Source organism: Primulina eburnea, chromosome 2 (genome assembly GCF_022965805.1).
Source record: "Primulina eburnea isolate SZY01 chromosome 2, ASM2296580v1, whole genome shotgun sequence".
Lineage (NCBI taxonomy): Eukaryota > Viridiplantae > Streptophyta > Magnoliopsida > Lamiales > Gesneriaceae > Primulina > Primulina eburnea.
In genome coordinates, this window is record NC_133102.1 from 7,125,480 (window position 1) to 7,197,568 (window position 72,089).

Sequence of the window (72,089 nt, forward strand, 5' to 3'; positions counted from 1 at the left end):
GGGTCTCATGTAAGACCATCTCACGGATCATAATCTGTGAGACGGGTCGATCCTATCCATATTCACAATAAAAAGTAATACTCATACCATAAAAAGTAATACTTTTTCATGGGTGACCCAAATAAGAGATCCGTCTCACAAATACGACCCGTGAGACCGTCTCACACAAGCTTTTTGCCTAAAAAATAATAATTTTAATTTAAAAAATATGAGTTTTTTTATAAGTCGAGTCGAAAATGGGTCTCCGATGCATAAGGTATTGTAATATATTATATATAATATTACCAAGTCTCGCAACATCTACGATATACACAAAAAATTCCAGAACATATGATAACAGATTAACAGCAATAAATAAATACAAAAAGTAAAAATAAAAAAATCCGGTCAATTTAAAGTATCCTGTCCTCTTCCTTCCCAGAGGAAAAATAATTCTAAAGCTGGTTCAAAAATATAATACGCAGCGCAGCTTTCACCTCAAGCATTGATCCATTCGCAATACTGTAAACTCTATACAATCGTTGCTCAATTTCTATATAACTTCGAAGTTTCCTGTATCTATCGGCTCTATTATTCAATTGGAAGAGTCGGGGACAAGTATGGAGCTGCAAAACACGGTGAAAGAAGCCCTAAACGCGCTGTACCATCACCCAGACGACGCCGTTCGAATGCAGGCGGATCGCTGGCTCCAAGATTTCCAGCGTACGCTTGATGCTTGGCAGGTGATTTTTCAATTGGGCTATTTTTTTTTTTTTTTTTCAGATTTATTTGTTTCCCTTGTGTGGCATGGATGTGACGAGGGATTGACATTTTATTCAGCTATTTAAGTATGTGTTTTGAGTTTGATGTGGATGAGGTGGAAGTGTTCGTGGTTAATTTGTTTGGTGAATCTGTTGGGGAATCGTTTGTGCTTTTAGGTTGTGTTGAACTGAATGGTTTTGTTTTAGTGTTAAGTTCTTCACTTGCTAGTTAATTTCATAATTAATGATTTTATTAGAAAGATAAGATGTTTAGTTGGTTCTGCTGGCGTTGAAGCGAAGGGGAGAACTTACTGGAATGTTTTGGCATTTTGGAGAAGTAGATAATGGTTGTGATTAACACTATTCATATGTAATGGTTCATTCAGTATGGCTGCAGCAGTTTCTTTTCATCAAGCATGGAGCACTCACATAAATTTTGAAGATGAATTTGTTGGCTTCTCGTATGCACCCTGTGTGTATTTTTGCATATGATCGTGTTCTTGTAATGTTAAAATTGGGTCCTCAATGTTCCACGGTCGTAATTTTGCCACGTAGTTCATCCTACATGCTGTGGGCACTATATTCAACGGTCTTAAAAATTTGCAGGCTTTGTACTTTTCAAAATAAGTTATCAGCTATTCAGCTTATGTATTTTACTATTTTTCCTTTGTCGTTATCTTTCTAGTTTGACCAGGAAGATGTTGTGTTTGTAGAGAAGTTAAAGAGGCTTAAGACCCTTGTTCTGGTATGCCGAAAGGGCTTTGATACTTGCTATGTAGCACGGATACCTTGAAATTTTTTTTTTGAAGTATCGGATACGGATACGACACGGATACGGATACGATACGCGGATACGCGTGTCGGATACCCCAAAATCCGTGTCGTTGACTTTGTTCAGGGTTGACCAGTCGGATACGTTTTGGACACGGCGAGGACACGCCATGGATACGGCGTGGATACGTTTTTCGGATACGTTTGGGCAAAATTGTAAATTTTTAGAAGTTTTATGGGTTAATTAAAAAAATTAAAATTGCTAAGGACTAAAAGAAAAATACTTTAACATATATTGGGCTGGGCTTTTAAATTCCAATATACATTTGTCGTCTCTTTCTTTCTCTTTCTGCTGAAGCCTCTCAACGTGATATCGCGTCGCCCTTCTTCTCTATTTCTGCCACTGCATACTTGTGCCGAAAGGGCTTTGATATTTGGGTCTTGGGATTTGGATCTATTCCAGAATTTTGAAAAGCCAGGGTTGCCATGTTAGAAGCTCTTGTGGCAAATACGCCCCATTAGTAAAGTTTTAGTTGTGGATTTTAGACTACAGATCTTTATGAAGAGCCCATTAGTAAACATTATGTGAGATTCTTTACTGGTTAGCTTTTGAACGTTCATTGGTAAAGAGATGTTTTATTGACGTTCTTTTGTATTCTTTTCTTCTATTGTTGTTTACCAAGACTCCCTGATCTATACTTCATAATTTATTCCTTTTGATGAATTTTGTTGTATCTATGAGAGTTGCTTGATACTTATTCGAGGTATATTTTACCTCAACATTTCTGCAGTTTATGTTGTGTTAAAGCAAATAGATTTTAAAGAGCAGCTGACTAAGAATGCGTTTTTCATTGGAACCAACAAGTTTTGATAACCATTTAACACATGCATTTTAGCTCATAGAAAAAATGCTTAATTTAGTTCCCCCTAACACTTGGAACGAAACTTTAGCTGTTTTTTTCAATGAGTATAGACTTTTCCTGATTCTTGTCAAGGTCCTAGTTGAGCACTGGTCATAACGTCTATCACCCTTTTCGGTGTCCTATTCATATCCATATTATACATCAATTCGTTTAAATTTATTTATTTATTTATTTATATAATACTTTCTTTGCTGTGTTAACTGTAAACCTTCAAGTCTGAGAGGAATTCCTTGTTCGATGTAACTGTTATACCTTGTGAGATTTAATCCTTCCTGTCAATATTTTTTAAGAAGTTGTGAATTGATGTGTTATATTGTTTGCTAGTTTAATGTTGTTTTGTTTTCATGCCTTGCCTTTTCTTTTATAAGCAACATCATTCATGCAGCATTAAACACATTTTACCCTGTCAAAATCAGTTAATAACTTAATATTCTTCATAGTTTTTATTTGTTTCGCTTTCTCTTTCAGAACACAATCTATTCTAAATTAATTTTTTCTGTGAATGAACTATTTAGGTTGTGTGCCTTTTTCTTCCACATTTCTGTTGATAAAAATCTCTGAAAAATGTTGTTGAATGTGGAGAGGAGTGGTAATAAAGAATTTCGATAATTTCCCCTACCCTCTCTTGCTATGTTTGTTTGAGTTACTTGGGACATTTTTGAGAGGGAAATTTCTCTATACTAGTATGTTTCGTTTTTTCCTGTCCATTTGAATATCTTTCCTAGTATATATTGTCACTTCCATAAAAAAACCTAATTGGTTGCTCATTTTAGTAGGTTGCTGACAATTTGCTTCATGATACTGATAGTAATCTTGAAACTTCAATATTCTGCTCTCAAACTCTCAGAAGCAAGGTGATGCTTCTAATCTCTCATTTTCTTTTGGAATAAAATTGTAATGTCCAACACATTTTACTTTTTCTAATATCTATGATGATATATCATGATGCCGCTTAGCATTTTTTCATGGTGTAAATAGGTACAACGAGATTTTGAGGAGTTACCTTCTGAAGCTTTTCGTCCACTACGGGTTTCTTTAAATGTAAGGGATTCTTAGCTTGTGTAGAATTAATTTCTTGATGTGACATGGTACAATTTTTTATTTGATATTTGCTATGCTTTTCTAAAACTGCGGCATCAGTTGGGTAGTTCTATGATTCTGTGTTTGAGAATGTCGTGTAATAATTTGTAAAGTCACTCGATCTTCGATGGGATTAATATATGCGCGACAGCGAGTGTGTCCATTGCCATTTGATGATTATATTTGTAGTTAACTATTAAGGATAAATTCTCCTTCAAGATGCCATATGTTAAAAGATTCTCGCTTGCATATGGAATATGTATTTGTACATTCTGTTATGTATTGTGGTTTGCGACATATTTCTCTGTGAAAATGACACCGCCATTTTCTTGTTACACCGAAACTCTTGGGTACATTTGGGGAAAATGTATGCACACTTTGTATTAGATGCTCATGTCTAGACATTCTCTCTGCTGATATCTCTGAAAATGTGGGGACGGTGGCATTGTTTTCTGTGTTGAGAATTTTATTAAGATACAGCAATCTGGGCTTTATTCGTACTCTATTTTTGATGCAGACCTTACTAAAATCATTTCACAAAGGACCACCTAAAGTCAGGACTCAGGTAAAACTAGAAATTGATTTGAGTTCATATTGTCGATTGTTTTTGTGATATCCTTAGATTTTAACGAGGATATTGTGCTAAATATAATATTATAGATTAGCCTTGCTGTGGCTGGTTTGGCTGTTCATGTGCCTGCGAAGGAGTGGGGAGATGGCGGTATCATAAATTGGATAAGAGATGAAATGAATGTTCACCCAGAGTGTTTACCAAGTTTTTTGGAACTTCTCAGAGTCTTGCCCGAGGTACAACGATCTTCGATTTTAGAAACAGTGACACATGGACACTCTCTCTCTCTCTCACACACACACACACCCATGCTGTGTTTTTTATCCAGTAGGGTTCTGCTCTTTGTGATGAGCTTTTGAGTCGGCATTAGGGTGGCAAATCATAATTTTATAACCCCATTGCTAAATATAACTACTAAGAATATCATTTTTTTTTCTATATAGAACTTCAAAAAGTGTTGCATGTTATTGAAAAATAAAAATCTCGTTGAAGATATTCTATTTTATTTTTGTGTCAAAAGTGGGTCTTGAATTTTCTCATGGTCGAGCTTGAATTGGCTTTTTTTTTTGTCCTAGTTCGAGATGTACTATGAAGCTTGGTTGGGTCCGTTCTTGTTTAAAAATTTTGAGGTTGATGTTTTTAAGTTCATTTCAAAACACTATGGAATGAATAACTTTTTTTCAATTTGATTCAGGAAGTATTCAACTATAAAATATCCGTACGCCCTGACAGACGGCGAAATTTCGAAGATGAACTAGCTTCTGGGATGGAGATAGTTCTGAACATCTTAACCGCTTGCTTGAGCATTAATGATTTAACAGAGGAGGTACGTGTTTGGTACTTTTGATCTCTTTGAGTCCATTCTTTGTTGCCATTTAGATCAGATGTTCCTTGTAAATGTATGACAAGTATAAACAATGTTTTCTTGTGAAATTCTCCGTTCCCGTAGGCAGATTTTAAGAACACCGAGAGGTTTTCTTTCTGGTTTACTGACGCATCAGTGCATAAATTTACTGTCTTGAACCAATTTCATGTTCTTCCCGGACTTTTTGTTTTATGTTTTGATGAGTTCATCCTTTACTTGACATAAACTAGAGCTTTGGTGTTTCATTACGTGCACTTTATATTTTTGTTGGATAGATAATTTAGACCCATAGCTATACGATGAGGTTTGATGAAAGTCATGGCTGAAGACCTGTAGCGGCATACATTTTTCATTCTCTTTCCTCCATCCATTTCTATCCGCATTTGACATACAGAACCATTTGTCTATACTTTTATATTGACAGTACTACTGAGGTCTTTTGCAGAAATTGACTGCTTGACTGAGTTTGTAACCGCCCTGTGATAATGCCAGCATTTTAATTTCTGATAGGGAGCTTCTAATGTACTGAGTATTCCTGTTCATTTTTATCGCAATTGCATTGTTATTTGATTTCCAAGCCCATGTATACTTGCAATTGCATAAATTTTCAATATTGATTTTTTGATGCTGGTTATACTTCAACAATTATGTTTCTATAAAGTATTTACTCTATTTATTGAATTTTACTGAAAGATAGAATTTGTTTAATTCTTATTTACTTTATTTTGAAGACTTCGTTCTTCTATATTTTCTCAAACTTGCTGGGGGTTTTTACATACTTTGATTAGAAGGTCTTATTTGGACCTTTTTAATCCATCTGCAATTTATCAGGTTCTTGAGGCTTTTGCTTCTTGGCTACGACTGAGGCATAGGTATTCTGTCTTTCTTTCAGTTCTTGTTTTTGTTTCATCATTTAGCAATTTTTCATTGAACTTCCTCTCTTTTAAAATATTGATCTGTTTACCCTTTTCTTGGATTGAGGAAAAATATGATGTAGTAGATATATTGTGTGGCGGTTAAGGCCTCTATGTTTCTTGCATTTTCTGTTATTTATTTGCTTTGGTGAGTTAGTTGCTAGCATTAACATCTGGTTCTGTGTTAGTATATCTTACTTTTCCCTTGGATTAATTTATTTTACTGGCTTGCTCTATTGAACCTATATTTTTATGATGTCTGGCTCTTATGATAATTTGACTCGTATTAGTAATTACTGAAATTGGTTTTTGTCCTATTGATAAGACCTGAAATTCAGTATTTGAAAGGGGATTTTATATGACCTTGTAAGAATGCTTGGATAGCCCATCCATTTATTTATTAGTGAAGTAACAAACTGGCAACTCAAAAGACAAGTCAAAAGTTGTGGTCTTCAATCTTCATCCTCCAAATTGTGTGGCATTTTTTTCCAAACTTGTACTTCATGTATCCACTTTCATTGTTTTCTTGAATTCAACGAGGAAGTCTTATACTTCCTTTAGAGTCATAAAACTCTTGCATCTTGAAGAGGTAATGTAAATTATATCAAATGTCATTTTACAGATATGTTTTCACTTTTCATTTTCCTTTTTAAGTTTTGATTATTTTTCGACTAGTTGGATGATTTTCTAATGTTAGTTATTTGTTTCAGGATTCCGGCTTCAGCCCTTGCTTCACACCCATTAGTGCTTACAGCTCTTTCGAGCTTGAATAGTGATATACTCTCTGAGGCTTCTGTCAATGGTATGTTGAAGAGGATTAGCAACATGCTAATGCTCTCTCTCTGACACACACACACTCTCTATCTCTCTCACACGCACATAAACACTCACATTCATAGAGAAAATCCTCCAGTCAAGTTTTTCTCACTATTATTTGTTACATTTGGAAAAAGATAATCACAATGTATCTCTAAATCCTTACTTTTTTTTGCAGTAATCTCTGAATTGATACACTATTCGGCATCAAGAAACTTTGATGGGGTTGCCTCCCAGATGCCCTTAATTCAACTAATTGTTCCGCAAATTATGAGTCTGAAAGCACAGCTTAGAGATCCTTCTAAGGTACATGTATAAGCAGGGTCCTATGCTGTTTCTCCTGTTTTTAAAATGTTTTTACTGTCAAAGATGATTTCTTATATTTATATGCTTTATTAGTTGTATTCTCAGACCCTGAAAGATTAAAATGTTTTTGGCAGTTTAGCATGGTGTTGCAACGTAGATTGTTTCATTTGCTTATTTGAACATCAGTGTACTCACAGCTTGAAAACTTACGTGGCTATATTAAATTTGTTGAATTTTACTTCATGGCTGGCACTCCTTTTTTTATTCTTATACAATTCCTATTCTACGAGTCCTGCTTATAGAATTTGGTGTTACTTACACCAAAGTAGCTGAAGATTAACTCTCTGTTTCCTCACTCATCCACCCTCCATATTGAACAATAACATCTTGTGGTGGCTTAATCCGATATTCAATTTTTTCTTTGCAAATGGCGGAGTTGGCATAATTAAATGCACTTTCAACCTCTAGTTTATGGGATGTGGTTGTGTCTTTCTGCAAAATTGGGATGTAGACTATAATTAAAGGCCGTTGCTAGCAAACTGCAGCTTAGCATTCAAACTAAAGAGATTAGACCAGTTTGATTGGTGTACGCCACACAGGGTGGTCATGTTGGGAGCATTTGCTGCAGCTGGTGGAATTCAAATAATAATTCAGCTACAAGCTGCTGCAGTGGCAGCAGAGATTAATTGTGCAATTGTGGTCCTATTTTTCTAAAGATATATGGGAGGGACACTGTTTGTTTCTGTTGAAACTTACACCGTTTTTGCCTTGAGTTTCTTGTTGAGCTAAGTTTGCCGAGCTGCGTTATTGTCTTTTATGTTCGATACTTGTTTACTGCTTCTTTCAGGATGAGGAGGATGTGAAGGCCATTGCTCGCCTCTTTGCTGACATGGGAGATGCGTATGTTGAATTGATTGCAACCGGTATATAAGTTGTCGCTTGATACATGATTCTTCACTTTGTTGCTTTTATGTTGGATCCATTCAAGGGGAATGTTCTTAATGAATCATTTATATTAAAATGCATCTCTCCTTCACATCACACTCACCCTCTCCAGCATATTAATGATTTTATCTTCACATACATATGCACTGTGCACGCACAAGCACATCTGCACATGCGCCTGATTTATGCAAATTCTTATGGTGTTTTCACTGACAAGATTGCCTTATGAAAATGACTTTTTATCTTCAGGTTCTGACGAATCAATGATGATTGTGCAAGCATTACTTGGAGTTGCTTCACATCCAGAATTTGACATTGCTTCCATGACCTTTAATTTCTGGCACAATCTCCAAATTATATTAATTGAGAGGTGAAATTATATTGAATTGTCATTAAGTAGGAATGCTTGAATAAGCTGTTGACTTTGACTATTCTATTGAATCAGGAATTCTTATGCAGCCTATGGAAGCGAAGCATCTGTTGAAGCTGAGAGAGCCCGTCGGTTGCAGGTTTTCCAGTCATCATATGACTCACTTGTCTCCTTGGTGAGGCTTTTCTCCTCTGTGTTGATTTAATGTGCAATTCTTGGTTTCAAGCTGAATCTCTTCCATCATCTATGAAAACATCCAGTCCTCGAAATGCTCTCTTAAGAAGAATTATTTTATAATCAAAAGTTGCAGTAAGTCATTTCCAAAAGTTTAAGAGCATGATGTCATCATTGTCCAAGTGCCTTCTGAAACTTTTTGGTGCTCCTATTTTTCTTTGTTTGGCATGAAATAATTTCCTAAATATATTTTTTATATGAAACGAATTGTATTAAAATAGGAAAACAGAGTAGAGGGAGATTAATAAGATATCCGCAAAAGTACAATACATGAAAGGCTGCACTATCGTCAATAACATAAAAATTTTCAATCCCTGACTAGAGCTGAGATAGAGAAATGATTAAACTCTGCAAGCTTTCTCGTCCAACTAGCAACCTTAAATCTGAACTTTTCCCAAACCATGTCTATAGACTCTGCTCTATCGTTGAAAATTCTTTTGTTCGGCTTTAATCAGATTGACCAAAATAAGCAATGAACTAGCCCATTCCAAAAGGTCCGACATTTCCATCCGTTAGGCAATCCCGGGTCCAAAAGAAACATATCATGCGCCGCTCTTGGAAATATCCACTCCATACCCAATTCCTGCAATACTCTGTTCCAAATTCCACTCGTGAACGAACAATGCAAAAGTAGGTAATCTTGATTCTTCTCTTTGTTCCGGCAAAGTGTATACCAGTTCAGACTTACTGGCACAGTTAGGCCATCTTTTTTGCTAAGAATCGCAAGTCGGCAATTTTCTCAAAGACACAGTCCACGAGAAAACCTGAACATTATGTGAGATATGTTCTCTCCAGATATTATAAAAATAAGGGAAATTAAGAAAATTAGTGACTAAAAAAAGATTCATAAAAAGATCTGACACAAAAGATCCTAAAGAGTCCCCCAACCAAACCCTAAATCTGCCCTACCCAACCAACTCCAAATGAATATTTTCTAAAAACCCCAACAAAGTACTCAACTCATCAATTTCAACCTCATTCAAAGCCTGGCTGAAGCGCAGATCCCAGGGATAGCTGGAATTAACCGGAAGGTCCACCTCATTAATGAAACTTCTAATATTTTTGTTTGACTCGAGGAGATTTGGAGTAGAGATGGAAAAGATCTTTTAACGACGAAATCCCCCACCAAGTATCCTCCCAAAAGCGAATTATATTCCTCTCTTTGAACACCGCCCTAACTAAAAGATGAAAGTCTGGTAAGATCGAGAGATAAATTTGCACGATTTTCTAAAAGTCTTATTCCTTGCCAACCCCACGTCCCAACCATTATCTTGCAATACATCTTGATATTTTTTTTCCACAAAGGTTCCCTTTCCACGGAACATTTCCATCACCATTTCTCTAAAAGTGTCTTATTCCTCAAGCAAATGCCCCCCATTCCCAATCCCTCAATCGTTTGGTTTGCAAACATCTCAAGCAACCAAATGACAATGTACCTCCCCATCGGCTACGTTCCACAGAAAATCCCTCATAATATTTTCCATACCATTTGCCACACCTAATGGTACTTTAAATAGAGACATGAAATACGTTGGCATCGCACTCAACACTTTCGCTATCAAGTCGCTTGCTTATTTCTTTGACATCTTAGATAGCATGGGTTCCAAAAGCCATAATTCCGAGTATTACCTCCCAACTGTACCCCCAGATATTTAATTGGCCACTCCTCATTTTTACACCCGATCTCTGAAGCCAACCCTTCCACTACCATTTCCGAACAATTTAATCCCAACAAAACACTCTTGTCCAATTTAATCTTCAGTCCCAACTTCTGGCTAAAAGAGTTAAGTATCTCCACCAAAAACAACGCTAATGTCTCTCAGATTTAACAAAAAACAAAGTGTCATCCGCAAATTGAATGTGAAACATCTCTATTTTATCTATACCAACTTCTAACCTCCTGACTTCATTCGCAGTCTTAGCCGTATCCACCAACAGCCCCAATCCATCAATCACAAGATTAAATAGGAAAGTGCTTTTTGTGTAAGACCTCTCACCCCTTTTATTTTACCTTGTCGCCTTTCATTAATAAATATAGAAAAAGAGATTTTCGATACGCAACCATTTATCCACTTTCTCCATCTATCACCAAAACCTTTCTTTTGTAGCACGAAATCCAAAAATCTCCAATCCACATTATCATACACTTTTTCCAAATAAACTTTGAACACCAACCCTTTCTTCTTCTTTAGTCTACACTCATCGAGTATTTCATTAGCTATAAGACAACAATATAGAATTTGTCTCCCTTGTATAAATGCACATTGATTTTTAGCTATCGTTTCGCTCAAAACTTTCTTCAACCTATTCGTTAAGACTTTAGCCAAAATCTTATACAAACTCGTTATCATACTGATTGGCCTAAAGTCCTTTGCCTTGACCGCATCTTGTTTCTTAGGGATTAGACAAATTTAAGTCTAATTGGTAATCCCATAGACCATGCCTCCTTCAAAGAATTCGTTAAACACCTTCACTAAACCTTCTTTGATTGTATCTTAACAACTTTGATAAAAAGCCAATGTAAACCCATCCAGCCCTGGAGCCTTCGATCCGTTGGTATCAAACACCGTTTTTTTAATCTCCTCATCTGAAAACGGAATCTCAAACTCCTCTGCATCCACCCTACCTATAAGGCTCCACTCTAGCCCGTCGAACCCCCCTTCACCATCCAGTTTCTTATAGATTCCTGAAAAAACTGATTATATAATCTTCCATCTGACAAACCTCCGTAACCACATACCTGTACTTCGAGTTCCAATTTATCTATTAGTGATCTATTCCTTCGATTATTCAGTAAGGCATGAAAAAACTTCTCAAGTTCTGGTTCCCTTCCCTCAGCCATCTCACTTTTGCCTTTTGACTTTTCATTTGAAACCTTCTAAACAACATTTCTTCCATTTCGCACCTCATTATCATTACCTTTCTTTCCTCAGTAAAAACATCCGACAAATTCCTCCCGTCTCTTGCTCATCCAACTGTCTAATTTTTTCTAACTACGCGTATTTCACATCCACATCCCCAAAGACCTCTTTGTTCTATTTGGAACTGAACTTTATTCCTTTAAGTTTCTTAATGAACTTATACCTTTCCCACCTCTGACTGACCCCATTATTCCACCAAGACGAAACTGAATCTTTGAAGTTTTTATGAGTCAACCAAGCATTCTCGAATCTGAACGGAGATGGACCCCAAGTAACCTTAGAACTATCTAGCAAAACCGGAAAGTGATATGAGGCGATTCTGGGTAACACCGTTCGTCTAAAAGTGGGAAAGATGTCCATCCAACCCCCTGAGAACATACATCTGTCTAGCCTACAACAACTTGGTATATCCCTGAAGTTAGACCATAATTACTTTTCTTCAATAAAGGTGGATCGTGCAGTTCCAACTCCTTGATCAATTTATCGAAATACGACATGCTTGTAGTTGTGGATAAGGTATTCATATTTTCGCTCAAAGTTCTAACCACATCAAAATCTCCTCTAGAGCACCTATTTTAGCTCAATAGTTCTCTTTCTCTTGGCTTACATGACCCATAAATAGCTGAGAACCACCATTTAATATCATCATTAAGTTGGATCTCTATCGAGACCGAAATCTCCCCTATCAATTTATCACTGACGACCACGACTCTGGGATCCCACATCACTAAAATACCCCTTGATCTTCTTATCGCCGGTAAGAAAACCCAATCAAGAAATCTAGTCTTGCACAAACCTGCAACAAATTTACTATCCAACGCCTCTCTCTTGAGTTTTAAAAGCACCGCAATGTTCGGTTTTTCCTTACGTATTACAGTACGAATTAATCCCCCCTTTCTTGCTGCCTATCCCCCCCTAATATTCCATGAGCATATCTTTATAAAAACGCATTTGAATCTTTGGAAACCAAGCCTTTCTCGTAATTTATCCCGCACTTCAATCTATTTAGTTCTCTATTTAAAACACCTGTTGACTGCTTAACACTTCCCAACATTTATAATCTGAATGGACTCCCAAAGCCTTATCCTCATCTTGGAATTTATTCCCCATCTCATCCTCTGTGAAATTTAATTCTCTTTGCTCGGCTCAGCATCTATCCTCTGTTGTCCTCCTTCACCTAAAAGACCGTTAGACATCCCTAGAACGGAGGAAACGGGAAAAATAGAATGAAAATTGAAAGAATGATTTAGAAATGATGATTGAAAACAAGATAAGATGGCATTGGGGAAATTACAGATGTGTGAGTCTGTGCAAAAAAGATGGCCGGAATGTGCATTAAGCCCGAATTGGTGTAGTCTTTGCCGGGAGAAAGATGAAGATCAGGATCATTTGTTACTGCATTGCTCGTTTTCGTATGGCATTTGGCAGAAGATCTTGCAAAAGCTGGGCTTTCAGTGGAGCTTTCCTTGCGAGGCAAAAGAGATGTTTTCAATGCGACCGAGTTGCCACGCAGGGAGATTACATGAGAGATTCTGGTTGGTGATTGTTCATTGCACATTTTGGTCCATGTGGTTGGAAAGAAACAAAAGGATATTTGAAGACAAGTCAACGCCGCAGGACGAATTATGGGAAACAATCAAATTCAGGGTTGCAAGTTGGTTGGTTGTAATGCCAGAGTTTAAACATCTCTGTCTCTCAGATTTAGTCAGGGATTGGAATTATGTTTGGTCTTGATTCTTGATGTGTTGTAGCTTTGTTCTAGTTTTACTATAGCTATTTACTCGCGGATCTCTTATCCGCTGTTGTAAAACTTATCATCATTTTAATATAATACTGTTTCTACTAAAAAAAAAAAGGAAAACAAGATAAGAATTCTCCCACTAAAGGTTTCGCATTTTCCTGCTGAAGTGACCGGTATTTTGCATAGGACCAGGTGAAGATGAGAACAACCACTTTAAATCTGTGACCTCATCCTCAGTATGTACTGAAAAATCTTAAATGCATGAAGCATGGTTATTTGAAACAAAAGATTCATCTTCTTTCTCCGAGAAATCGTCTTCTAAGTCGGTGCAAATTGATTCTTCCCTGTTCCAAGTCAACCTCCACCCAACAAAAAGTCCTCATGGTTCAAGATACTTGATTTTGGTAAAACATCCTTTTCGAAACCAACTTTATCCTCATTTATTTTCCTTAACTTTCTTCTGTTGTACGTTTTCTCAAAGATAGGCAGTTTATCCTTTGTGCCTTCAGCTCCTCTAAGTCTGATTTGACCCTCGAACCCTTGGTTAATCATGGAATGGATATGTGATCTTCTGAAATCACTAACCTCTTTAGGGACTATTTTTTTTAAGTTCTTAACTACCTTTCCCATTAATGAAGGTGCCGACATAACAGTAAAATTAACTTGCCGAATCTCGGCCTTCTTAGGAAGAACAAGAGTCTTCATATTTGGGAGTGTAGGAGACAATGAAAGTGATGACTCGAAATAGGACATGAAGAAGCACTCAGGAGATTAATTTGATACTCTATGAAGTACATAATCAATTTTCTTGCCATTTTAATGGCTTCCAAAAAGTTTAACTAGACTAAGTTTGCTTTATTTGGTTGTGTTGTTTCGTTTAAACTCTGTCAATAATATTTTCAGGAGATGGTGAATTCATATTAGTCTAAGATATTTTTGGTAAAACTTTCGAGTTTGCTAATGTGTATACCAGGTAATAGATGGTATGGAAGAGATCTCACGAACGAAAGTAAATTTTCTTTTATCACAGGTTAGCATCAAAGTCGAGTACCCACGGGATTATTTGGATCTTTCAAGGGAGGATCAGAAAGATTTTAAGCAGACTAGATATGGTACATTCCTCTGTAGTTGCTTTGCTAATTTGTATTTCAACATTTCCTTCAATGGTGTCATTTTTTGTTATGGAGTCACAAATTGGAAATTCACAGTTAACCAAAGAAAATATAAAATGCAGAATAAATCATTGTGGCGGATGGAATGATCAACACTGCTCTTGAGTCATTGCTTTATCTCGTTTGGCCTCTCTACAATTTATTAGCGTATAACAAACCTGTAATACCTCAAACTTTTTTGTTGATATTTCAAATATTTGGATACATTTTAACTAAAAGGCTTTTAATTTCGCGTGCTTGTCAGTGACCTTTGATAACTTTTCAGTTGTGACGAACGTTGTGGTTCTCATATGCACTATGTAAAAAACACATAAACAATTTTTGGCTTGATTCAATCTTTTCTTCAGGAGTGTGGGGTGTTTAGGGATTGTGCCTCATATCTTACGCAGTTTCTTCTCAGTTGGTGCTGTGTTAAAACTAAAGCTAATTGGACTGCTAAGACAAAAATATTCAGTCAGTTTTGTTGAAACTTATGCAATGTCCAACATGGATCAAATTTTCTCAATGCTGTAGTTGTGCCGGTGGCTGTGATACTACATCTAAATAAGTTATGCTGCCTGTATGCCTAAGTACAGCGTCCATTTTAATGAAATTAAATAATAATTATTTTCTTTTAAAAGTTTCCCAGCACGTTCTGAACTTTATGACACTGGTTTGAGTCTTGTTTTCTGTTACCTTTCTTTTATATCTTTTTATTTTTTTCAATCTAAGCTCATGGATTTAGAAAGGAAATCTGAGCTCTTCAGCTAACAAGCAACAGATATAGAAATAAAAACTGATAACAAAAACTGCACATTGCTTCTTTTAACATTCTTCCCTGATACACTGTTAGCATGAAGAAAAATGGCAAGAGATATGTGCCAATTGTCCTCCTCTGGAAAACCCTTTTTAAGACCTTTGGGTAGTCTTAAAGCTTTTTGAAGTTGAGTAAATGAAACTACAGAAAGAGAACAATATAAACAATTAACTCACTGAACCAGACAAGCAAGATCTAATCTTCTGTTTGCATATCAATACATGGAGGAACTATTCTGTCTTCTTTTTACTTTTCTGGCTGTCTGGACAATATGTTTCAACTGTCAAGATACAACCAAAAATAAAATACACAAAAGAATGCCTTACCAAAATTGGTATTCTTTTTTACTGATGCGAAATTGTAGGTTCATAAAGGGGAACATTATTCTTTAACGCGAAGAATCACTCACAGTTCCATGCCTCCTTTGCTGTAGCTAGATTGAATGCTTTTTCAGAAAACCCTAGTTTCTGTCTCTCTACTGACTGAACGACGATATATTTCTCTTTTTGTTCTGCTTCCTACAGTGCACCAGAAATATGTTTAGTGTCTCTGGATATTTACCTTGAACTTTACTTTCAGGCACTATCTTATCCCTCTTCTTTTCTGTCACTTGACTAGTTTTCCTATGTCGAGTTGTCAATTTGTTTTACATTCTATCTCAGTTCGGGCTCTGGTATGGTACAACCTATGGATTTCTGAAAATCTTTTATCTTTGCAGCTGTTGCTGATGTCCTTATCGATGCAGCTCTAGTTTTAGGTGGGGATGCTACCCTAAGAATTCTATACATGAAGCTTATCGAGGTACGTATTGATCCTGGAGAAATTATTCATTTCTCGAATTAATAAATAAATTCTTCTTCACAAGTAATAGCAAAGGACTTGGCAGTGACATTTACGATCAGTTCACATGCTTGTTACTTGAATTCCTAACCCACAGTACAAATACAACAGGAACGCTTATGAATTATTGGTAGAGATGCCTTACTTCAGATCTTATTTATTTAATGCATAGAAACAAGCGTGTCACCTTTGAACCCCCATAAATGGATGTAGGAGATTATGTAGACCTGCTAGCTAAGTAATACAAAACATTGCTGGTGTTATATGCTATTAACTAAGATTACCAAGAGTCTTGTGGGATAAGAGTAGTCAATCCTTTATTCCCAATGGTCTTTTAGCCCTCCATCTCTTTTTTGCATAGCATCCATGACATCCACAAGTGAGCCTTTGGTTACAGTTTTCAGGTTGAGAAAATTGTGTGCCGGTGCCGTTTGATTGAAAATAGCATGCACAATTTTTCAGTCATATAGTTCAATTGCGTAAATATTTGATGTTAATTTTACAACAATCATTCTGGTTTTGTGAATTATTTATTCGCTAGTCTTGAAAATTATTGTATAGATATGCATGGTGTGATGGAGGAGAAAAATATTGATTGTTCTTCACATTCTGATTGTGTCATTTTGTTGATGAATGAGTGAAGATGTAGTTGCTTATATTTTAGTTCTTTTGTAGATTTTGTCTGGGGTAAATGAATCGTCAAATCTCTTTGCGCAAGATTTTCCACTCTAAAACCTGTTTTTTTATCTGTGATTTTAAATTTTAAAATTTTTGTTGACATCACAGGCAGTGAGTAGTCGTGGGAACGATGAGAACTTTGATTGGCGTCCAGCGGAAGCTGTTTTGTTCAGCATAAGAGCAATATCAGATTATGTATCTGTTGTTGAGGGAGAAATTATGCCTCAGGTACAAATTTCTTCAAGCCACAACCATACTGCCAGTGCCACATCATCTTTGCTTTGGTTACTCTTGGAAAATATATGAGGAGAAAAAATATTCTTTTTTTTTTTGTGATTGAGTTCAAGGGCCTCTCATAGTGAGAGCAATGACAATATTAAAGATAACAAATTAAGGTTGAATATTTGACAGATTTCTACTCCGCATTTTACAATATTTACTACCTAAAAATACAAAGGAAAAGATTCTATAATATCTTCAGGATTGCGAACAAATTGGGAAAAACGTTGATTGATGCATTTCCAGCACTCCCTCTCAAGCTGTTTTGAAGATGTCTTCCAGATACAACTTGTTTGTCAGTTTATCAAATTGTTTCTTCGGCAGTCCTTCAGTTAACACATCAGTCAATTGCTCACCTGTGGGAAGATATGGCATGCTTATTATTCCAGCATTGAGTTTTATCTTGATGAAATGCTTATCCAGTTCTATATGCTTTGTCCGATCACGTAGTACTGGATTATGAGCTATAGAAATAGCAGCTTTATTGTCACAATAGACCTTAACAGGAGCTGAATGAGAAATCTTCAATTCTTCAATAATTCTTTTTATCCATATTGCCTCGCAGATTCCATGTGCCACAACTTTGATTTCAGCTTCAGCACTACTTCTAGCTACCGCATTTTGTTATTTTACTCCACCACGTAACAATGTTTTCATCAACAAATGAGCAGTAACCAGATGTAGATCTCGTCTATAAAACTTCATACCCAGTCTTCATCTGTGTAAGTTTCAACTTGAAGATGTCCATGTTTCTTGAATAGCAGCCCTCTCCCTGGAGCAGCCCTCTCCCTGGAGTCTCGTTCAAATATTTTAAAATCTTGTAGACAACCTCAAAATGTTCTCTTCCTAGTGAGTGCATGAATCGACTCATCATTCTATCAGCAAAGGTAATATCGGGACGTGTGTGAGTTAAATAAATTAACTTCCCCACAAATCTTTGATATCATTCCTTTTATTATTCACTTTTTCGGCCTTGGCATCTTGTAACTTCATATTAGGATCAATTGGGGTCTCAACCATCTGATAGCCTAGTAAACACGTTTCTCCAAGAAGATCAAGCATGTATTTTCTTTGATTAACAAATATACCTTCTTTGGATCTTTCAAACTCCATTCCAAAGAAATATTTAAGAACTCCCAAATCTTTTATTTGGAACTCATTAGCAAATCTCTTCTTGAGATCTGCTGATTTTGTTTTATCATCACCGGTTAAGATTATGTCATCAACATAAACTATCAAGATTGCAAATTTACTATCTTGAATGTTTTATAAAATATAGTGTGATCTGCTTGACTCTACACAAAGTCATAGGTAATAATTGTCTTTCCAAAGCGTTCAAACCATGCTCTTGGCAGCTGTTTGGGTCAATACAAGGACTTATTTAATCTGCATACTTTGTCGCTGCTATGTCGTCCTTCAAATCCTGGTGGTAAGTTCATAAATACCTCCTCCTCAAGATCGCCATTGAGAAACGCATTTTTAACATCAAGTTGATGCAAAGGCCAATCTAAATTCACTGCTGCCGAGTCACTACTAAACAAACTAATAAGCGTGCATAATTAAACTTGAGGACAACAATCAAAAAGCGGAAACCAAATAACTTGATCATCTTATAACTCAAATGAAAACAAAACAATAATTTCAGTCTTAAACGTTAATACAATCATAACAAAATCATAATCTTGCACGAGAATATGAGAAACTAAATATAACTTCCACGAGATCACCATCGAAAACCCAACTGCTTTAGCCACTGTCCTGGCCATCCGAACCGTCCAACCTAAGATCTGCCCCATGGAATGGGGTGGCCAAGATGAAAACAATGACGTGGTCGACAATTGCTCAACACAAGAATGTATAAGTATGCAAACCGATATGATGCATGTGAAATGCAATATGCTCGGATATCAAAGATCAAGTCAAGAATCTCATGCTCAGTCTTAGAGGCTTCTGGAGTGTGTAGTCTCTGATCTACCCTAGGCATGTTTTGGCTCTCATACTCATCATCAAGACGTGGACCTACATTGTCCAGGGTCATCAAAGCCCGCGGGTCACGTCGGACACTGTAGCTCTTGACTGTAGCTCTTGATACCCAACTGTCCCCAATACAAAACAAGGCTGAGCTGCCCCAACAAACGAGGTATATATCAAAAGATATTAGACCCAACGTGATATGTCGTGCATAATATGTCAAAGAAGTAAAACAAGCATCATGCTAGATAAATATGCAGTATATAAGTGTGTATACTACACTTGGATATTTCAGTCAGTACATCATGTACCTCACTAAAATAATCTGACAGAAATTCTAGTCTGAACCTACACTATGCCAACATACTAAAATCATTATCATGTCAGATCCAAAATCATTAAACATGCTTTATAATTCTTCCTAATGATCCTTAAATCACTATTTAAGGCTTAAGGAATATACCCGCTGTAAAGGCCTCTAAAAACTTCTTGCTTGAAAATTTGCGGAAAATTAAAAATTTTCTTTTTAAAAGAACTTAAATGGCCTCATTCATAAAATCACTGATGAATCAGTTCAATGTTTCCAAAATATTGCAGCGGAAGAAAATAAAGTTGCCATGAATCAGTTCAATGTTTCCAAAATATTGCAGCAGAAGAAAATAAAGTTGCCAAAAATAACAATTTTAAAATTTATCCAACGACTGATAAAATGTTTGCGGAATAAAATAACAACTGCTGCACTGAGGTCCTCGGGTGCCACTACTGCCGACCCAAGCTGGCTCACTGGTCCCCGCCCTCGGCCCTGGCCTCATCAGTACCTACAACAATCAAGTCTAGTGAGCCTAAAGACTCAGCATGCATATATCGCAGGTAACGCGTAAAATCTGAAGTAAAATATGCATGGGATAAAATATCATGACATGAGACATGCTGAAAATAATCTGTACTCATGCTGAAAATAGTCTGTACTGAACAATTATAATACGTGCATAACTAAACTGATAATCACAGTAAAAATGTTTGCCTTGGAGCCTGTACTGAAATAACTGGTAAAATTTTCTGTTGAGATTATGTTTTACGCCTGTGGCCACTGCACTAAGCTGAAACTGATCGGTAACTGGCTATCGGGGAGGCTGAAACTGAACTGATCTGGCCGGTCACTGGCGACCGGGTGGTACCATACTGAACTGATCGGTCACTGGCGACCGTATAAAATAACACTCACACATAGTGAATGAACCACAAGCCATATCGCATAAATCTCAAAAATAATCATTTTCTGTTTTCATGCACGTAATATAATTTAACTGGCATAATGAAAAATCCTGTAATTTTACCAACTGGATTGGATTGGATCGTCCCCAGGCTCGCTGCAACCTAAATATGCCATGAAAATATGCAATGGATAAAACTTGACCAACTATGCAATTTACGTTCCAAAGATGCGACTACGACGCCTAATGACTTCGTATTTAATCATGACTCCGAACCAACCTGAATCGACACTGAACCGACATATCGTCATGATTAAAATACGCTGAAAATCATAAAATAATGCTCCTAAAATGATAGGGTCGAAATCTAGGTGAAATGGAGGCCAAAACATGAAACACTCTTTCGAGAGTCAATTTGGCACATCGCACCGTAAATTCTAGTACGACCTCAAAAATGATCCGAATCACGAACGGTCGAAAACACGACCTTCCTAACTCAATGGGGCACTGTCCAGTCCAAGGCCATAGGCTAAAAGCCGACCGAGAACTCGAACGAGCCTCCGAACCGGCACAGCAACTTGCTGTAAATTCCAGCAGCTGCGCACTCGCTAGTCTTGTGTTGGTTTCGAGTCTATCGGCCATTGGGGCGCGAACCACCGATCAGAGACCCTTACCAACATCCTAAGGAATGATTTGAACCATGGCTAAGGGCTTTTGGCCAGCCACCATTCGAACCATACCAGAAACAAAACCGAAACTCCAACCGAGAACCAACGTGCATGCGTGTGTAGTGTTTAGCTTTGATCGATGTCTTGCGTCGTTCCAGTGGCCATTTGATTGACCATGACATGATCTAAACATCTAGGGGCATGGTATGAACCGTGGCTAAGGGCCATAGGCCAACCAAGATCCATACCAAGCAACCAAAACCGAAATGCATATGCTGAAATAACCGAAGGGCCGAAGGATATAGGGGGCTGTTGTGATGTTTTTATTAAAAACCGAGTAGCCATGGACCAAGCCACCAAAAGGGCGACTTAGTCACGTCTTAGTCATGCTAGGACAGTGATCCAACCATGGCTATGAGCCCTAGGGCAGCCAAGATCGAATTCAATCCCTCCTTGCCAACAAGCTGAAATTCGAAACTCAAATGGACCAAATGAGAAGTTGCTGTCCATTTCTGAATTTCCAGCAACCAGGGGCTTGAACGAACGGACCAATCTGATCCTAATGCATCCTATTACGTGTATTGATGTCGCCTTGGGAGCCTGGAGTCGAACCAATCACCTGAAACTCACAAACCAAGGAAAACGTGAAGCTTGCCAAGGAATATCAAAAATTCTGCATGTGTTGTTTTCAAAAGTTTTGACATGGATCTCGATTTTTGCTTGAATAAACATGATCATGTACTGAAAAATAAATGATAATATGACTTGATTGAGGTTTAGAAAGAATCTAGACATGCCTTGTTATCGTTTGAAATAGAAACGAAAAGAAGAGACGAGACGGCGCGGAGGAGTGGAACGTTTCTCTTGTTTCTTGCTCTCGATTTTTTTCTTGCCTTTCTCCCTAGCTATAACTCACGATTTTCTACTGAATATGAGTCTGAATTTCGAAAAAGCAGAGGGGTGATAGTGGTTAAGAGGGTGAGGAGAAGGGGTGCACAAAATAAGGGAGAATCAAGACCAAGTCTTCATGCATTTGAATTTTGAATTATGGTTTACTATCAACTCTTGATGGATGCTTCTAGGAGGGGTGATGGCCGATATTTGCTTGGCTAATCTAGACTAGGATAAGCTCTAATAATTAATTAAATGGTACTCCCAAAATCATATAATTATCCTACAATTTAAACATCAAGAAGGGGTCAAAGTTGGATGAGTTGGCAATGAGTTTGTCTTGGCGATTGGGGTGGCCGAAATTCACAATTAAAAATGAAGGGGGAAATGTTAATTACTTAGTAAATCACTAACCTTTAAAAGCCTCAATAATCTTTTAATTAATTTATTGAGCTAACCCCTTAATTATGCAACTTAAATGGGTTTATTTCTTAATCACCTCAAGCAACTTAAATTAAATCCTCACACCTTCTTACTAACTCAAATGAACTTACTTGCTAGCTAAATTAACTTCTGGTAATATTTCTCGGATCTTAAATTCTATCTCAAAACTCCAACTCCAGTCCGGCCTCACTGAAATGACTGAAATGCTAAAAATCAAACTACTGAACTGAAATAATAAAATAATTAACTTCAAAGAAATGCATTAAAATAATCATGCAATGAAGTCAATTAAATTTAAAAATCTAGAATTATGCATGGCTTATACGTAGACTGATTTACGGGTTCTACAATCCTTCCCCCCTAAAAAGAAATTTCGTCCTCGAAATTAGAACTCACCGAATAACTCGGGGTAACGCTCTCTCATCTCCGGCTCAGACTCCCACGTAGCTTCCTCCTCAGAATGGTTGAGCCATTTGACTTTGACTCGCTTAACCAGCTTGTTCCAAAGCTTCGTCTCCTGTCTGTCTAGGATCTGCACTGGTCTCTCCTCATAAGATAAGTTCGGAGTAAGCTGCAACGGCTCGAAATTCAGCACATGCGAAGGATTCGCCATATACTTCCTCAGCATGGAGACGTGGAACACATTGTGTACTCCGGCCAGATTCGGCGGAAGAGCCACACGATACGCTAGCGTCCCAACTCTGTCGAGGATCTCAAACGGTCCAATGAATCTCGGGCTGAGCTTCCCTTTCTTGCCAAACCTCATGACACCCTTCATAGGTGCTATCTTCACAAAGACATGGTCGCCCACTGCGAACTCTAGATCTCTCCTTCTCTGATCTGCATAGCTTTTCTGTCGACTCTGAGCAGTCCTCATCCTATCACGGATCTTGACTACTACATCTGTTGCCTGCTGAACAATCTCTGGACCCAACTCTGCTCTCTCTCCTACTTCATCCCAATGAACAGGAGATCTGCACTTGCGGTCATACAAAGCTTCATACGCTGCCATACCAATAGAAGACTGGAAGCTGCTGTTATAGGTGAACTCAACCAGTGGCAAGTTCGACTCCCAACTCCCTGAGAAATCAATGACGCAAGCGCGGAGAAGATCCTCCAAAATCTGAATAACTCGCTCCGACTGCCCATCTGTCTGCGGATGAAAGGCTGTGCTAAACAGCAACTTCGTACCCAAAGTCGAATGCAAACTCTTCCAAAATGAGGAAGTGAATCTGGGATCTCTGTCGGATACGATAGAAATTGGAATGCCATGTAGTCGGACTATCTCTCGGATATACAGCTCTGCATACTGAATCATGGTGAATGTCGTCTTAATAGGCAAGAAGTGCGCTGATTTGGTAAGACGATCTACAATCACCCATATGGCATTCGATCCTCTGGCTGACCTCGGCAAACCGGTCACAAAATCCATGGTGACGTTCTCCCACTTCCACTCAGGAATAGGAAGAGGCTTGAGCAAACCTGCTGGTCTCTGATGCTCGGCCTTCACTAACTGACAGGTCAGACACTCGGACACAAACCGTCGAATGTCCTTCTTCATACCCGGCCACCAATACAATAGCTGCAGATCCTTGTACATATTCGTACTCCCAGGGTGAATGGAGTACGGGGACATATGGGCCTCCGATAAGATGTCTGCTCGGATAGAACCACTGCTAGGAAACCATATCCTGTCTCGGTATCTCACAATACCGTCGCTGACTGTATACAAGACACTGCCCTTGGCTTCATCTCTCTTCTTCCACTGTGCCAATTGCTCATCTGCTGACTGACCACTGCGAATACGGTCCATAAGAGAGGACTGGATAGTCAAGGTAGATAAACGAGGAACTCTACCTCGAGGATAAGTCTCAAGATCGAACTTCTGCATCTCAAGCTGAAGAGGTTTCTGCATTGTCAAATGAGCCATCACTGCGACTTTTCTACTCAAAGCATCCGCAACTACATTAGCTTTACCCGGGTGGTAGCTAATGTCACAATCGTAGTCTTTCACAAGCTCCAACCAACGCCTCTGACGCATGTTCAGCTTCTTCCGCGTGAAGAAATACTTGAGGCTCTTGTGGTCGGTAAATATCTGGCATTTCTCTCCATACAGATAATGCCTCCAAATCTTCAAGGCAAAAACTACGGCGGCCAACTCTAGATCATGGGTAGGGTAATTCTTCTCGTGGATTTTCAGCTGTCGAGAAGCATATGCTATCACTCTCTCATGCTGCATCAATACTGCGCCAAGACCGAGCTTCGAAGCATCGGTATAAAGGACAAACTCACCAGATCCTGACGGAACGGCCAAAACTGGTGCTGAGATAAGAGCTTGCTTCAAAGTATCGAAGCTCTTCTGACATTCCTCGCTCCAAACAAATTTTACATTCTTCTTTGTCAGTGCTGTGAGTGGAACGGCGATGGAGGAGAATCCCTGAATGAACTTTCTGTAATATCCTGCTAGCCCAAGAAAACTGCGGATCTCGGATGCATTCTGAGGCACAACCCAATCTCTGACTGCTGCTACCTTTGCGGGGTCTACCTCGATGCCACTGCTAGAAACGATGTGGCCTAAGAACGCCACCTTCTCTAACCAAAATTCGCATTTGCTGAACTTCGCGAACAACTTATGCTTCTGCAAGGTCTGCAACACTGTAGTCGGATGCCTGCTGTGCTCCTCCCGACTCTTGGAGTAGACGAGTATGTCATCTATGAACACTATCACAAACTGGTCGAGGTACGGCTGAAATACGCGATTCATGAGATCCATGAAGATCGCTGGCACATTCGTCAGACCGAACGGCATCACGAGGAACTCGTAGTGACCATAACGAGTCCTGAAAGCTGTCTTCGAGACATCAGCATCTCTCACCCTCAACTGATGATAACCAGAACGCAGATCTATCTTAGAGAAAATTGAAGCTCCCTGCAACTGGTCAAACAGATCCTCAATCCTCGGCAGTGGGTATTTGTTCTTAACTGTAACCCTGTTCAACTCCCGATAGTCAATGCAAAGCCTCATGGAGCCATCTTTCTTCTTAACGAACAAGACTGGCGCGCCCCATGTTGAAAAGCTCGGGCGAATGAACTCCTTGTCGAGAAGTTCCTGAATCTGCTTCTTAAGCTCTGCCATCTCTGTCGGTGCTAGTCGGTACGGCGCTTTGGATATCGGAGCCGTACCTGGCATAAGCTCAATGGAAAACTCCACCTCTCTCTCGGGTGGCATACCAGAGACGTCTTCGGGAAAAACGTCTAAGAAATCTGTGACAATCGGAACATCTGAGGCTGACTGGCTGGGTTCCTCGAGGACAGATAAAAAGGTTGCTAGAAATGCTCGACACCCTCTATGCATGAGTTTCCTAGCCTGAACATACGGAATAATGCGCGGTAAAGGAAAGTACCTGTCCGGCTCAAATAAGAACTGCTCCATTCCAGGCGGTCGGACAAGGACAGATCTCCGCTGAAAGTCTATCAACACTCTGTTCCTCAAAAGCCAGTCCATCCCTAGGATAATGTCAAATTCCAGCATCGGTAGCACTATCAGATCCGCATATACAAGCTTACCGTGCAGCTCAAGGTCTATATCTCGGATAACATTGGTGGCTGCCATCTCCTCGCCTGACGGCAACACTACTGAAAAGGCTATGTCTAGCCCAATGGTCTTGATCTTCAGAAAGTTTGCGAAGATCTCCGAAATGAACGAGTGTGTGGCCCCTGAATCTATCAAGGCCTTGGTAGCTTTGACGGCTATGAAAATTCTCCCTGAAAGTTCGGAATACTAAGCAGAACCCAAAGATCACGAGAGCTAAGCTTATAGACATGCAAAGGTCAAAGTTCTTCTAACTAAGTCCCGAAAATAATACTAAGTAGAGCATGCAACCCTATTGAAATTCTAAGTTCAAATCTAAATCTCGATTCCCAAAATACGGAAATTCAATGATAACTTAAAGCTTAAAGGTACATGTCAATAACATGGTCTCAGGGTTGGTTTCTGCGGCATGGAGAGCAAAAACTTTGCCCTGAGTAGGCAGATTTCTCTGAGGGCACTGCAGCAACATGTGGTCTGTACTGCCACACTTAAAACACTTTCCTGAGCCAGCCATACATGCTCCAGGATGGCGACGTGAGCACCTGGGACAGACTGGGTGCTCCTGAGTCCTCGGGGCTGGGCGTCCCCGCTGCTGCTGCTGGCCTCGGTTCCTGGGCGGTCCGTGAAAAGGCCTCTTCTTCTGCTGCTGATGCTGATGAGGAGGATGGCGGTGCGGTGCCTGGACTGGGCGCTTGCCCTGGCGATCCCTCTCGATATCCCGCAGATCCTGCTCTGCGGCTAAGACCTTGGAGACGGCAATCTCATAAGTAGCAGGGTCAGATACCCTAACATCCCGACGCAAGATCGGCCGTAAACCCACCAGAAAGTGCATCAGCTTGGCTCTGGCATCATTCGCAATCAGGGGCACAAAGTGACAGCCCCTCTCGAACTTACGGATAAACTCCGTAACCGTCATATCCCCCTGCCTCAGGCTCATGAACTCTGTGGTCAGTCTGGTGCGAACCTCCTCAGCAAAATACTTGGAGTAGAAAACCTCCGTAAAGCGGGTCCAAGAAAGTGTAGCCAAAGTCAGGGCTACCGACGCTCCTTCCCACCATAAGCGGGCGTCTCCAGTGAACAGATAGGTGGCACACCGGACTCGGTCTGCGTCTCCTAGCTCCATAAACTCGAAAATGACCTCGAGGGATTTGATCCATCCCTCGGCAATCATGGGGTCAGACGTCCCAGAAAACTCCTTTGGACGCATTTTCATGAATCGCTAGTAAACGGCCTCTGGCCCTGTCGGCCTAGTCACCACAGCATTGTTCCCCGCAAACTGTGCGAAGAACTGCGTCATCCCAGCTAGCATCTGGGCACTCATGTCAAGTGGGGGCGGTGGAGGAGGAGGAGGTATCTGCCTCTCTTGTCTCTGATCATCATCGTCCTCGTGACGGTGCTCGCCACCACCTCTCGGGCGTCCTACTTGGCGTCTAGGGGGCATACTGTTCCATACATAACCCGTACGTAACTAACATGCATAATTCCATAATTTATTATAACTGAACACTGAAATACTGAAAATATGGAAGCATGCAGACAAAATAATTCATGCTTTAAATAAAATGCTGAACTGAAAACTTACAGACCGAAGACGTGGCTTCGTGAGCTTCTCGCGGTCAGTAGTAGTGTAACCCTATACATAACCACCGCTCTGATACGAATTGTAAAGGCCTCTAAAAACTTCTTGCTTGAAAATTTGCTGAAAATTAAAAATTTTCTTTTTAAAAGAACTTAAATGGCCTCATTCATAAAATCACTGATGAATCAGTTCAATGTTTCCAAAATATTGCAGCGGAAGAAAATAAAGTTGCCAAAAATAACAATTTTAAAATTTATCCAACGACTGATAAAATGTTTGCGGAATAAAATAACAACTGCTGCACTGAGGTCCTCGGGTGCCACTACTGCCGACCCAAGCTGGCTCACTGGTCCCCGTCCTCGGCCCTGGCCTCATCAGTACCTACAACAATCAAGTCTAGTGAGCCTAAAGATTCAGCATGCATATATCGCAGGTAACGAGTAAAATCTGAAGTAAAATATGCATGGGATAAAATATCATGACATGAGGCATGCTGAAAATAATCTGTACTCATGCTGAAAATAGTCTGTACTGAACAATTATAATACGTGCATAACTAAACTGATAATCACAGTAAAAATGTTTGCTCCTTGGAGCCTGTACTGAAATAACTGGTAAAATTTTCTGTTGAGATTATGTTTTACGCCTGTGGCCACTGCACTAAGCTGAAACTGATCGGTAACTGGCTACCGGGGAGGCTGAAACTGAACTGATCTGGCCGGTCACTGGCGACCGGGTGGTACCATACTGAACTGATCGGTCACTGGCGACCGTATAAAATAACACTCACACATAGTGAATGAACCACAAGCCATATCGCATAAATCTCAAAAATAATCATTTTCTGTTTTCATGCACGTAATATAATTTAACTGGCATAATGAAAAATCCTGTAATTTTACCAACTGGATTGGATTGGATCGTCCCCAGGCTCGCTGCAACCTAAATATGCCATGAAAATATGCAATGGATAAAACTTGACCAACTATGCAATTTACGTTCCAAAGATGCGACTACGACGCCTAATGACTTCGTATTTAATCATGACTCCGAACCAACCTGAATCGACACTGAACCGACATATCGTCATGATTAAAATACGCTGAAAATCATAAAATAATGCTCCTAAAATGATAGGGTCGAAATCTAGGTGAAATGGAGGCCAAAACATGAAACACTCTTTCGAGAGTCAATTTGGCACATCGCACCGTAAATTCTAGTACGACCTCAAAAATGATCCGAATCACGAACGGTCGAAAACACGACCTTCCTAACTCAATGGGGCACTGTCCAGTCCAAGGCCATAGGCTAAAAGCCGACCGAGAACTCGAACGAGCCTCCGAACCGGCACAGCAACTTGCTGTAAATTCCAGCAGCTGCGCACTCGCTAGTCTTGTGTTGGTTTCGAGTCTATCGGCCATTGGGGCGCGAACCACCGACCAGAGACCCTTACCAACATCCTAAGGAATGATTTGAACCATGACTAAGGGCTTTTGGCCAGCCACAATTCGAACCATATCAGAAACAAAACCGAAACTCCAACCGAGAACCAACGTGCATGTGTGTGTAGTGTTTAGCTTTGATCGATGTCTTGCGTCGTTCCAGTGGCCATTTGATTGACCATGACATGATCTAAACATCTAGGGGCATGATATGAACCGTGGCTAAGGGCCATAGGCCGACCAAGATCCATACCAAGCAACCAAAACCGAAATGCATATGCTGAAATAACCGAAGGGCCGAAGGGTATAGGGGGCTGTTGTGATGTTTTTATTAAAAACCGAGGAGCCCTGGACCAAGCCACCAAAAGGGCGACTTAGTCACGTCTTAGTCATGCTAGGGGAGTGATCCAACCATGGCTATGGGCCCTAGGGCAGCCAAGATCGAATTCAATCCCTCCTTGCCAACAAGCTGAAATTCGAAACTCAAATGGACCAAATGAGAAGTTGCTGTCCATTTCTGAATTTCCAGCAACCAGGGGCTTGAACGAACGGACCAATCTGATCCTAATGCATTCTATTACGTGTATTGATGTCGCCTTGGGAGCCTGGAGTCGAACCAATCACCTGAAACTCACAAACCAAGGAAAACGTGAAGCTTGCCAAGGAATATCAAAAATTCTGCATGTGTTGTTTTCAAAAGTTTTGACATGGATCTCGATTTTTGCTTGAATAAACATGATCATGTACTGAAAAATAAATGATAATATGACTTGATTGAGGTTTAGAAAGAATCTAGACATGCCTTGTTATCGTTTGAAATAGAAACGAAAAGAAGAGACGAGACGGCGCGGAGGAGTGGAACGTTTCTCTTGTTTCTTGCTCTCGATTTTTTTCTTGCCTTTCTCCCTAGCTATAACTCACGATTTTCTACTGAATATGAGTCTGAATTTCGAAAAATGAGAGGGGTGATACTGGTTAAGAGGGTGAGGAGAAGGGGTGCACAAAATAAGGGAGAATCAAGACCAAGTCTTCATGCATTTGAATTTTGAATTATGGTTTACTATCAACTCTTGATGGATGCTTCTAGGAGGGGTGATGGCCGATATTTGCTTGGCTAATCTAGACTAGGATAAGCTCTAATAATTAATTAAATGGTACTCCCAAAATCATATAATTATCCGACAATTTAAACATCAAGAAGGGGTCAAAGTTGGATGAGTTGGCAATGAGTTTGTCTTGGCAATTGGGGTGGCCGAAATTCACAATAAAAAATGAAGGGGGAAATGTTAATTACTTAGTAAATCACTAACCTTTAAAAGCCTCACTAATCTTTTAATTAATTTAGTGAGCTAACCCCTTAATTATGCAACTTAAATGGGTTTATTTCTTAATCACCTCAAGCAACTTAACTTAAATCCTCACACCTTCTTACGAACTCAAATGAACTTACTTGTTAGCTAAATTAACTTCTGGTAATATTTCTCGGATCTTAAATTCTATCTCAAAACTCCAACTCTAGTCCGACCTCACTGAAATGACTGGAATGCTAAAAATCAAACTACTGAACTGAAATAATAAAATAATTAACTTCAAAGAAATGCATTAAAATAATCATGCAATGAAGTCAATTAAATTTAAAAATCTAGAATTATGCATGGCTTATACGTAGACTGATTTACGGGTTCTACACCCGCGTCCGTCGTCAGCCCGCTGATGACTTCTCGATCTGCGTGTCCCAGTTCACCGACACCTCCTTGAGTTGACACTAGCTTCAAAGCTTCTCGACACTAAATTGCCTTAGAAACTGGCTAAAAACTTGAGGGATGAGGCTAAAACTCGAGAGAGAGAAACTGAGGGAAAGCGGTGTAGGAAACAAGTGAAATCAACTTCCATTTATAGGCTGCATCCGGACTAGTTCAGAAGATTCAAACTCGATCTTATCTGTCACGTGTCATAATCTCATTCGTCTAGTTGGATTTTTCGGGATAATGTATTCTGAAGTAGATTGGTTGGTCTATTTTAAATTCGGTGGATCTCAACATGTTCCTCAATGAATCAATTCTTTAATAATGCTTAACTAACAAGTCTTTAATAAGTGCTTAATTAGTACTTCATTCAAATAAAGATTCATGTCTTTATATCCTCATCACCTTACAAAGATTTAGTTCTCGAAATCAGAAATGAAATACAAACAGAACTTAATAAAATACAAATCATGATTTCAATGTTACAACTCAAAACAATTGCGAATATTCTGAGCGTATACGACTCTCTAACTCCAAATCCCATATGTGGTACCTTGGCGTTGTCATTGCATTGGAACCAGTGGAATGGTCTTGTTTCTAAGCTTCTTCTCTTTTCTACCCAGAATTAAGAGCGGTTGCTCGACATAAGTCATATATTCTTCAAGTTGAACGTATTTCCGGTCAAGAACATTCGATTCATCTGCTACATACCTTCGTAGCAACGATACATGAAAGACATTGTGAATGCTGGACAGATAGGTGGTAAAGCTAATCGATTCGCCAAATTTCCAACACATTCCAAGATCTCGAAAGTTCTAATGAATCTTGGAGCTAATTTCCAGATCTCATCATCCCGAGGAATGTTGAAACTTTAAGGAATACCCATGGCTGAAACTGTAGGGGCCTACACTTGGTATTCGCGTAATTCGTTTAACGATCTTATTCAGTTTTAATTTTCTTCTTGATCAGTTCTACTTGATCAATCGCTTGTTGCACTAATTCAGGTCCTTGCACTTGTCATTCTCCTACTTCATCCCAAAACAATGGAATACAAAGTCTACCATACAATGCTTCGAACAGAGGCATACCGATGCTGCTATGGTAGCTATTGTTATACATAAACTCTACAAGCGACATATGATCATGTCATGCTGGTCCAAAATCCATAGCACAAGTCCTCGAGTGTTTGAATAGTCCTCTCGGACTGAACATCAGGCTTTGGATGATAAGCAGTTCTCAAACTCAATTTTGTTCCCAACGTTTTCTGAAAACTTCCTCAGAACCATAGCTTTCAATCACGCTTACCGCCCCGTAGCGCGAAGGTTACCAGTGCCTATAGCGGAAAGCGAATGACTTAGCGAGGGCTATTTGAAATAAAAGCGTCACAAGTATGTAAATATATAATATATAGCAAATACTAACGTCAATTCAACGATTCATGCTTAAATAACAAATATATAACTTCAAAGCATTAAAATCTCAATTCTAAAACTAGAAAAACAGAATCTAAAATTCATTTTCATCATCTTCATTAAGATCGAGACCATCTTCTTCATTAAAATCGCACAATGATCGGCATTGCTCTCTTCTTCACTTTCTTCGTCAAAGTTGAATTCATTCTCTTCATCTACAAGATTAAGTATAGTAGATCTTTCTATTGGCCTTTTCTCTCTAGACTTAGATGTGGCTGCCTTCGAGCTTCCTGTAAGTGTAGATGTGGTCGCCTTTGAGGCCCGTAGATGTAGCGGTCGCCTTCGAGGACTTTTTAGATTTCCTCAATGTATGAAGAGCTTCATCAACTCCAACATCTGCAACATCTTGCCAACTCAAATCATCACCATCATTAACAAAGTCGGGCTCTTCATACTCCAGTCTCCCTACCAGCCTTCATTGCCATCATCCATTTCACTCAATATGATAGGATCGATGGATCACGCTTATCGTATCTACGCCTCAGAGCTCTGTTGTACTTAATGAACACCAAATCATTCAGGCGTTTTTCCTCCAATCTATTCTTTTTCTTGGAATGAAACTGCATTTATTTATATATTTTTATCAAGGCAAGATTATGAAGTAATCCTCCCGGTCGTCGATGTTCAGCTTTCACCTAGATTAGCACCAAAGACTCTGGTTTTCCTAAAGGATCACTACCAAACATGTTGTTCTTGTGTAAGACCAACAACATTGGGAAGTTGGGTTCGAACATCCCAAAAATTTCCTTCAACTTCATTTGTCTCCCTCTGAAGGGAATTTTTGGTGAAATAAGGTTGTGTTTCTAAAAAAAAACATCCATACTCACATGGAATGTCTTTTTTTGAGGGTCAAAACATTTGTATCCCTTTTTATTCGAAGAATAACCCAAGAAAATACATTTCACAGCTAAATTGACTTAGGATATGAACATAAACAGTACATCCAAAAACCTTGATAGGCAAGTCAAAATATGACACGTGCTACTTCAAGTAAATGTTTATTTTTTCGTTCTACGATGCCATTTTGTTGAGGGGTATAACGACAAGTAAATTGACCGGCCATGTCATAACAATAAGAATTTTCAACATCCCAAGTAGTATATATTGGATCATCAACAGTGTGAGTCTTCTTGTCACCTGTGATATATCTGATTTTTCCTTGCCCGCGGATGTACATACGGGCAGATTGGGACCCACAGAGTAAGTTGTCGCCATTTAATCGGCTGATCGTGGTTCTGACAGATTGTGACTCAAATATTTTCATCGAAATCGTAGCGGCAAGAGTGGACCTTTTATTGGGCGTAACTTCAGACATAGCTGCAGAAAAATTGGCGGTAAAAGACCAAAAATTGCGATGAAAGCTCTATGGAATGGAGGCTGGCCCAAATACCCAATGAACAAATTGGCTGGTCAGGAAAAAACGGCCCAAACCACTGACAGGGCTTTCGCACAAATAACTCCGCGCAAGAGATCACGCAAAGCTGCAAGGAATGTAGATGGACTTGACGGAGAAGACACAGCTGTGTTTATTTCAACAATTAAAAACGCCGGCTATGAATAGAGGAATATTTTTCCAGTAATGAAAGCCGCACAGTGAATGGAGGGTTGTCAGAGGATCAGTCCCTCTCTGATACCATCTTGGAAAATATACGAGCAGTAAAAATACTCTTTTTTCTGTGAATGAGTTCAGGGGGCTTTTATAGTGAGAGCAATTACAATACGAAAGGTAACAAATTAAGGTGGAATATTTGGCAGACTTTTACGCTCCTATTTACAATATTTACTACCTAAAAATACAAAGGAAAAGATCCTATAATATCTCCAGGATTGCAACCAGATTGTAAAAAACGTTGATTGATGGATTTCCAACAGTTGCCTATGTTTCCATTTGCTTCCATTACAATTTAATATGTCAACTAGTGGTGATCTGTTTTTTCTATTCTCCAATTCTAAATTTTTCTTGCTCATACTCGCTTTGATCAGGTTATTTCGTTGCTTCCGAAACTTCCTCATCAACCTCAGCTGCTGCAGACAGGTAATATACTTTGTGTTTTAAATTATGGAAGCAGTTTCTTAATCGCTTTTCAAGAATATAATCAGTTCACTAGAGGAATGGTGTATTTTAACTTTACTTTCCATAAGTTATTGATCAATTGCATCTGACATTAGTCTCTTTTTTAGTGTGCTCAATTGTCGGTGCTTATTCACAATGGCTTGATTCTTCCCTGAGTGGACTTTCATTCTTGCCACCACTTATAGATATTCTTGTTGGTGGCATGAGTATTTCAGAGGACACCGCAGCTGCTGCTGCTTTGGCATTCCGTCATATATGTGATGGCAAGAACCTTCTTCCTTGGACTATCATGATTGTTTTTTCTAATTTATGGTACTTTTTGGCTCAAATAATATGTATGAACTATGTGGTGTTGACTGAACTTCTTCTCATGTTCTGTAACTGTTGTCCGTTTTTTAAGTCTCATAGGTCATGAATGTCCTTTACTGCGGAATACTATTATGGTCCCATGTATTAATCTGGTTCGAGGTTTGTGAAAATGCAACAAGCGTCCTGATACTGATAACTATCTAATTAATGGATGAGGGATGTATGTGTCGAATATTGACGTGAAATTTGGCATTTTTATTTGAGGTTAAAATAAAGCTGGAAATTCATTATGGAATTGATTCCTATCTTCATGATTTATTTTCAATCAATTTCGTCATAGTTTGATTATATTTGCATGTTAACATCACTGATTGTTTGGAATTTTTCCTCAAAATTTCTTTTTCCATGGCCCTGTGGTCCCCCCCCCCCCCCCCCACCAAGACGCCTTTTGACTTGAGTGTTAAAAGTATCTCTCGGTATGATTAATATATTTGTTTTAATTGTAGACTGCAAGAAAAAGCTATGTGGATCCTTGGACGGTCTTTTTCAAATTTACCAAAGGGCAGTGATTGGAGAAGGTCCCTTCAAGGTTTCGGCTGAAGATTCACTGCATCTTGTTGAAGCCCTGAGGTATGATTGTTTTTCAGGATGCTACACAACTGCGTACTGTGGATGCAAAAATTTGAATTGTCGGACTATCTTTATCTGCAGTATGGTTATCACAGAACTTCCCTCAGAACATGCTAAGAAAGCCTTGGAGGCAATATGCTTGCCTGCTCTCGCTCCTTTACAGGTTTGTAATCTACCTAGGAACTTCTGATTTATGATTTGAGGGGTCTAGATGAAGTATCATGCATGGTCAACCGGCAGGATGTCATTAATCAAGGTCCTTTAGTTTTGGGGCAGAAACCTGCTCGTGAGCTAACCATTCATATAGACCGACTGGCAAATATATTCAGGTAAGCAGTTAACTTCATCTATTTTATCATTATTTTTTATTTTTCATGTCCATTCCCCCGCTTTTCAACATTAACTCCTGTATTTTACGCAACTGAAACCATTTCAGACATGTGAATCATCCAGAAGCTGTGGCAGATGCTGTTCAAAGACTATGGCCTATTTTCAAAGCCATATTTGATATGTTAGTGCTCCTAATACTTTTTTGGTGTACTTTTTTTTTCTGTTGTACTGAATACTTAATTGCAGATTTCTTGAGTCTCAAATTATTGATCTGCAGTCGTTCTTGGGACATGAGGACCATGGAATCTCTTTGCCGAGCATGCAAAAATGCTGTAAGCTTGCTGAATCATGTTATTTTGTTTTTAAGGCCTATTTCGGGTTACTTGTGTGTTAATGTTTTCTTTATAGTGTTAGTTTCACTGAAACTGGTGTCTTTGTTCTCTCCCCCTGAAATGGTTTTTGTCCAGCCTTTTCACCTCTCATTTCATTCAGCTTGAAAGTTGTCTTATTCGATGTTGCCAAGTCCATGCCGAGCTACTCTATTTGACTTATACTGAATTATGAATCATTATGCCCCAAGTTTGGCCATATGGAACACACGGATTATCTTCTTGTCAGTTACTCGATAATAGACCCCTCTTTCTATTCAGCTACCAATTTTTGTGGATCAACTTTCTTCCAATGATTAGTTGCATGTTATTCAGGTCTTCTTGGAGCAAAAGTCGAGATAATTTCGCATTTGCTAATAATGCACGTCTTCTTGGAGCAAAAGTTCAGATAATTTGGCATTTGCTAATAATGCACATCTATGACACGCGATTTTGAAGCCTGACTACATGTTTTTCCATTGCCTTTTTTTTACCTACAGAATATAAATCAATATGGTTGGATGCAGTATATTGTGTTTGAAATACTTATAACTGTAACATTGTACTCATCGATGATTACAGCTAATGTGTTGGAACTGTAATCATTATGTTCTATAATAACTTTGTATCCGTATTTTATACTTTGAGGCTTACATATTTTCCCCCTTGGCCTTGTGGGAGACACATTTAGAGAAACTGAAAGTATATGATGTTTCTTTGTTATTCTTCTTGTTATCCAGGCTGTTTTCTTGATAATCTCATCAATTTTCTAGGTGAGGACCTCTAAAACACTCATGGGGGTTACAGTTGGTGTAATGCTTGAGGAGATACAGGCGTTATATAAGCAGCATCAGCAACCGTGTTTCCTTTATCTCTCTAGTGAAGTTATCAAGGTCCTTATTCATAGTACTTCACTTGAGTCATATTTTTATTGACTTCCTTATATTAAGCTATAATTGGAAGTTTTTTCAGATATTTGGTTCTGATCCCTCATGCACGAGTTATTTGAAAGCCCTAATTGAATCTCTCTTCAACAATACAACATATATGTTTACAAAAATTCAGGTGTGGATTTAACTAACTGTATTGTCAACTTCAAGTTCTTTAAACTGTTCATGATGTAGTTTGTGATGATGATAATGGTTCTCCTTCTCAGGACTTCACTTCCCGACCAGACTTGGTCGATGACTGCTTCTTGCTGGCATCTAGGTGTATGCGATATTGTCCTCAATTATTTTGTCCATCTCCTGTATTTCCTTGTTTAGTAGATTGTTCCATGGTCGGTGTCACTGTACAGCACAGGTTATGCTCTTTCTTGCGTGCTGTACATTTACTGTAACTGGCATTTTTCGTTAGTCCAGTTGCCCCACCTATATTTTCTTGATTGCCTTAGTACTTTTATCACTGCAGGGAAGCCTCCAATTCCATATTGACTTTCTTAGCCGATGTTTTTGATCTTGCAAATTCCAGTCAGGGAAAGCCCTGTGTACCTATCCGGGACAGTGTAATCATTCCACGAGGCGCTGCAATCACCAGGATTCTCGTGGCTGCTCTTACAGGAGCACTTCCAAGTTCGCGAATAGAAACGGTTTCTGAACCTCTAATCCCCGAATCAAGATACATCAGTGAGTTTATTTGGATGATGAATCTCAATTCTAAATCCTTTTTCTCTTAATTTTATTGCAGGTAACATATGCTCTTGTGTCTCTCACTAGAGCTTATGGTGCGAAAGCTTTAGAGTGGACAAAAGATAGCATTTCTTTAATTCCATCAAATGCTGTTACAGACGCAGAAAGGTCAAAATTTTTACAAGCTTTATCCGATGCAGCATCTGGGGGGACTGTAAATGGCTTGATGATTCCGATCGAAGAACTTTCCGAGGTTTGCCGGCGGAACAGATCAGTGCAAGATATTGTTCAAGGAGCTCTGAGGCCCCTTGATCTGAACTTGGTCTCTGTATCATAGTGGTGAGTGTCGTGATAGAGAAGGGCTCGGTCATTTTTTTCGCTCCACCCTTGTCTTTATTTGAGGCAATTTTTTATTTATTTCTATATGTATTTGTCTCATTTGCTTCTTTAGGTTGCATGAGAGGGGGAGGGGGTTGTGTCGTGTTATGTTATATCGTGTTTTTTCTACACCTATATTTGAATTTTTTTTGGATATTTTCTTGGCTTTGGTCAATTTTTGGGCAAACATCAATGTAATTTTAATGTGTTGACTTTGCTTTTTACCTTGTAAAGAACCGTTACATGCGTGGTTACAGTAGTTCACATGTGCAGAGAAATGAAAATGGTTACTGGTGTTTCTTTATATTTGATCTCATTCACACCACCATACCACCCCCCCCCCCCCCCACCCCCTCAACACCCAACGTTACTTTCTTAAATTTTCAGGGAAGGATTCCGCTGTTTAGTCGAGACATCGATTGAACTAATATTTGTATATACTTAAAAAATGGTTAGATTTTACTTTTGCCAAAATTTTCAAAGAAATATATTGTTTGCAAACTCAGTCAGTGTGTATTTAAGAGTGGATTCTGCCATGGGCCCAGTGGCATCGTGAACCAAACAAAGGGACAAGGCCTCGAATTATAAATGCTCCCACTTCAAAAATATAAAAACAAAAACAAAAACAAAAACAAAAACAAAAGTGGACGCTGCAGAATGCCTGAAAAGAATTAAAAATAAAATTGAAACTTTTCTTAAGTTGAGGAAACCAATTTCTGCGGTGCACTCTTTAGAGCACGTAGGTGTTGCGACAGATTGGTATTTAGCGCCACAAACGAGAACAGGATACATAGATTTTTCTCTTTATTATTGTGGAACTTGGAAGATTTAATTTAATTATTTTTTGAAACACTCAGTTTATGTTTCATTAAATGAAAGAATTTCATCTTGGATGATGCACTATTTACCTAAGTTAAGGAAATAGTGGATTTGAAATCCATCTATCATAAATTTATCAGAGCAACCAAATAGACTTGAAATTTATAGCTTCAAATCTCTTCATTCAAACAAAACTTTAAAATATATGTAAAAACCCGCCCCCACGGTCATTAGTTCAACTTTTTTAAAAAGAATGTTGTTTTTCACGTATTATAAATGTAAATAGAAGCAGGAAGATGTCAGTATCTCCATATTTTCCCTGGATAGGCGTATAGATTTATTTACGAAGGCAAAAATTTTACTGCACATGACGTATTGGAGGGGTCGTTCCCTTAAAGCTAATCACCACTAAGGCCTTGTAACCACTGGAAAGCACCTATTAGTAACCTTATCAAGATCAAAGATCAAAGTGGACGCTGGAGTACGTGAAGATTGTGATCAATTTGGAGCCGGCGTGGTCGGAATGGATTTGCCTGGGACTGTCTTGTTAGCACTATCTAGTTACCTGCCTGGCATCTTTACTCGTCTAGCTAAAACCTTTGCAGTGTTAATAGGGTTGTCAGGCTGCTTCCTGGTTGGATCTTGTTAAATGTGGTTCAAGCAATAGCCAATAGCCAATCCTGCGATTCAGTCTCCGGAAGCAGTTGTTGCCCACAGAATAAAGGAAATTTATCACAATCACCAAGAAGCTGTTCTACATTGTGGTCGCCAAGCAAATTTTGTGGCACATGATTAGGCTTGCTAATCTTTGAGGTCCAAAACTACTGTCGAGTATTTGGACCATCTTCCTCTTTTTTTATCTAATGTTGTAAACAAGGATGTACGTTCTTGATTGTGTTTAATCTACGACATTGTCATAATAATAAAAAAAAAAATTTGTCAGAGGATAAACAGACTCCCTAGTTATAAGATCAATATTGATATTCAATACATAAAGGGTAAAAATGATTATGCCGATGGCCCATATTTGCTGGAAAGGTATAATCTATACTAACTATAAATATGTGAGTTTGAATTGTAAATTTACTTAGTTACCCTTTCACTTACCATTACTTCATTAATGTTTTACTTAGTTACTATTTCCCTCACCATTACTTCATTAATGTTTTATTTATTTATTTATTTAGGTGAGATATGAGTTTGAATTGTTAATTTACTTATTTACCATTTCACTCACCATTACTTCATTAATTTTTTTAAAAAAATTTATTTACCATAAAATATTAATCATCAATATTAATTTACAAATGATCCATTCTAATATAGAAATATTATATATTCTAAAAAAAAAAACAGAGAAAGTTAAATAAAATCCGTTCTATACGTTAGTATGATACGTTTTTATATTTTTAATTTAATAAATTGTTATATTAATTAATGTCTCAATATATATCTCAAACTTACACTTTTCTACAAGTGTTATAAAAACTATGCAAAAAAATTTCATTTTTCTTATGATTTTTTCCCAATTAAAATGGATATTGAGAGCATGCAGATTCTATATGATCTTTTGCAAATTTTTCTAATATTTTAATTGCAATATAATTTGATCATTTTGAGTTATTTCAACTTTATTCATAGAAAAAGAAATTAATGAGAAATTAAAAAGAATGAAAATTACTTTATACTTTTGTATTAAATTTATGAGATAATCCTTATAATTTTTTTAATTAAGATAATCCTTATAATAAATATGAATTATAGTGCTAATTTATTATCGTTTGTTAGAAATTAATTTTTTTATATATGATATATTTAAACTGAATGTTACGTATATGTGTTTTACTACACATATTTATTTGATTGATATTATTTTAAAATTTTATTTAACATAAAAATATTAATCATCAATATTAATTTTCAAATGATCGATTATGATATAATTAACTATACATAATATATATTTTAAAAAATGAAAAAGTTAAACAAAATTCGCAAGGAGTTAAAAGTTAGCAAAAACAAAATTGGTATTTAACTTAATAATAAGTTTAGGGGTTTTATTTTAACATCATTATGATAATTTATTTAATTAAAAGAATTTTATTTGACAATCGCTATATGCACTTCATTTAAAAATATTGTGATTTTGGTTTTAGTAATATTCATTATTCTATTAATTTTATTTTCATTGTTTTCCATTGTGAATAATATTTGGATGCAAATTATCTTTGTTAATTTGATAGAGCTATCATTATGTTATAATAACACGAATTGAAAAATGTTATATAATGAATGAATATATTTGATTTATTGTCATCATGTATTTTTATTTATCGTGTTTTGATATATTTAGATTAATAAATACTTATAAACAAAAAGTTATTCAAAAGATTTTAACAATTATCTAAATCTTTATATTTCATTATTAATTAGTCACCTACGTGCATCGCACGTGATTATTCCTAGTTCTATAAATAATTAATGAATATATGGTTCGATCATCGATCTAAAACCAAGATCTAAGTTTAAAAAGAAGTTCCGAGTTCGAGAGCCAATTGTAACAAACTTCATCACACCTAAAAAACAAAACCAAATATGTAATACATGATTCAGAACACGAGAAATATCACACAAAGTACCATATTTCTTCATTGTGCAGCACGATTCTTTCAGACAAAGTCTTTCTACAGCTTCATCGGTGATATAATTATTATCCTGCATTACAATGTATGTATACAGTACAGCTAAGCATTCGACTGAAACAAAAACTGTTCTGCTATTTAATCATTGCATATCGACTCTGATCTTGCTCTCTCGTATAGAATGCAAAACCCTTGGGCGTATGACATTTTTATAAAAGTTTCTTGTTCTAACAAACAAAGCCAAGGCGACAAGCGAACCCAAGAAAGCAACGGATGCCATGATGATGAATGCCAGCTTGAAACAGTGGGTTCCAATGCACGTTTTTTCCAACTCGGGAGCTTCTCTATCGTAGATATATCCCACTACTTTAACAGAGAGAAGATAAGATCCAACAGGGCAAGCAATTGTGATGGTGTTAAATATTGTCCCCAGATGTGTTTTTCCGAATAAATCAGATGCTATGGTTGGCATTAACGACCACTGTGACCCATAACAGATACCAACCAAAATGGAACCAATATATAAAGCTCCCGGGAAACCGAAGGCAATCACAAGATAGCCAATGCTCATAGTTGCCAGCATAATAACCATGAATAATGGTCTTGGACAACCTTTGGCGTGTAAGAAATAGTCGGAAATGTAACCACCTCCAATGCGTCCAAGGAAATTCCAGATGCTCCATAAAGAAACCAAAGTGTTGATCTCTAAGCTAGTGTAACCGAGAGATTCCCCGATTTGGCTCATATTATTCACCGTGGACAATCCAGAGCCCATAGCACAGGCGGTTGTAAAGAACAAGAACCAGAAACTTATGGTTCCCAATGCTTGGACAAGATTTTTGTCTCCTCTCGATTCCAAACTATGGTCATTTGTAACTTGGTCAGTCACATTGGATATCTCATGGTATTCTCCAAGATCTTGTCTGGTACTAGTATGTTCATCGAGCAAGTCTGTTTCATCTTCTAATTGGTTGTGCTCAAGCAATGACTTTAACATCCGGTACGACTTTTCTCTTTGGGCTTTAATTGCGATAAAAATAGGGGACAGTAGCAGACCAATGAGAAAAACTAATGTAAAGACACGTACAAGTAAATTTAACTTGAGAATATTTTGTATTATTATTACAGCAGTCAGGTAGGCAGCTATCAGAACAGAAACTAAAGAGAATCCATTCAAATGCTGCTTCTCATCCTCTTCGTTTGTTTTGAACATTCGAACAAAAGGCATCAGCAGAAGAGAAGAGATAGTGGGCAACAATGCCAACAGCAGGAGATATGAACTGGGTTTGTCCTTGAAAGTCGTCTGATACACTTGAATTAGTATTGCCCCACTCAAACCAAGAAAGCCCTATCAAACAACGGAGATTAAAGAGACCATCAATTCTTGTGAATGGAAATGCAAATAAAGTAGGAACGATAAGCTAATGCTGCACAAAAACAATAAATGATTATCCAAAAACAATACATTTCTTAGAACATTAAATTCAGGAGGGTGTTTTTATGCAACCCTAGAAGCACTTCACACGATTTTGGGCGCATTTATAGTAATGCATTTACTGCATAAACAATCCTTTTACAGCACACTCGTTAGTATCAGCTTCATACTTATAGGTGTGATTAGGTGAAGTGCTCCAAGATCAACGTCAGAAGGATATGAAAGTAAGCATCATCATGTAGGAGCAACTCGCTTCCAGTTTTCTACATGCTAAGTTGCATTACTTTTCATTGCTTCACTTCGTCAAAGATTCTAAAACAGCACAGAGTGATGCAATAAAGTTGTAAAAGCTGGAAAATGATATCACTTTCAAGTTCCAAGGAAATTATAATAATAGTAAAAGTTAACTCAATTTGTATCCATTTAGAAAGATTACAATTAGCCATAAGGAAATGAAACACCCCATAAATCATTCACTCCCTTCAAGTCGCCAGCCTCTAAATTCTACTTGAAGTACGCATTCAATCATCAGCAAGGTAAAAAATATTCTATCATTTTACCTTCATAATCCCAACAATCGTCCCACCATAATTCGGAAAATTATGCACCCCAGTGACCACATTCGCCGTGTTAAAGAAAGTCGCCGCATGCGCCGCCAGCAGCATGTACAAGCACATCACCGCCACCGGCGGCCGCGGCAGCACCCCAGTCACGGTCAACCACATAAGAAAATACCCAACAAAGCTCTGAATCGCTCCCGCCAGAAGAACCACCCATGGCCCCACTCTGCCAGCAGCGGAGGAGTAGAGGACACCGGCGAGGACGCCCACGTTTGCTCCCAGATCTTTGCAAACAGAAATGGTGTCGAGGGTTGACTGGTCGTAGTCCTGGGAGGATTTCAGGATGGAGGAGTAGATGCTGAAAGTGTAGAGAGAGCCGGCGGTGCACTGGATCCATATGCCGGCGGTGGTGGCCACCCATTTGTTCTTTATCAGGGATTTTCTGCTCGGATTGTAGTCCAAATCCATTTCCTTTTACAAGATTTATACGTCGATAATTAGTGTTGCTGTTCAAGTGAACAAATCAACTGATAGAAATCAGAAACTGAAAGAAATTTTTGGAAGAGATCATTCCAGTAATCCAGTCTCCAGACAACAGCGATATATACGATATATATATATATATATATATATATATATATATATATATATATTATAATATACACTGAAGTATCTAGGACGGAACCAAATCCTCTGTGAAAAGTGTTTCTCACCGAAATTATCTAATCTTACATGTAAAACAAAAATAACTTGTTAACATAGAACTATCATATTTACGTTGTTGAATCGGTTTTTCAGTTGCCACGAGCCATTGATTTTTTCTAAAAGTTTTTTTTTAAACTTAACAAAAACTCACGTGTCGTATTTTATGAGACGGATCTCTTATTTGGGTCATCTATAAAAAAATATATTATTTTTTATGCTAAGAGTATTACTTTTTATTGTGAATATCGATAGAGTTAATCCGTCTCACAGATAAAAATTCGTAAAACCGTCTCATAAGAGACCTGCTCATTTAATTTCACGTGCTTTTATTGAAATAGTGTTAAGATGATAAAAGATTAAATTATATTTCAAAAATAGTTTGAATAAATAATTTGTCCATATTAATATACATATATAAGATGGGTTATTGTATTTTTGATAAATAAATTAAAAAAAATCCACCACAAATTGAATGAGCTATTTAGAATAATACAATAGACTACCTGATTAATTAATGTTGTTCTACAAGTTATGTTCAATGCTCCAACTTACAATTTATATTTTTTATATTAATTATTATACTATAGATATGTTTAATATATTATACATAATTATTTTTCAAAAAAAAAAAATTGACAATATTAACTTAACAGTAATCACAAATTAGAGTGAGTCTCATATGAGACCGTCTCACAGATCTTAATCTGTGAGACGAGTCAATCCTACCCATATTCACAATAGAAAGTTATACTTTTAACATAAAAAGTAATACGATCCGTGAGACCGTCTCACACAAGTTTTTGCTCACAAATTATAATAAAACAATCGAAAATATTTTTAACATAATTTTTTACAAATCTATAAGGTAACTAATTAAATTCTAAATATAATTATCCACTACCAATTATTAGAATATGTGAACGTGATATTAATTAATCACGAGTTTGATTTCTTTTATCAATAATTTTTTCAGACGAGTTTTTATCATGTAACTTGCCTAACACAATTTATTTGAATGTTATAACTTTTATATTAAATTCGAGAGTTCACTCAATATGTTACGACTATATAAAAATCACGAGTTCTCAATTAAAATTTTCGATCAAAAATAAATAAATTGTAAAAACAAATGAAATAAACATTTGACTGAAGCAAAGTCTTGCGGGAAAGTGGAATATAATTAATAATTAAAATTTTAAAAATTGCCGATTCTCACTTACCGAAAGAATCTACTTTTTGCTGCCGACCACCTTACACCGCCGCAGAAATGGCTATAGATTATTACAGCGTCCTTGAACTGAGCCGCAATGCCACCAACGACGACGTGAAGAAAGCCTATCGCCGCTTAGCCATGATCTGGCACCCAGATAAACAGCTCCACAAGCAAGAAGGTGAAGGCAAGTTCAAGCAGATTTCAGAGGCCTACAGGGTCTTGAGTGAACCAGAAAAGCGTCAGATCTACGATTCTTACGGTGACGGAGGGCTCAAACTGTGCCAATTTCCTCCTCCACCACACGTAGCTCGCATCGGATTTTCCTCCAAAGGTCAGCAGCTTTCAAGCCCTAATTTTGTGTTCAGTCCTGGGTACATTGACGCCGCTAATGCGGAGATTTTCGGGGACAGTAGCTGTGGTAATGCTAGTTGTAGTGGTAGTAGTAATGGGCATTTCAAGAGTCCGACGGTGGATGGTGGTCCTAAACAGGAGCCGTGGTTTATTGTGAACGCAACTGATGGTCCTGGGTATGAGCCGTTTCCTTTTTGTTTCATTACTCATATTTTGTAAAGCTTCTTCTGTTTGAATGCTCTTTTGGATATTGCCGCCGCATGATTTTTTGTTTGAAGGCGCCGCCGAGGTCTTTCATTTTTTTTCTGGACATGTTTGATATGGTTTATCTAAAGATCTATTTTTTTATTTTAATTTAATCGAATAATGCATATTCATGCACTAATATTTGAGGTGACAGTTAACATGTCTAGGTAATTTCTTTTCTACTCATAGTAATTTCAGATTATTACATTTTTTAGCCTGTCACTGTTAAAAAATTAATAGGTATTTTGGATGTAGGATGGCGTCAAGCTCCGGACCCATAGACACTAGTGTCCTATATTTACAGCATACTCATATATCGAGTGCTGTCTGGAAAAATAACCTGGATTCAGTTCTTAGAGTTCGTCGAACGGATAATCTTATTTGGGATTTGTATAATCGGGGTATGCATCCTCGTGTACGTTCACTTCTGCAACACATGGGGTTTTTTAGCATCCTCCAATGTGGTAATCTTACCTTCAACAACCACTTAATAACAGCTTTAGTTGAAAGATGGCGGCGGGAAACTCACACGTTCCATCTTTGTGTGGGTGAAGCAACAATAACTTTACAAGATGTTTACCTGATTTGGGGCCTGAACATTGATGGTCTTCCTGTGACCGGTACTGATAATTGTCATAAGGTCAATGAATGGCAGCTGTACTGTTTCGAGTGGTTGGGTTTTGTGCCACTCATAACACAATTTAAAGGTGGCCACTTGTTGATGACTGCTTTGCACGACCACTGCATAAAAACGCTTATCGACAATGATAGCACAGAGTTACAAGTCTCCCAGTACAGTCGTTGCATTGCTTTAATGATCATCGGAGGATGCATGCTGCCAGATTCTGAAGGAAGTTCGGTAAAACTGCTTTATTTACAACTTCTTCAGAACATTGACCAAGTCCATGAATATAGCTGGGGGAGTGCTGTATTAGCTTTTCTATATCGCGAGTTATGTAACGCTTCGATTATAGGAAAGGATCAGATAGCTGGCCCTCTTTATCTCTTACAGGTATATTTATTGTAATTAAATACTTCTATATTTTCTCATCTTTGCACGCATGTTCTTTTACTAAATTAATGTCTTCTTAAAGGTTTGGGCATGGTCGAGGATCACTTCCATTAGTCCTGACCGATGGGGGAACTGTTCAAGTATGCCCAAACATGTGGATGATGTCAGTGGTCTTCCAATCCCTCCATATGGTGCTCGGTAGTATCTATGAATCAGTTTGTGAAAATAGTAATATTAGAGTTTTGCTTACAAAAAATACTGAAAATGGATCGTACTTGTAGGTGGAAACGTGTATTCACTCGTACTCATGCACCAAACCACTCGGTGCGAATAATAAGAGATGTACTTGACAAGATGGAAGATGACCAGGTGACTGTCCATGTAAATTTTTTCAAGTGAGATAATCCGATGTTTTTTGACTTTTTGTACATTGCTAACCTTTATCTGTTTCTTAAATATAGTTTAAGTGGACCGTGTACGACACACAATCACATGGCGAGCCTGTCAATGACCTTTGGAGATCTACATGCCCGCTTATTTGTTTTGATATCGTCGAGATGCATCGTCCTGATCGGGTACTTCGGCAATTTGGAATGAGACAAAACATTCCTCGTGTGGCTCTTGATGGTGATCAGTTGCACGAACTGTCTCGAAGAGGGCGCCGAAACCAGAATTGGGCTAATTTTCATCGACAAATCATTAAGGCGTGGGAGAATCGATATAATCTAATTGTGGAGAGTGCGCTTCATCACGGAGTTAGACCGATGGAAAAAGATTATATGGGATGGTATGAAAGCATCACTCGTCGGTTCATATCTCCTAATGACCTCTCAGATGTCGAATACGGTTATCGTCCTGGTGATGCACATTTTAGGAGATTTGTGGTGAGGTTTTTTTTCAAAAAAAAATTGAACAATTGCTAAAGAGCGCTGTAAATAATTGTAAACAAACACGCTATTATTAATATTTGTGTTTTCAGAAGGACCAAGCATTGATATTAATGAATATGTTCCGAGGGCTTTCTCTAGAGGATCAACCACGTGAAGCACTAGCGGCGGCGGTAATAGAGAGCATCCGCATTGGCGAAGTTCTTTATCAAATGGCAAACAGAATGTCAAATCAACTTCAAGAACAGGGGCAGCAACAAAGCAATCCAGATATGCACCCTGAAGATTCAAGATGCAAGCGCCAACGAGGTGAGTAGTTCCTAAACGATATTTGAAAACCAACACGGGGATGATGAATTTCGTGATATGGCTGGAATATCACATTATCACCTTTCAATGCGATCACGTGGAATCGACATGGTTGAACCTAGTAGATCTAAGCAGGGTCAAGGATAAACTGCATTAGGCCAATGTGATCGGAGTAACGTGTCAGTATTATGGAAGAAGTGGTTGGTAATATTGTACTTCTGGTCCCTCCCTACGGTCGAAGGTAATGAGTGTACTGGTCTAAAAATTGATTATCCATTAACTTTTGCTTCTGATTATGCAATTTGCGGTCTGATTTAGCTTATACTGGTCTAAAGATGGAGTATCCAATGATTTGTTTTTATTAATTCTTCTTTCATTAGTTAAGTGTGATGGAGATGATTTTTTTATCTGTTGTTCTGTTTGATTGATTTGTTGATTTAGTCAAATAATTTCACAACCAGGTGAAAGTTTCTGAAATTGATCAGTTCATACTGAAAGGCCATGAAGGTTTCGATGCGCAATTAGGTACCAGAAGTTAGCATTTGTAATATAGGTGTTTTTTCGTATTTATCGACATTTTCTCATTTCCGCTCATACAAGTTAAATTTAGTTCATGGATTTGGTCTGTGTCATTTTATAAACTCCTGCAGAAACTATTCAAAGAGTTTTGGCTATTTTCAGAGGAGCAGTTTTTTTAAGAGGGAATAAACGGCCATTCGAAAAGCCTAGTTGCGCAGATACTGGAACCAGACACCGAAGCATTTGACAGCCCAGCCCATGCTTGGTAACTTCGTATAATATTTCCCTGTAACAGTCTTGAAAAGCTTTGAAAATATTTCAGATGCAGATTCTAGGAAAGCTCTGCTAAATCGAGAGTGGTATTGTGCAGGTGTCTCTTTTTGTTTAAATTTTGCCGCAATCGATCAGTTTGCTACGGAATGATGATGGACCGCATGCTAAGAGAACGGATATATGACCTTGTCTTGTAAATTTTATGACATCAGGTATGGAAAACTAATATAGCAATTGGCTGTGTGGATTTGGAAGATCATGGAGCAGTGGTTAGTCGGGTTAGCTTTCGCGCCTCTCTGTATATGGCTGAAGAATCCCTTGTGTTGTCACACCAGACGAGAGGATAATTCTCAATGCGTGCCTTTATGATACGATTTTGAGTTTAGCAATACGATTCCTCTTACTTCCTGGAACAAGAAGATTGCGAAAAGGACAAGATTCCTCATACATCCTGGAACAAGAAGAAGAGATTGTGAATACCATATTATACATTTTGCTTATGTAGTACGAAATGAAGTAGTATGGCTCGTCTTTTTCTTTCATCTTTAAAATAAATTTTTTTATATATTGTAGCCATATTTTCATAATCGGAGAGCTGATGGAATCGATATGTCTTGTAAAAATGGTTCAAAAATGTTATATTATTAAAATAAAAATATGTATTTATCAAAATTTAAAATTTAAGTAGCATATATGTAATAAAATATAATTATATTTAAATTTTTTAAGATAAAAAATAAATCAAAATAACTTTAATATTATTTAAAGTAATATTTTTGACAAATTTTAAAAGTCAAATAATCATATAAAATAACTTAAAAATTTTTAAATATAAAAAATATTCAAAGAAATATAAGAAAATAATCAAATTTTTTAAAAAAATGAGTGAATTGGTTGGATAAGTTTTTTTTTTTTTTTTTGAAATAAGGGGGGTGTATTCAAATTTGGAAATTTAATTACTTTTATTGACTTTTGTAGAGTTTAAAAGTCTAGAGGTATTGAACATAGACTTTTGTAAACTCTATAAAAGTTTTGTGGTATCCAAATTAGATTTTTCTAGAGTCATGAAAAGTATAGTGGTATTCAAACTTGACTTTTTAAAAATCTATAAAAATCTATAGGTATCCAATATTTCCATAGATTTATAATGATTCTAATATAATTCTCTATGTACAAATCTTAAAACTCTATGTACAACTATAAAAACTCAAAAATTGTCTTCTACTCACCCTAGAGATTTTGGTAGACTTAGAATAAAAAACAACGTTTTCTCATTCTCACCCATATATTCTCTTTCTCACTCAAAAGACGGTATTTTCTCATCTCTAAAGATAAATCGAGGGTTTTTCCAAATTTCAAAGGTATGCATCTTTTCTTGAATCGTTATTGATTTGATAAAAAAAATATTATGATTTCTATATATTCAAATAATGGTGCGTTGATGGATTTTCCACGAATCTGAGAGGAAAAAAGACGGCGCCACTTGAAAATATATCACCCCATCTGTATACTAGAACGACAAAGATTTGAAAAGATATGAGAAGCTTTTTGGTCGTTGGTATACTAATTTCTTGGGGGGAAATAACGTCGGGGCCACTGGACCTGGTTTTCTCTCTTCTCAATAATTCTTAACGATTGTTATTACGAATGGGAAAATAAAATGGGATTCATATATTATAGTCTGTCTTATGTTAGGATATTTTATATTTCAAATAATTATGTGAAATTTTGATAGTAACAATTTTTATGTCCTATCAGTTTTTGAATGATAGTAACAATTTTTATGTCCTATCTTTCAATCTTAGCGGATGATTTCACAAGGTATGTTTTTTGTTATATGCTATACATCTAAAAATTTTGTAATTTTTCAAGATTATATATGTTATTCATTAGTTATTTGATTCTACAAATAATGTTCGATATGTAAATTTTTTTAGTGGATTGTGGATATGCAAATCGACGTCAATTCTTGGCTCCTTTTAGATGTGTTCGTTATCATCTTCAAGAATTCACTGACCAAAGTCGTCACCCTGAAGATGCAAAAGAGTTGTTCAATATTCGTCATGCCTCTTTGAGAAACGTCATTGAAAGGATATTCGGTATATTTAAATCGCGGTTCAAAATATTCAAAACTGGTCCTCCATTTCCATATACAACACAGGCGGAGCTTGTATTGGCTTGTGCCGGATTGCACAATTTTCTTCGAAAGGAGTGTCGGTCTGATGAATTTCCAGTTGAACCAGAGAATGAAGTCCCACAACCTTCATCAGAACAAGTTTACGAGGATAACAACTTTGATCAAATATTTGGCACTGAAGAACAACAACGAGCAAAGGCAAATGCATGGAGAGATACTATAGCAAACATAATGTGGAGTGACGTTGATCATATTCACAATAACAAACATTAGATTTTTTCATAAAAAACTGCTTAAAATTTATCAAATTTCATAATGTTTTGATTAGCTATTTATCTATATTGATTAAATTTATTTATATATGCTTATAAATTAAAATTTTATTGATTAATTATTTATGCATGTTGAATAGACATGGGGATTGAAATTTTAATTTTGTTAAATTGATTTTGATTTTTTATCATATATTAAACATATTTATTTTTAAATAAATAAATTTATTTCAAAGTGAATATGTTATTTATGTTAAATAATTACTAGTTCGAAGAAATAATATATATTGAAATTTTGATTTTGTTAAATTGAATTGTAATTTTTTTTGCAAAAATTCTACAAAAGTCTAAAAATATCTATCAAAATCTTGCAAAAAGTTTACAAAAGTCCATGGAATTATATTTACAAATCTGTGAGATTCTACAAAAGTCAATAAAAATCTACCAAATCCATGGAAATCTATCATTTTAAAAAAGTCATTGAAAGTCATTAAATCTCTACATTGAATACACCCCACTAAGTCACAGATATCCATTAATTAATTTCCAAAGAGTCTGTCAATACAATATTCATAAAGGTTGATGAAAACATACAATTAAACCATTCTCCAATAACATCATTCTTAATAGCTTCCGTTGCTAGATGATGAGCTGCTTTGTTTGACGATCTTCTCGCATGTCGAAGTGATATAAATTCTGAAGAGTCCAAGCAAGATCTGATTTCTGTAATGATCCACCCATCTGAGCCACGATCTTCACCAGATTTGGTTACTGCCTGAACCGCCTGGATTGAATCTGAAAAAATGCAAACATTCCTGAAACTATTACGTCGAAAAAATTCTATTCCTTCTCGAATAGCCATCAATTCCGCCCCCTTCACTGAACTCGAAGGTCTAATAAGGCAAGCCTTTGCTCCCACGACACCCCCAGCCGAATTCCGTAAAACCACCCCAACACTGAATTTATTCCTGATTTCACAACAACCAGCATCAACATCCAATCGCAATTGATTTGGTACCGGTGGATGCCACACATGGTCTGGAGCCAAGGATCCATCCAACTGTGAATACCTATCCAAATTACTTGCGCGTCGATATACATCCAACAATTGAACTGCCCAATCAATTCTCAACTCTTTTTGTAGTCCAGTAGCAGAATGATTAATCTTACAAATCTCATACCAGATAGCCCATGACATTATCACAAATAATTCAAAATCCTCTTTCAGCAACTCTTTCGACAACACCAAACCAATATCTAAAAAAGAAGCCAACCGAAGTTTACCCAAGATTTGCCAAAAGTATGTATCTCTCCAAATATGGCGAACACATGAGCAAAATAGTAAACAGTGACTAGTAGAAGCAGCATATATCTTACACAAAGGGCACATACCTGTCGTCGGCACATAGTGCGCTCTTAGATTTTCTGATGTGGGTATAATATCTTGTGATGCTCGCCACATAAATATGCGTACCTTTGGCGGAAGCTGAAGGCTCCAAATTAAGTTCCACCATTGCTTCAACGGATATGACGATTGGAAAGGAGGAGGTTTCGAAATATTCGTTTCCAATAAATAACCAAGTCTGACTGTATATAAACCATTTGGACTATCTTTCCAATACCTGATGTCCTGGCAGCCCCTGTTGTTGAGCGGAATATTAAGAATCGCTTCAGCTTCTTGGAATGTAAAAATCTGTCTCACAAGTTCTGTATTCCAACATCCTGAACTAGAAATCAGTCTTGCCACTCTCATGTTAGGATCCACTCGAGCAAATGGATTGCATTTGAAGGATGGGAGACTGGGGATCCAAGGATCAGATTTAATAAAGATATGTTGCCCATCTCCAACTCTCCAGCATAATCCTCTTTTAATGATATCACGCCCCCACAATAAAGATCGCCATACATACGAGGGATTAGAACCCAAATCTGCCTCCAAAATATCGGTATGCCTAAAGTACCGTGCCTTGAGAACCCTAGCCAATAAAGAAGTAGGATCATAAATAATGCGCCACACTTGTTTAGCCAACAAAGCCTTATTAAAGGCTCTCAAATTTCTGAAACCCATCCCTCCATGGCATTTGGGTTGACACAGTTTTTCCCAAGACATCCAATGCATACCTTTTTTCCCTGCTTTATCATTCCACCAGAATTTAGTACACTCTTGTTCAATGCCCTTGCAAACTGATTCTGGAATCTTAAAACAAGACATGGCGTAAGATGGAATAGCTTGTAGTACTGACTTGATTAACACTTCACGTCCTCCCATCGAGAAAAGCTTCGTATTCCAACCCTGTATTTTTTTGCAGACACGCTCTCTTAGATAAGCGAATTGAAGACGTTTGTTACGCATAGAAAAGGTTGGTAATCCCAAGTAAAGGTCATGACCTTTAACCTCTTCCATTGCAAGCACATCTTTAATATCTGCAATAGATTGAGATGAAGTGCTCGGGCTGAAAGTAATGGCAGATTTATCGTAATTCACCAACTGTCCTGATGCTCGACTATACATTTGTAAACAATTCCGAACTTTCAAGCAGTCATCTCTCGTTGTTCTGAAAAACACTAAGCTGTCATCCGCAAAAAAGAGATGTGAGATTACTGGGCTAGTAGAAGCAACCTTAACGCCTTTGAACAAGTTGCACTCGACTGATTTCCTGATGAGAGAAGACAAACCTTGCGTGCATAGAACAAATAGATATGGAGAAAGAGGATCACCTTGTCGAATTCCTCTCGTTGGTTTTATTGTGCCAAAAATGGATTGATTTATCTTAAAGGAATATGAAACTGTGGTGACACATTTCATAAGCAAATCAACCCATCCCTCAGCAAACCCCATCTTTAGTAAAAGTTTCTGCAGATAAATCCAATCTACTCGGTCGTAGGCTTTACTCATATCGAGTTGTAGGGCTGCATAACCTGATTTCGCCTTACGATTATTCCAGATCCAGTTCATGCATTCAAAACCAACAATAACATTGTCCAATATTAATCTCCCTGGAAGAAAAGCACTTTGAGTGGAATCAATGAGTTGTGCTAGGACAGGTCTGAATCTATTAGTAATCGCCCTGGATACAATCTTGTAACATGTGTTGCAAAGACTGATTGGACGGTAATCTTTCAACGTTTTTGGTTCGGAGACTTTTGGAATAAGTGTAACCACAGTAGAATTCCACTCTTTCAATTCACCCTTTTCATTCAGAATCTTGAGTACTGCTTTGGTAACATCACTTCCTACCGTAGTCCACAACTTCTGATAGAACATCGCAGTAAACCCGTCAGAACCCGGTGCTTTAGAAGGAGCCATATCGAAGACTGCTTTTCGAATTTCATCCTCGGTAAAAGGCTCACATAGTTTATCATTCATTTCATTTCCAACCACTGGTACGATAGTATCCAATACCATTGCAATATCCTGTGTGGAGGGTTTAATCGATGTAAAGAGCCGAGTAAAGTAATCTACCGTAATATCTACCAGACTTGGGTAATCGGTACACCATACTCCATCCGCATTGTTAAGCCCCCGAATTTGATTTGTGTTTCGTCTAGTAGTGGCCGAGGAATGGAAGTATTTTGTGTTTCGGTCTCCATGATTCAACCAATTAACTCTGGACCGCTGTTTCCAATGTATTTCCTCTTGATATGACAATTTTTCTATTTCTTTCTCGATCTCAGAAATACGGCCTGTATGGAATTTTGCTATATTTGAGCTCATCAAATGATTAACCTCCTTTCGCAATTTCTGAATTTTCTTTCCCAGTTGGTTAAAACGTGTTCCAGCCCAATTTTGCAACTCCCCACGACAACGAAGTAATTTAGCAGGTAAAGGATCGGATTTGTGAATATTCTGCCAACAACTTTTGAAAAAAGTGTCGAAACCCTCTTCTAAAAACCATTTATGCTCAAAGGTGAAGCGCTTCGGATACCGTACCAGATGCACAGTAGCATCTGAATATAGATTCAGCAAGAGCGGTCGATGATCCGATCCCAAAAAAGGTAAATGTTCCACTTTGGCATCAGGAAAAAGAAACTTCCAGTCCATATTACAAACAAACCTATCCAATCTGGCAAAAATAAGCTCACTTCCCTGTCTTTTATTGCACCACGTGAAGAGATCCCCTCGGCTCTGTAACTCTTGCAGATTCCCATAAGCTAGCGCAGTAGCAAAAGCTTCCATTTGAGATATAGAACGCACTAGACCACCCATTTTTCAGATTCAAAAATAATTTCATTGAAATCACCCCCGACTAACCACGGCAGATGTTGAAGTTCTCTAATGTCAGCAAGTCTCCTAAGAAGCTGCCATGAGAAAACTCGGAGAGAAACAACTGGGTTCCCGTAGAATCCCGTAAATCTCCAACTTTTCGAATCACAGTTTACAATACAATCAATATGGCCCGAAGAATAAGATTGAATACATACATCCACGGAATGACGCCAAAGAATCATAAGACCCCCACAACGCCGATCACTGTCCACTGAAAATTTACCATCAAAATTTTGTCGAGTTTGCCACGTTTTACACTCATAATCTACCACTTTAGTTTCACACAAGAAAACTAATACTGGGTTTCTTTCGGCAATAAGCCGTTGAAGATCTCGGAATGCACGTGGGTTCCCAAGCCCCCGTGCATTCCAAATCAAACAACTCATGGCGATCGGCGGGGCTGACCCGCAGCCTCCGCCGATAAGCTAATCATCTTTATATCTGAGCCATTGTCTATACGAGCCTTTTTTACCTCTGTTGGAGATCCCTCAAAATCTGTCAATAATCTTTTTGGAATATTCTTAGTGGAAGACGTATTGATGGAAACTGAAGACTGTTTTTGAGACCCACGAGCCATACGTTTCCAATTCATCTTTGTTTGCTGGTCGCTGCACCTGAAATCCAACATCTCGATTTTGATCAATATCAATAACCAAAGCTGCCCTCTTCTCAGAAAAATCTGAATCCAAGTTTTGTGTTACTCGAGGCAGTTGAACCATAGGCAACTCAAGATTCTCGTCTGTGAAACTCTTCCCCAAGACCTCTGAGCTATCTTTCTGATGTAATGGAATAACATTCATACCAACATGCTCCTCAGATCCCACTTCAAAACCCTGGGGTGGAAAGTGTGGTGAATCACTTGAAGAAGGAATATTAGAGATATATTCTTTCACTATTCGATTTCCAGAAATCGATGAAGCCCTTAGCCAATTACCATAAGATGGTACTGGATCCTCATCCCTGTGATCCACGCATTCTTTTAAAACATGTCCCAGCCTCCCACATAGATAGCAAAAATTAGGTAGTCTTTCATATAACAACAGAATGCATATTTCTTCCTCTGCCTCTTCAGGCTTCACTCGTAATCCCTGCAGAAGTGGCTTGGTGATATCCAACAAAACCCTTACCCTAACAAATTTGCCTGTGCAATTCCCATCTTCCTCCCCATCCACTTCCAAGACTCTGCCAATCCGCTCACCCAAATTTCGGATAACTGATTCATGCATAAAGGCAAAGGGTAGGTTATGGCACTGAACCCAAATAGCCAACTCATCAAAATTAATATCCATAGTTTTCTGGAGCCCTGTTGGTTCTTTGAATATCACTAAATCCTTGAAAAAATTCCATGGACCACCTAACATAACATTGCGTTTATCCATAATTGAATTGAAATTCAGCATAAACATATTTTCCCCAATTACTTCGATTTTCACCTCTTTTTTAGCCTGAATAATCCGAGGCATCTGAGTCCGAAATGTCTCTCGATTTACTGCCTTAGAAGAGAATACCTTTGCCACAAGACATGATTCCAGCCTCTGCGATCCCGCAGCAGCTAGCACCGTCGGAATCACCACCGGTGCACCAAGATTAGGCAAAGAAAGCTTTAAAGAACTCACCCTCTTAGCTATCTCCTCCTCATCCATTCTGAAATCTGCTCCCAAATTGAACTTAAGAGAGAAAAATCCCTATACTCAGATAGGATTTAGCTCTCACCGAAACCCTAGAGGGAAACGAGAGAGAAAAACAGTGCTAACAAGGGTTTTTTACTCCAACCCTGGTTGGATAAGTTTTTTGTTGGTTCATGATCGGTGCGACCGATGCTTAACCGATTTTAGCCGATTTGACCATTAAAATTGTTTATAAACTAGGTCTAGATAGATCTTGTGGACGGTTTTCGGTCTAAGCGACGGGTCCGGATTGAAGAGTTAAATACAATATATATGGCACATTTGAAGGCAACGTTTTAAAAGGCATCTATTAAGTATATGACAAAAACTTGTGTGAGACGGTCTCACGGATCGTATTTGTTAGACAGATCTCTTATTTAGGTCATTCATGAAAAAATATTACTTTTTATGCTAAGAATATATACTTTTTATTGTGAATATCGGTAGGATTGACCTGTCTCACAGATTAAGATCCGTGAGACGGTCTCACATGATGCACACTCTAAGTGTAAAACATGAGAAAAAAAATTCGTTTGGTGTAATATCGTAAAAAACAATCAATCTTGATTTGTCATATTAAACATGTAAAAAGAGTGATTTTTTTTAATAAAATTAAAATTTTAAGCTAAAATAAAAAAAAAAATTAAGAATACATGATTATAAATATTAACTTCTTTCCAAAAATTTAATCAAAGTGATAAATAATTTTTAATATTTATTTTGTGAATCTTTTTATATTTAATGATATAAACAATTTTTTAATATAAATTTGAAGTTTGATGTATTTAAAAAAAACGTAAATAACAAAACTTATATATATCAGTGTGTCTGTCTTTGTAAATTAAAAAAAAAAATGGTATTTTTATTTGTACATTAATAAGAAGCAAGAATTTAGAAACAAAGTCTGGACCAAGCATATAACTTCTTCGACAAAAACTTGTGTGAGACGGTCTCACGATTCGTATTTGTGAGACGGATATCTTATTTGGGTCACTCATGCAAAAGTATTACTTTTTATGCTAAGTGTATTACTTTTTATTGTGAATATAGGTAGAGTTGACCCGTATCACAGATTATAATCCGTGAGACGGTCTCACATGAGACTCACTCAACTTCTTCATGCAAGGTAGGGGGGCCATAGAAACCAGTTCTGAAGAAAACTTGCATTTTACCTAAACACCGATTTGTATTTTGGTTACTGCTCATGGGAAATTACTCATTCGTGATAAATTTCATTTTGTGCTTGATAAATCTTGTGTGCTATATAACGCAGCAGATGAATCGGTCCTCCACTTATAGTTTGAATGCATTATATCTAAAACTATTTGGGACAATAGAAAATGATGGGAACTCCGGCAGTAGTATTGAAGGTTTTTTGAACTATGTATAGAGGTAATTTCACATTTACCAAAATGCGTACTGCGGTACTTTCAGCTACTGTATACCATGTATGGAATCTGCGGAATAGAGTGATGTTTGATAACGAGAACTTACATGTTCAAAAAATAATGATGAAGATCACGATTCAGACTTGCCGTTGTATTCCGAACATTACCAAACTATTGTTATTTTGGTGTAATTGTTGGTACCTTGTTAGTTTTATTTGATGTCTACTATCTCCTGAAGATACCTAATATATTTGTACAATATCACTTTTCACCTCTTTAATGAAAATAAGTGAATGGTTAGTTTAACTAAATAAAGAATTTAGAAACATATTTAATGAGAAAAGGAAATAAATGTAGTAAGAAAGCAGAGTGTGACCCAACACAGTCCACTTGCTGTAACATATTGGTACACAAAATTAATTAAATAAACACATTTCCTTCCCCAAAAATAAAAAAAGTAAATAAATTTGATAAATTTTTTATTTTGTAATTTTATCATAGATTCTTTTCTCGATCGCAATAAAAGTACTATTATCAATAAATTTTTCTCAAAAATTATTAAAACTAATTGAAATTGTTTTGCAACCTTTGGGTTATCATCTATTTTTGCGTGCATTTGGTAAAACCTCTAAGTTAATGCAATAACATACAGACTACACTAATAAGTTAAACTTACGTGGTAGACTTGTCCCATAAAATATCGATATGGAAAATCAAATTTATGAATATTGATCAAATAATTACTTACTCTAACGATCCCGATACGGATTATTATCTAGCCTGCTTGTTTGAACAAAAGAAGATTGTTTGTTTGTTACAGGTTTTGGTACGGATGTACTTGGATGTGCACCTATTTATTTTTGGAAAGATGTGTGTATTTATTTATCATATTATATGATTGATTGTGACCTCACTTTTCCAATTATATTTGTCTAAATATTTCACTATCCTTCCCACGTGCACCATGTCCATGTACCCCTGTTTTTTTCTTCCTCGTGATTTTTTTTTTTGTAAATAAAATAAAAATAAATAGATATCATTTTTGTATAAATTTGTGGCCTCACATCCTTGTTTTAGTTTTTGAGGGGGAAAATCTCTTAGAAAACATGATTTGAATGTATAAGTTTTTGGTTATAATAGCTTAGTCTAGCGATCTTTCGACAAATTTTAATTTTTTGTTACATCGTACATTGGTGAGTTCTATTAAAATATAATGAATTTACGATATTCATAAGTATTGGTGAAATTATGTTTTGGTGTTTTTGTATAGTTTTGATGTGTTTTTTTTATAGATTTCAAGATAAGTTAGGTTCGTCAAACCGACCAATCTCATTATAAAATAAACTTGTTGAGCAGTTAATTTCTCGACTTGAAAAAATAGTGGGTCGATTCGTCAACACATAAAATTGTTTGGTCTGTCCCACCACCTAAAATTGATGGGTTGAGTCAATGATTTCTCATCTCATTATACTGACTTATTTTGACATCTCTAATTTTTTTAAATGAAAAATATTTTGTCTGAATTATGTTTATGATATATTTAATACCAGATTGTAATATATTGTATTATTAATTTTTTGAAATACTTACTTTTTTTAATAAAATATAATGATTGTGATGTGATATATTTAAATAAAGAATATATTTGAAATGAATTTTATTACATCAGGACCACAATAATTGGAACACTTTATCAGTCAAAGATGTTGAGTATGAGGAAAAAATGCATCACCAACTCCATTATTCCAGTTTTAAGATTTTTCATTATAAAATCTTCGATTTTTTTTTTTAAAAACTAACATGGATAATTAACTTGTTTGAAAATCTTTAAAATTTTAAATTTATAATGTTTGTGTACTTATTTTTTTAATTGAAATTCATTAATAAATTTATATATTAAAAAAGTCCGATCGTGCTACATATTTTAAACTAATCTTACACTATTATGTTCTATATCCTTATTTTCGAAAAAAAGTATCCATATTAATTAGTATTATATTATTAATTAAAGTTAAATAGTGTGGATTAACTAATTTTGAAATGTTGAAGAAATTTTTTTATAAGTTCAAAAATTTTATTTAATCATTTTTCAGGCTTATTTTATATGCAATAGAGTAATTTTTATACATAATATTCATGCGATAATTTGAATTCAAAACAAAGTATTTGAGACTTGCTCATTAAGATGATCATATGAATATATATATAAAAATATATCGAGTACGAGAGTAACACTCTTGATATAATATAATCCATGTCTTTCACTCTATATTGCACATTTTCACCTTTCATTCTATTTTCTATTTATCAGGTAATTTTTTATTTTTTTTTTCATTTGGACAACTTTAATTTTAAATTTTAGAAATTTAATTTATTATCTATTTTTCAACCAATCACACTCGATGTATGTGCCACAATCTGTCAATAATTATTTAAAACAAAAAAAATTAATTTTTTCTCTAATTTTTTGGGCAAAAATTTGTGTGAGACGATCTCACGGATCGTATTTTGTGAGACAGATATCTTATTTGGATCATCCATGAAAAAATATTACTTTTTATGCTACGAGTATTATTTTTTATTGTGAATATCGGTAGAATTGACATGTCTCTAGATAAAAATTTGTGAAACCGTCTCACAAGATATCTTTTTTTTTTTTTTTTTACCAATCAAACTCAATTTATGTGCCACAATATGTTAATAATAATAATTATTTTCATCTTTGAATCATGGGTGCAGCATAAAAATGAAGTAGGCATCTCCTAAAGAAAAAGAAAACGAAGGGAAGCAGTCATGAGTGAGTCTCATGTGAGATCGTCTCACGGATCATAATATGTGAGACGGGTCAACCCTACCCATATTCACAATAAAAAGTAATACTCTTAGCATAAAAAGTAATACTTCTTAACGGGTGACCTAAATAAGAGATCCGTCTCACAAATATGACCCATGAGACCGTCTCACAGAAGTTTTTGCCAGCAGCCGTTATGGCCCATGTGCAGTTGAAACTGAAAATAATTTCAAACTTTTCTACGATGATAACATACCATCTAGATGTTCTGTGGATGTGAAGCTAATATTTGTAACAACAATTTTTTTTTATACTAAAATGATTTATTAATACATATAGAAAGTATGATCTATTAAATTATGTGAAAATACAAAAAGGTTATGCTCTACGGTAACTGTTAAACCACGTTCTTGTTTTTTCGGTTTCTATTTCCGTGCAGATTTGAAGTTGGTGGGTAGGCCTCGTTTTTGGTCATCGAACTGGAAATTCCTGTAAAAATTCAATCTTTTTCAAATGGGCTACATTTAGTTCTCTCTCGTCCGCAGAAATTCCTACTGCTTCAGCAGTGTTTGTGTTTGTGTGCATGTTGGTTCTTGAATAAGCTTTGATCTGTAAAACTTGTTGGAAAAAAGTTAACGCATTGTGAAAGATGGGGGAAAAGCCTGAAGTTTTGGATGCTGTGTTGAAGGAAATTGTGGATTTGGTAACGGATCTGCCGATTTGCATCAATGATTTTCTTGATTTTGGGACGTCCCTTTTTTTACTTTCTTTTGCTTGCTATAGACATGTGCGTTGGTTGGTGGCAGGAAAACATACCCATTGACGAAGTTTTTGAGAATCTGAGGTGTACGAAGGAGGGTCTGTCAAATGAGGCTGCGGAGGAGAGATTAACCATTTTTGGACACAACAAGCTCGAGGAGAAAAAGGTGCTAAAAGTTTGCTCAAGTTATTTGTTTTTTTTTGGGGGCTCTGTGTCTGGATGGTAGTTTATGGTTGCCTCCTTTATTCTTATTTTCTCTGGCATGATGCCTTACGGTAATGTACTTCTGATGCAGTTTTTCCCCACTCCTCTTTCTTTCCCCCTTTTGACGTGAGTATGGCTGAGAGACGTGAGAAATGAATGAGTTTTCCTTTTTGATCTCTTTAAGTGGTGATTTTGGACAAGTTACTTTTGATGATTCTTTTAATTTTATTTTGGATTTCACTGATAAAGTTTTTGACTTTAATCTGTATTTAAAACTTTTTTTCACTTTTGAGTGCTTCTCAGGAGAGCAAATTCTTGAAGTTCTTGGGTTTTATGTGGAATCCTCTTTCATGGGTCATGGAAGCTGCGGCTATCATGTCCATTGCCCTTGCAAATGGGGGAGTAAGGACACACCTCTCAGCATAAAATTGCTTAAGAGCTATATTTCTGTGGAATGTACTGATTATTATCGGTATCATATTTCAGGGAAAGCCTCCGGATTGGCAAGACTTTGTGGGTATTATCACTTTGCTCGTAATTAACTCCACAATTAGTTTTATAGAGGAGAATAATGCTGGAAATGCAGCTGCTGCTCTCATGGCTCGTCTAGCTCCAAAAGCAAAAGTTCGATATTTCTACATCGGAATTTCTGATGAATAGTTTTGTATTTGTGATGCTCAGCTGATAAATAGTTGTTGTCTGAAGGTTCTTAGAGATGGGAAATGGAGTGAGGAAGATGCTTCTATTTTAGTTCCTGGTGACATTATCAGTATTAAACTCGGAGATATAATTCCTGCTGATTCTCGTTTGCTTGATGGTGATCCACTGAAAATTGATCAGGTGTGTGTTTGTGTGCTTATGGCTGGTTTGCATGCAATTTTCGAGTATAGTTTATTTAATATAATCGTGTTTGATTATGCAGTCTGCCCTAACGGGCGAGTCCCTTCCGGTGACGAAAGGGCCAGGGGACGGTATTTACTCTGGATCTACATGCAAACAAGGAGAAATTGAGGCCATTGTTATTGCAACCGGGGTTCACACATTTTTCGGAAAGGCCGCTCACCTTGTTGATTCTACTAACCAAGTGGGGCATTTCCAAAAGGCAAGTTTTGAAACTTGTTCAGGATTTCTCAATCCCTTTTTTATTTTTTGTAAATTTGTTTTCTTATTCATCTGTTAGGTTTTAACTGCAATTGGGAACTTTTGCATTTGCTCTATCGCGGTTGGAATGGTTATAGAGATTGTAGTTATGTACCCTATTCAGCATAGGAAATATCGCCCTGGGATTGACAATCTACTTGTGCTTCTCATTGGAGGAATTCCGATTGCTATGCCTACTGTCCTTTCCGTTACAATGGCAATTGGTTCTCATCGTCTGGCTCAACAGGTTTCCTTTATTATTGGCAATTTTATTTTTCGCCTTCTTTAGCATTCGAATTTACAATGGAGTTTAATCTCTGTGAAGGGAGCTATTACAAAGAGAATGACTGCTATAGAAGAGATGGCTGGCATGGATGTGCTTTGCAGCGATAAAACGGGGACTTTAACACTGAACAAGCTTACAGTTGACAAGAATCTCATTGAGGTTCATGCGACATTTTTCTGCTGAAATTTCAGTTAATTATATTGCAAATCGGATTGCAACTCTATATTTTCAATGCTTTTCTACAGGTTTTTGCGAAAGGCGTCAATGCAGATACTGTCGTGCTAATGGCAGCTCAAGCTTCTCGTACAGAAAACCAGGATGCCATAGACTGTGCTATAGTTGGGATGCTGGCTGATCCGAAGGAGGTGCCTCTCTGCTAGTTTATAAGTCTAATATGCGATAACTATTTCCACTTTCTTGAAATGCTGTCTTGAAACAGGCACGTGCTGGAATACGAGAAGTACACTTCCTTCCTTTCAACCCTACTGACAAGCGTACGGCATTGACTTACTTAGATGGTGAAGGTAATATGCACAGGGTCAGTAAAGGTGCACCTGAGCAGGTACAATCTACCTTTTTTATGTGGTTTATTTGTTTATTAATTCCATGTTGATCCTTAGATTTTTTTAATCACAAATATGGATTTAGATTCTAAACCTTGCACGCAATAAGTCAGACATAGAGCGAAGGGTTCATGCTGTGATTGACAAGTTTGCAGAACGAGGTTTAAGATCGCTTGCTGTGGCATACCAGGTAAAATTTATCAGAATTTTAGTTTGCTACCATGTTTTTCTGCCCTAATTTGGAGTGTGGAATAGTAAGACGTTCGTCGATAATTGTTATGATATCAATCGTTGCTAAATTTTGATGGTTTATTCTGCATTTTCTCCCAGGAAGTTCCGGAAAGAACAAAAGAAAGCCCAGGAGGCCCGTGGCAATTCATTGGTCTCATGCCACTTTTTGATCCACCGAGACATGATAGTGCGGAAACTATAAGAAGGGCATTGGATCTTGGAGTAAATGTCAAAATGATAACTGGTAGACGTTGATTTTAAAGTTTATCTTTAACTTTTGGTTGTTAAACTTGAGAAATTTTTTTGATTATTATGTATCAAGCTATACCTATGCTTGCACAGTTTCTACTACATAATGTGTCACTGTCATTATTTTGTACCATCACATTTTGGTTTCAACAGTTTCAAAAGTAGTGAGCTGCTTTTGACAGGGGATCAACTGGCCATTGGCAAGGAAACAGGACGGAGGTTGGGAATGGGAACTAATATGTATCCCTCATCAGCTTTGTTGGGCCAGAATAAGGATGAATCGATTGCTGCTTTGCCAATTGATGAGCTTATAGAGAAAGCCGACGGCTTTGCTGGTGTTTTCCCAGGTACCTTTTAAATTGTTTTTTTTTTCTGGAATTTCAATGTACCCTCGTTTCATAATTTGATACTCGGATAAGAATTTATTTCCAAACCTATGTTCATTAATTTGCTCACCTTCTGTATCTGTCAGAGCACAAATACGAAATAGTAAAACGTCTTCAAGCCAGGAAACATATCTGTGGAATGACCGGAGATGGAGTAAATGATGCTCCTGCTCTGAAGAAGGCTGATATTGGGATTGCTGTTGCTGATGCAACAGACGCGGCTCGCAGTGCTTCTGACATTGTGCTTACTGAACCTGGTCTCAGTGTTATAATTAGCGCTGTTTTAACTAGTCGGGCAATCTTCCAGAGGATGAAAAATTACACGGTAGGACTAGTTATGTTAGTTTCGACAGTACAATCAGGCTGAACGTTTTACTTATGTTTGTTTAGCATGATTTCATGGCTTGCTGACGTTTCTAAATACTACTTATCCTGAACTCACAATTTTTTCTCCTACATTTGCAGATTTATGCTGTTTCGATTACAATACGTATTGTGGTAAGTTTATCATGCCCTTCCAGATCTACAGTTTAATTCATTTTTGCATTTTCTTAATCTGTGGTATCTTTAATTTTCATGGATCAGCTTGGTTTCATGCTACTGGCTCTAATATGGGAATTCGACTTTCCTCCTTTTATGGTGCTAATCATTGCAATACTCAATGATGGTTTGTTTTGCTGAACCCTCTTTTCTCATTCATCCCCACTGCCCCTCCTGTTTGACAGGTTCAGATATCGGATCTTTGAATGAGCTTTTATGCATCTATACTTTTTGTGTGCACAAGATTTGAAATCAGATCATGTATCAAGATTAACCATTTCACATTCTTGGTAAAATTTTAGAAAACTGATGTTTGTAGCGGCACAAATCGTTTTGTTTTCATTAATGCACCTTCAATAGATGTCTCAATTACCTGTTGGACTTGTTTAACAATGAATACGATCTTATTTCATACTCATATAGGTACCATTATGACAATATCTAAAGATAGAGTTAAACCATCTCCACTTCCGGACAGCTGGAAGCTTGCTGAAATTTTTGCAACGGGAATCATCCTTGGTGGTTACCTGGCCATGATGACTGTCATTTTCTTTTGGGCAGCTTATAAAACAGACTTCTTTCCGGTAGCAAAATCTTTCCAGTTGATGTATCTTTTGACGTTCATTTTTTCTGCATTACTTCAAGTTTCATTCATTCCTTCAAGTATGCAAAACTCAGAGATATCTATGGAACTCTTCATCCATCTTATTATTTTTGGTCAACCTCCAGCGCATATTTGGGGTGTCAACACTTGAAAAAACTGCTCATGATGACTTTAGAAAGCTTGCTTCAGCAGTATATCTTCAAGTGAGCACTATCAGTCAAGCTCTAATATTTGTTACAAGATCCCGAAGCTGGTCATATGTCGAGCGTCCTGGTTTATTGCTTGTAGCCGCGTTTTTTATTGCCCAACTGGTTAGTTCCTATCTCATTCAATTCATTTGAATGAAACTTTTGATTTTTGGAAATACAATCTTGACCACTACTACTTTGCATCAAGCAGGTTGCTACACTGATTGCTGTGTATGCAAATTGGAGCTTTTCAGCTATTGAAGGAATTGGATGGGGTTGGGCTGGAGTAATTTGGCTTTATAATATCGTTTTCTATATCCCGCTTGATATTATCAAATTTCTAATACGATATGCTCTCAGTGGGAGGGCTTGGGATCTTGTTCTTGAGCAACGGGCAAGTAGCAACGTGAAAGCTATACTGCTTTAAAAGTTCTCTCATCTGCACCTTATTCGTGTTTGTTCTTTTGTGCAGATTGCCTTTACAAGGCAAAAAGATTTTGGAAAAGAACAGCGTGAGCTTCAATGGGCACATGCACAAAGGACCCTTCACGGGCTGCAAGTTCCCGATACCAAATTGTTTAACGAAACTACAAATTTTTCGGAACTCAATCAGTTGGCCGAGGAAGCAAAACGAAGAGCTGAAATCGCTAGGTAAGGATGACCTTTGCTGTTAAATTTTTTCCTAGTGGTGCAAGACTCCCAAATCAGGACTCAAGAAAGGGCTGCAAACAAATTGAACAGAACTGTTGAGTCAAATACTACTCAATATTTTTATATTCTAACTCCATTGAGTCGGGGCTCGAAAATGAACTTGAGTGAAACTGCAGCTCAATTGGAGATCATAAGTTTGTTTAGTCTTAAATGTATTTATAAAATTTTATTAATATATAAAAACTCGTGAGTTATCGAATTAAATAATTTGGACTGAATTTTGAGACAAGAGAATATTCAATCAGGGCTTGGATTCGATAATTTTGAATGGGAATTGAATAATTATTATTTTGACTGAGAGCCATGAAGCTCTAGATTTCAACATATTTTACCGAATTCAAGTGATCTACACCCTCTGTTACTAACAGCTCGTAATTACTTGACATTCATCCAACTTGCTTCCTACTATTGCCATGAGTCCATACATGCCACTATATCTTTTAACTTGGATGACTTATATCTAGGCCAATCTGATTCCAGAAACAGAACCGGTTTTTCCAAGTTCTTGTAGCTATTGCTCAGGCCTGTTGCGACGATATATTTCTAAAACCCCCAAATGAGAATCCCATATTCCTAATGTATTTTCTGTCGTTCCATGCAGATTAAGGGAGCTGCATACATTGAAAGGACACGTCGAATCAGTGGTGAGGCTGAAGGGTCTTGATATAGATACGATTCAGCAGGCGTACACTGTATGAGCAAGAACGTTAACAACTGCCCGCTTTAACGTATCACTAGCTTTCATTACGAGTTATACCAGAGAAACAGCTTGTTCTGATTCCCTTGAATTATACCTTAGTTGTTTCCCTTTTTATTGAATCTGAGGAAACATGGTTATTACTATTATGTATGTTATTAGAAGTTTGTGTATAATATATGTAGCTCTTGATTTGGTCTACTTTCTCTTCTTTTCTTTTCTTTTCTTTCCTTTCCTTTTTTCTTTTCTTTTTTGTAGATATTATGTGATAAGCCGTGACACAATGTGCAGTAACGAAGTAGGAGCTTTCTGCCAATTTCATGCTTGAAAATCTTGTTTAGTTGCTACCTCGTATTTTTTTCCTTAAAAAAATGAAATCTGACAGCTACGAGTCCTTTGCAAGAAAATGACTTAACATTTATCTTATATTCCCTTTACCCAATTCATCAAAATCTGGTTTCTTCCCCTTTCAATTACAACATTATTAATTTTTCCTCATCAATCGAATAATATTTCGCAATTAAACGATGAGAAACAAGATTGCGGGTTGTCACAAATGTAAATGGCATCGAAACGAGAAGGCAAAAGAGCCAACTTTAGATTCCTATTGTGCAAAGATGTGTCTTGACCTGGTGTACACAAAATGGGGGTATTAAGTTTCTCAGGAAGCAAGGGAGCTGAAACTTTTTGGAGGCAGAGAGACTGTTCTTTGCACAAAAGGCTAAGTGTGAGTTTCTAAAGTTTGGAGACAGATGTTCCAAATTCTTTCATGGTCTTATTTCACGTCCGTATAAATCAATTTTTTTTTATATCTTCGTTTTCTAGAGTATGTGTTATGTATACATCTTTATTGCTATGCATACAAAAATGATTAATATAAACATCCATGACACCTTTTTGTGTAATGGTTTATTCAAATTAAATTAATTTATTGATGATTTGTATTTCATATGATACCAACATATCGAGTTTTAAATGAGGTCCTGAGTTCGAGACTCAATTATAAAAGCATTCGCTCAAAAAATTGAATTAAATATTTGTTTACTTTTAAAATATGTTTAAATGAAAACAAACTCAACTGACTTTATTAATCACGATATAAGCTTGTTTCTCTTGGGTTAAACTTGATTTATACGGGCAAGTAAAAACTAAATCTTTAGGTATTAACTTACTACTAGATGCACGCGTTGTCTGCTTCTGCAATATTTTTTTTTTGTTTCATAAATTTGCGTACTTTTATTGAGAGAGAGACTCACTATACCCCATCCCAGCCCCACTACCATGGGTTAGCATGAATTGATAGACTGGTCTATTTCTAACCAGAACATACCAGACTTGGTAGTGACATTCCAATTGGGGAGGCAATTTGCCATGGTCCAACTAGATCACCACTTTGGCAGGTTACCAACAGTACTTCAGTTTTCAGGCAGCATGGTTTAGAAACTTGGATGCATCGGCAACATTATCGTACCTGCATAACCAATACACAATACGTTGTCACAAGAGATTCCACTTAAAGAACACGAGCAGTGGTTCGCGAACGTTCGATTTCAACTCTTTCTAAAGCATGTTGTAAGCTGTCAAATTTGCCAAATCTTTGAAAAGAGCAGCAACATATTGGAGTAATAACCTCGACATGATCGTATCATACACATGTAAAACAATATAGCATGAAGCTTCAAGCGATTTAAAAGGTAGTTCCTCGAATTCAAGAATTTATAACACTGCACCACCTAGTTTGTACAAGTCATCAAACATGGAGAAAACAAGTCCTGTTGATAATTAGCCAAATTATACAGGACTGAGAAGGACTGCAGAGTGCCCCTTTTCTGAAGGAAGAGGGTAAAATGGAACATCATATTCAAACTTTATGACTGAAAACTACACATGCACAAAACTAGGAATCTTTACCAACTTCCCCGCCACCTCCCCTAACCCACCCACGAAATATGGGAAGCACAAATTCCTCAGTTGGACTTGTATTTTTCTCCTTAACTCAGTCGAGTCAAAAAAACTCATTAACAGATAAGAAACAGACATTTGAGAAATGCTCCAAAGCATGTAATACTTGATGAATGTTCACAATAATATGCTAGCAGAGTTTAAGAACTAGTATCCATTTTACGACAAAGCATATTTGATTTAAGGGGTAATCTATACAATCTATAAATATATGAGTTTGAATTGTGAATTTACTTAGTTATCCTTCACTCACAATTACTTCATTAATGTTTTACTTATTTACCCTTTCACTCAACATTACTTCATTAATGTTTTATTCATTTATTTATTTATGTGACTTTTCAATTTTTTGATCTAAAGATTGATATTTAAAATAAAAATAACTTTATTCTATTATTTTAGTTGAATGGACGATAAATATTACAAACACATTAATATGATATTTTATTTTATTGAATTGTGATACTTAATTAATGTTTGAGACCATGTAGATTCTATATGATCTTTTGCAATTTTTTCTTATATTTTATTCGCATAATTTGATTAGTTTGATTTATTTCAACTAGACAGAGAAATTAATGATAAATTAAAAAGAACGAAAACTACTTTCTACTTTTGTATTAAATTTATTAGATAATCCTTATAATTTTTTACCGAATATAATTCTTTTAAAAAATATGAATTATAGTGATAATTTATTTTCATTCATTAGAAATTAATTTTTTAAATATGATATTTTTTAAATTTGTATTACTTATTATTTTATTTATATATGTGTTTTACTACACATATTTATTTGATTGATATTATTTAAAAAATATATTTACTATGAAATATTAATCATCAATATTAATTTACAAATGATCCATTCTGATATAAAATTAACTGTCTATAATATGTATTCTAAAAAAACAGAGAAAGTCAAACAAAATCTGCAAATGGTTAAAAGTTAGCAGATCTATATATACCTCTATAAATATATGAGTTTGATTTGTGAATTTTTTTAGTTACACTTTTACACACTATTACTTAATTAATGTTTCATTTATTTATTTTGGTGAATTTTTAATTTTCTGATTTAAGAGTTGAGATGGAAAATGAGAATACTTTATTTCATTATTTTAGTTGGATCGACGAAAAATATTACAAATATATTAGTATGATACTTTTTTATATTTTTAATTTAATAATTGTGATATTAATTAATGTCTCAATATATATCTCAAGCTTACATTTTTCTACAAGTGTTATAAAAACTATGTGAGAAAATGTTATTTTTCTTATGATTTTTTTCCAATTAAAATGGATATTGAGAGCATGCAAATTTTATATGCTCTTTTGCAATTTTTTTTGAATATTTTATATGCAATATAATTTGATAATTTTGAGTTATTTCAACGTTATTCATAGAAAAGAAATTAATGAGAAATTAAAAAGAATGAAAATTACTTTATACTTTTATATTAAATTTATGAGATAATCCTTATAATTTTTTAATTAAGACAATCCTTGTAATATATATGAATTATAACGCTAATTTATTATCATTTATTAGGGATTAAATTTTTTAGATATGATATTTTTAAACTGAATATTACGTATATGTGTTTTCTACACATATTTATTTGATTGATATTATTTTAAAATTTTATTTAACATGAAATTATTAATCATCAATATTATTTTTCAAATGATCTATTATGATATAAGTTAACTATGTATAATATATATATTTAAAAAGGAGAAAGTTAAACAAAATTCGCAAGGAGTTAAAAGTTGGCAAAAACAAAATTGATATTTAACTTAATAACAAGTTTATGAGTTTTATTTTAACATCATTATGATAATTTAGTTAATTAAGATAATTTTATTTGACAATCGCTATATGCACTTCATTTAAAAATATTGTGACTTTGGTTTTAGTAATTCATTATTCTATTAATTTTATTTTTATTATTTTCCATTGTGAATAATATTTGGATGGAAAATATTTTTGTTAATTTGATAGAGCTATCATTATGTTATAATTACACGAATTGAAAAATATTATATAAATAAATGAATCATCATCATGTATTTATATTTATTGTGTTTTGTTATATTTAGATTAATAAATACTTATAAACAAGATGTTATTCAAACGATTTTAAAAATTATCTAAATCTTTATTTTTCATTATTAGTTACCTACGTGCATCGCACGTGATCATTCCTAGTAAACTATAAATATATCACATCAAAGATAAGAACTTCAAGCCCCCAAATCCATAATGGCACATTGGTGTTGTTGGTTAAAATCAACTCGTTGGAACAGAAACCATCCACACGTTTCAGCTGGATTTCATTGCCATTAAAATCAATAATCTACACAAGAAAAGG

The 72,089-nt window shown here is 36.7% G+C and overlaps 5 protein-coding genes across 7 annotated transcripts; 3 read left to right on the forward strand and 2 right to left on the reverse strand.

The window, feature by feature from the left end:
• Positions 1 to 416: 416 nt before the first annotated feature.
• Positions 417 to 38,001, forward strand: LOC140822858 (transportin MOS14). Of its 2 annotated transcripts, none has more exons than XM_073183775.1 (27): positions 417 to 722; positions 3,211 to 3,288; positions 3,413 to 3,475; positions 4,032 to 4,079; positions 4,175 to 4,321; positions 4,780 to 4,911; positions 5,782 to 5,822; positions 6,575 to 6,666; positions 6,859 to 6,986; positions 7,834 to 7,909; positions 8,181 to 8,301; positions 8,377 to 8,476; positions 14,228 to 14,309; positions 15,884 to 15,966; positions 16,792 to 16,911; positions 33,964 to 34,015; positions 34,162 to 34,317; positions 34,870 to 34,993; positions 35,075 to 35,156; positions 35,234 to 35,322; positions 35,430 to 35,504; positions 35,601 to 35,655; positions 36,465 to 36,584; positions 36,664 to 36,756; positions 36,848 to 36,993; positions 37,102 to 37,279; positions 37,378 to 38,001. In XM_073183775.1, exons 1-27 carry the CDS (start codon positions 600 to 602, stop codon positions 37,654 to 37,656), a joined length of 2,883 nt encoding a protein of 960 aa, XP_073039876.1. In that variant the 5' UTR covers positions 417 to 599; the 3' UTR covers positions 37,657 to 38,001. The 2 variants fall into 2 exon arrangements, with proteins under 2 accessions (XP_073039876.1, XP_073039877.1); XM_073183776.1 differs by having other exon boundaries at positions 418 to 722; positions 3,208 to 3,288.
• Positions 38,002 to 41,140: 3,139 nt separating this feature from the next.
• On the reverse strand, positions 41,141 to 43,759 carry LOC140822859 (protein NUCLEAR FUSION DEFECTIVE 4-like). Its single transcript, XM_073183777.1, has 2 exons — positions 43,154 to 43,759; positions 41,141 to 42,506 (listed from the first exon to the last, which is right to left on the reverse strand). The coding sequence occupies exons 1-2, from the start codon at positions 43,619 to 43,621 to the stop codon at positions 41,301 to 41,303; spliced, it is 1,674 nt and encodes a 557-aa protein (XP_073039878.1). The 5' UTR covers positions 43,622 to 43,759; the 3' UTR covers positions 41,141 to 41,300.
• A 6,717-nt stretch (positions 43,760 to 50,476) lies between these two features.
• Positions 50,477 to 51,078, forward strand: LOC140824052 (uncharacterized). Its single transcript, XM_073185653.1, has 2 exons — positions 50,477 to 50,489; positions 50,606 to 51,078. Exons 1-2 carry the CDS (start codon positions 50,477 to 50,479, stop codon positions 51,076 to 51,078), a joined length of 486 nt encoding a protein of 161 aa, XP_073041754.1.
• Positions 51,079 to 55,865: 4,787 nt separating this feature from the next.
• Positions 55,866 to 56,987, reverse strand: LOC140824053 (uncharacterized). Its single transcript, XM_073185655.1, has one exon. It carries the CDS (start codon positions 56,985 to 56,987, stop codon positions 55,866 to 55,868), a length of 1,122 nt encoding a protein of 373 aa, XP_073041756.1.
• Positions 56,988 to 61,541: 4,554 nt separating this feature from the next.
• LOC140822860 (plasma membrane ATPase 3) lies at positions 61,542 to 67,950 on the forward strand. 2 transcript variants are annotated; one of them, XM_073183778.1, is made up of 21 exons: positions 61,542 to 61,893; positions 61,997 to 62,116; positions 62,458 to 62,556; positions 62,641 to 62,778; positions 62,860 to 62,994; positions 63,077 to 63,256; positions 63,335 to 63,541; positions 63,620 to 63,739; positions 63,826 to 63,945; positions 64,020 to 64,142; positions 64,229 to 64,333; positions 64,474 to 64,618; positions 64,806 to 64,970; positions 65,096 to 65,334; positions 65,475 to 65,507; positions 65,595 to 65,676; positions 65,973 to 66,133; positions 66,279 to 66,464; positions 66,553 to 66,735; positions 66,814 to 66,992; positions 67,654 to 67,950. In XM_073183778.1, exons 1-21 carry the CDS (start codon positions 61,840 to 61,842, stop codon positions 67,748 to 67,750), a joined length of 2,871 nt encoding a protein of 956 aa, XP_073039879.1. In that variant the 5' UTR covers positions 61,542 to 61,839; the 3' UTR covers positions 67,751 to 67,950. The 2 variants fall into 2 exon arrangements, with proteins under 2 accessions (XP_073039879.1, XP_073039880.1); XM_073183779.1 differs by lacking the exons at positions 61,542 to 61,893; positions 61,997 to 62,116; positions 62,458 to 62,556; positions 62,641 to 62,778; positions 62,860 to 62,994 and having other exon boundaries at positions 63,117 to 63,256; positions 63,402 to 63,541.
• The last annotated feature ends 4,139 nt before the right edge of the window (positions 67,951 to 72,089 follow it).

Bases quoted from the DNA above. Each gene is read 5' to 3' on its own strand.
- LOC140824053 (XM_073185655.1), bottom strand. From the start codon at position 56,987: ATGGATGAGGAGGAGATAGCTAAGAGGGTGAGTTCTTTAAAGCTTTCT.
- LOC140822860 (XM_073183778.1), top strand. From the start codon at position 61,840: ATGGGGGAAAAGCCTGAAGTTTTGGATGCTGTGTTGAAGGAAATTGTG. The intron at 62,117-62,457 runs GTGCTAAAAGTT...AGTGCTTCTCAG, and splicing joins ACAAGCTCGAGGAGAAAAAG to GAGAGCAAATTCTTGAAGTT. The intron at 66,465-66,552 runs GTTAGTTCCTAT...TGCATCAAGCAG, and splicing joins CGTTTTTTATTGCCCAACTG to GTTGCTACACTGATTGCTGT.
- LOC140822859 (XM_073183777.1), bottom strand. From the start codon at position 43,621: ATGGATTTGGACTACAATCCGAGCAGAAAATCCCTGATAAAGAACAAA. The intron at 42,507-43,153 runs GTAAAATGATAG...GTTGTTTGATAG, and splicing joins CGATTGTTGGGATTATGAAG to GGCTTTCTTGGTTTGAGTGG.
- LOC140822858 (XM_073183775.1), top strand. From the start codon at position 600: ATGGAGCTGCAAAACACGGTGAAAGAAGCCCTAAACGCGCTGTACCAT. The intron at 4,080-4,174 runs GTAAAACTAGAA...ATAATATTATAG, and splicing joins CACCTAAAGTCAGGACTCAG to ATTAGCCTTGCTGTGGCTGG. The intron at 7,910-8,180 runs GTATATAAGTTG...TTTTATCTTCAG, and splicing joins TGTTGAATTGATTGCAACCG to GTTCTGACGAATCAATGATG.